The 60,948-nt window shown below is 40.0% G+C and overlaps 2 protein-coding genes across 2 annotated transcripts; both read left to right on the top strand.

The window, feature by feature from the left end:
• The first annotated feature begins 9,925 nt into the window (after positions 1–9,925).
• On the top strand, positions 9,926–45,104 carry Nhs (NHS actin remodeling regulator). The gene is made up of 8 exons (XM_090326030.1): positions 9,926–10,112; positions 15,529–15,662; positions 26,531–26,593; positions 29,333–29,525; positions 32,834–32,965; positions 34,843–37,782; positions 38,063–38,186; positions 40,946–45,104. The coding sequence occupies exons 1-8, from the start codon at positions 9,926–9,928 to the stop codon at positions 41,589–41,591; spliced, it is 4,419 nt and encodes a 1,472-aa protein (XP_090182156.1). The 3' UTR covers positions 41,592–45,104.
• Positions 45,105–48,480: 3,376 nt separating this feature from the next.
• Scml1 (Scm polycomb group protein like 1) lies at positions 48,481–60,171 on the top strand. Its single transcript, XM_090326101.1, has 8 exons — positions 48,481–48,570; positions 51,555–51,653; positions 54,839–54,913; positions 55,812–55,916; positions 56,254–56,536; positions 56,654–56,764; positions 58,127–58,272; positions 58,579–60,171. Exons 2-8 carry the CDS (start codon positions 51,624–51,626, stop codon positions 58,711–58,713), a joined length of 885 nt encoding a protein of 294 aa, XP_090182227.1. The 5' UTR covers positions 48,481–48,570; positions 51,555–51,623; the 3' UTR covers positions 58,714–60,171.
• Positions 60,172–60,948: the final 777 nt, after the last annotated feature.

The following is a 60,948-nucleotide window of genomic DNA, read 5'->3' on the forward strand; positions in this document are numbered from 1 at the left end:
GCACATGTCAGTCAGTAATCTCAGCTACTCAGGAAGCAGAGGCCCCTCACAGCCATATTTATTGTGGCACGATTCACAACCATGACATCCTTGGTAGCCATCCGTGGGTGAATGGATAAAGGAAGTATAATGTGTACATGTAATGAATATTAATTACTGAGCTATAAGTGGAAAAAAACCCTGTCATTTGCAGAAAGTGGATGGAACTGCAGATAATCATGTTAGGAGAAATAAACCAGCCTTATGGAGACATATTTTCTCTCATATATGTAATTTAGGGAAAAACAGACATGGAAGAAAAAAGAGAGACTTGAAGAGAAGGGAATCAGGGGAATGGTAGAGTGATTATAGTCAAAGTATTCATGCAAAGAATGAAAATGTCCCACAGTAAACTCCATTATTTGATATAATTAATGTGTCCTAATAAAAAAGATTTAAAAGTATAGGTCAGGATGTATATTTCATTATCTTCAACTTCTTGACTCAATACCAAGAAGTTAAGAAGCTTGGCCAAAGGCCAAGATTATTATAGGCATAGATTGTTAAGTGCTTGAGCCAGGACAGGAAACAAATGCATATGATTCCAAATCTACAATCTTCTTGCCATCTCCCCATGTTCCTTTCTGTCAATCCAGTGTGGAACTCAGTGCCTCCCGCTGCGTGCATACTTGATCCCACCTCTGATAATGGTCTAATTTGTCTAATCTGACTACCAGAAAATGAACTCCTTGAGAACACTGATGGTGTCCCTTTCTCCTTAAAGTACCACTACACAGCCCATTAAACATAATAAGAGGTGCCACATTTTCCTTCCTAGACCCTAGTGTGATTAGGTAGGGCATCTAGTAAACTTGGAAGGATTGGGGCCAAGTTCTGTGGGGGAGCCCTGCACCTAGCTAGCCACCACTGTAGCTAGCTACTACTGGAGCCCAAGGCCCTTTTTCCCCTCTGATTCAATCATCTATGATCAAATGCCTGCTAGAACTTTTGATTTCTCTCACCTTGAGAGGAGAAATATAAAAAAAAAAATGCCTTGAGATCCGGGTGCATTGGCTCACGCCTGTTATCCTAGCTACTCAAGAGGCTGAGATCTGAGGATCGAGGTTCAAAGCCAGCGCAGGCACTAAAGAACGTGAGACTCTTATCTCCAATTAATCACTAGAAAGCGGGAATTGGGGCTGTGGCTCAAGGAGTAGGGCAGTAGCTTTGAGCTAAAGAGCCCAGGGACAGCACCACGGCACAGCGTTCAAGCCCCATGACTGACCAAAAAAAAAAAATGTCTTTAACCTGGGAGGAGATAAAGTGTCATTTATCTATTTTGAAAGATATTTGAGGTTTTGAGTCTTTATTTTCTTTCTTTAATTTTGTTTTGCTGTGTGTATGCTGGTACTGGGATTTGAACTCAGGGCCTGGACTGAGGGTTTTTTTTTGGTTTTGTTTTGTTTTGTTTTGCCAGTCCTGGGCTTGGGTTCATGGCCTGGGCACTGTCCTTGGTTTTTTTCTCAAGGCTGGAGCTCTACCACTTGAGCCACAGCACTATTTCTAGCTTTTTTTCCCCTAAGTATGTGGTACCGAGGAATCGAAGCTGGGTCTTCGTGCATGCTAGGCAAGCACTCTTACCAAGAGGCCAAACTCCCGGCCTCAAGGCTAGCACTCTACCACTTGAACTACAGCTTCATTTCTGGCTTTTTACTGATTGGAGGTCAGAGCCTCATGGACTTTCCTGTCTGGGCTGCCTTCAAATCATGATCCTCAGAACTCAGCCTCCTAAGTAGCTAAGATTACAGGCATGCGCTATCAGAGCCCAGCTTTATTCTCTTACTTAAAAGTTGTAAATATGAACCCTGTGGTATTTCCAATTTCCAAATATTTTGACCCCCTAAAATATCAATTTCATATCATTCAACCTTGTTTCTTAGTATATGGGCTCATTTGGAGTTGATGACACGTAAAGGTGACTGATCTCTCGGTCTGGACCACTCACCAAATCCTTGGTAGAGAAATCCCCATGGAGGCTCCTAGTCGCTCCTGATGAGTCTGTGGCTTTTGGTAGACTCTGCCTTTGCCTGTGGAGTTTCCATCAGAAGCTCTGGATTCAAAAAAGAACTAGTTCATTTCCCTTTTCTCTGCAGGGGCCAACATATGTGTTTGATCTCTGGGATAAATGCCAAGACCTCCAGGCTTGTGTTTTCATGTTTTCTGGCGATCAAACGGCCTCCTCATCACCACATGGCCTTCTTTCTGCTGCTACTCAACAAAGCCAGCCTATCTCTGTTGAGGGCCAGTGGTAGAGTTCATAGTAGACAAAGAAGGAAGAGGAGGAGCTCTCCATTTTCCAAATATGATAGCATGTGGGTTAGATGAGTGTGAAAGGCAAGAAGGCTCGTAGGTTTGTCTCCTGTGAAATATAAATGAAAAATGTAGGAACTCTCAATGGAGTTTTAGTTATTCGTGAGCTAGAACCACCTGAATGGATGGCATAGAGTTTTCTTAGAGATGCCTTATATACCCCAAGGAATACACAGGACCCTAGTATCATCATATTTAATACTTTCAATCATTTCATATGACTTTGAAACAAAATGGCCTTACCTATACATGTCTAGTAGAAAACATCATGAAGACTGAGAGAGAAAGAGAAACAAAATAAAAAACTGGATTCAGGGGCAGGAGTCTGGCCTAGTGATAGCATGCTCACCTAGCATGCTTGAAGCCCTGGGTTTGATTCCTAGGAAACACATACACAGAAAAAGCCTGAAGTGGCCCTGAGTTCAAATGCTGTCATGGCAAAAACAACAACAACAACAAACCTGAATTCAGTTATGTTCTTTCAGTCGCTGTATAACTGTTCAAATAAGTAATTACTGCATTGCCATTAAGAATCAAGACTTTAGCATAAAAAAAGAAATCAATTACAAAACCAGAGAAATTAGGCTAAAACTTATAACCTTAGATTTGAATTGGAAGTAGTAATTTAATGATTTCTGAAGCTAAGATATTTTTGAGTTCTGTCTAGCAGAGAACTCCATGACAGCCCATAATGATGAAAATCCATGCAGAACGCAATATCCAAGGCTGTCCTGTATAAGAAGTGTCTGAAGTTTTTAGAGAAGGGGCCAATTCTCGATCTGGGGCAGCAAAAGTACAAGATGAACCTGGAATATATATCCCTTAGTTTCTGTATAGACTTAGGTAGCTTCAGGCTAATTGAGTCTGAGGAGAACTTGTTTATTTTCCTGACACCAGATTAAATACATGCATGATGGGCGAAGAGTTCCTCACTTATCTGCCCATGTCTTTTGCTGAGCACAAGCAGGATAGTGATAGTACCTTGAAGATACTTGGCTCTATAAGGGAATAGAGGACAACTTTAGTTTCCATTATTGATTCGTGCCAAGGTTTGCTCCCTAGGCTTAAGTACTTCTGGACTCCTAATCGAAAATATTTGGCTTCCTAGGAACAAAAGAGAATTGCCTTTTTTTTCCCTAAAGGACAATGGTAGCAAATAATGGCTAACAGATATGAACGCCAACCAAGGAAGTACACCAACCTAGGGTCAGGTGACCTGGATTTTGGTTTGGGCTCTACCAAAATTCAGCTCTGAAAATTACATTCAGGTCTTTGGACCTAAATTTTTGTCAATCAGCACATGAGAGAGGTGACCTAAACAATGCCTTTAACAGTATATCAACTGCTACTGAGAATAAGAAATGCATTTTTACATCTCAGCCAAGCATACATATATTTATGTGTGTGTATGTGTTTGTGTTATACACAGTTATATATACATATAAATGCTCAACAGAAACAATAACCAATATCCTCAAAAATATGGTGCACTTGAGGATTTTCTATTCTGTTCTATTACATTTTATTGTTTCAAAAAATGCTAATCTTGACCTGCTGAATAGATTTCACAATCCAGTCATGCCCTGCAATTTGGAAAAATAAAAATAACAACACAGATGTCTATAATTTTAAGGTCCCTTCCAGCAGTAGAATCTGATGATTCTTCCCTATACTAAGAGAATTTTCTTAAGACCATAACTGATCTGTGAGAGACTGACTATAGACTTACCTTCTACAGGAAGCACATGGTATTGATCATAGCAGCTGTATAACATGAAGATAAGAAGTTAGAATCATACCTGTCTAAGAAGAATATATGTACCATAGCAGTGATACTGATTATAAGAATTCAGCACTCCCTCATCGACAGATAGCAGAGATTGGGGACATCAGACCTGTCACAGAGGTCTTAGACTTCAGGTTGTGAGCAGGCTTTTTTCCAGTTTCCAGAATACACCCAAGAGTGATCTCTAATGACTTTTTTCTTTAATATAACACCAACTCAGATTAAGGGCGATGTGCTTTTTTGCCATTCTTAGGGCTTGAACTCAGGGCTGGATACAGTCCCTGGGCTTCTTTTGCTCAAGGCTATAACCCTTCCCTGCACTTTGCTCAAGCCACCATGCGGAGTGGACAAAGGCTGGTTGCCGAGGAAGGAAGAGTAGGTGAGAATAAATGGTCTCACTTGGTGAACTCCTTTCCTCATCCTTCCAGGGGCTCTGAGAACTCAGGCAGAAACTACAGGCTGAGCAGATTTCTGTCTTGCTCACCATGCTGATGGCTGCTGAGAATTGCCCTCAGCATAGCGGGGAATCAGTGCAATCCAGCGATGGATCTGTGACACTGGCTGTTTCTGATGCTTCCTAATGTATTAATGTGTGATATTCCTCACTGATTTCTATCGCAGGCTGTCAGAATGGATGGTTCATGCAGGGATATGTTCCTGGCCAAAAAGCTGTGTGATGGGAGTAGGAATGAGGAAAAGGGCAGAAGGAAGGTTAACAAAGGTATAGGTGGGTAAATGTGTCCTGTAGTCACTCTAAAAACGTTTTTCCAAATTCCTTCCCTACCTTGAAAGAATAAAAATTACATTTTGGAGTCACTTGGTACATTTTTTCCCTGAAATTGTCACCCTGTGTGACATTCAAACTTTAATTTTGTCTGTCATCTTCCTGCTTTTAAATGCTCCTCTCTTCTCTCCCCTCACCACCCTCCCCATCCCTTTCTCTCTTCTCCCTTCCCTTTTGTCTCCCTTCTATTCTCCTCCTCTTCCTTGCCCTATCTCTGTGTCTGTCTCTGTCTTTCTCTCTTTCTCTTTATCCCTCTCAGGTCTCCTAGGGATTGAACTGAGGACCTTGTATCTGTAATTTTTAGGCAAGCATTCTACCTGAGCCTTGTATTTTTTTTATTGCCTTTCTCAGATAAAGGAAAGTCTCATGCTTTTGCCTGGGTCTTGATCTTCCTCTCAAGTAGATGGGATTATAACCTTGTGCTGCCATGCCTCTGCCTCTCCTCTGAAATTAGAGCCTTGGAAAAGAAGCAGAAAAACAGTGAGAGAAAGCCAGTGGAGAGGGTGGGGACTTGAGGTAGAGGGGCTCTCTAAGAAAGAAGACCAAAAATAAGCACTTTGGACTCTTTCCATTAGTAATAAACTTTCAGGCAGCAAGACGTTCCCAAGGCCAGGAAATGTGAAATCAAACAAGTACCAATTCTAGCAGGGCAGAGAATTACTAAGTACCAGAAAGATTCGGGCAAGATTGCATTTGTTCCTGATTTTCCCTCCACCTTTCAATAGTTCCTAAATACAAGCCTCCTCCTTCTGTCTTACAAATGGACCAGGCCTTTCCAAGATTATACCACCCACTAGTTTTCCTCAGTTTGTCAGTCAGCTAACTTCCCAGGAACCCAATGACCATTTCCATGTTTATGGTACCTCATTATGAATCAAGATCTAGAAAAATCCATTATCTCCAAAGTTTGCCAGAGTAATGAACTTGCCAAAGATCAGTCTATAAAGCTTTTTCACTGCCTTATGAACACTCCATAGGATGGTCCTTTCTTCCAGCACTTTGATTTTTCCAGTGGTGTTTGTCTTACTGGATTGTAACACATCTTCCTGCCTCCTGCTAAGTAATTTCTGGAAAATTCATTCAGTTCTTGGCTACTCCTATTGATACAGAGAACGATAGTTCCAAACTGTTTACTAGATACATATCATATAGCAACTCACCCCACCTTGTTCAGACAAACTGATTTCTCTGGTTTGAGAAAGAAAAGCATCTTGGAAGCCAGAAATGATTTCTGGTTCCAGATATTTTATTTACCTTGTATATGACTTTGTAGATGGACTTATTCTCTCTGAGCTTCTATTTTTCTATCTATAAAGTAGAGCAATACATTTCTTCTCATTGTATGAGGGTACCATGGTTTTATGAATAGACTGCACCTAGCTTAGAGCTTAGCATCTGGTTGGCACTCCTCTTGAGAGATTAGTCTTAGAAAAAAAATACAAATAGTCCTTCTCCTCTTATGGAAGATACAAATAGAAAATACAGCTTTATTTCCCATTGTAATCCTGCCATTATCTGCCTCTACCTTAGGGAGCAGTAACGGGGGAGGAAATGACAAGACAAAGCAAATGAGTAACTCCAGAGACATGGATAAAATAATAGGAAGGTGGATGCATTTCCTATTTTTCTCCTATTACAATTTCAATTATTTCATAACAAATTACTTAGAAGCTTACACAATAATTATTATCATGTAACATCCATGCCTGGAGACTCTGACTATGCAATAACTATGTCTCTAGCTGTCATCCTACTGCGCTGAAATCAAGGTATCATCTGGGGTCATGTTCTCATCTGAGGGTTCTCTTTCAAGCTCTTCAGTTGTTTCCAATATTCAGTTCCTTGAGGTTGTGGGACTGAGGCTATCAGTAGCTAGAGGCTTCCTACTGTGTCTTACCACAAGGTCTTCACCACAATATAATTTAGTTCTTTCTGGCCAATAGGAGAGACTCTTTATTGCTTCTTGTCTTTTAAGGGATCTCATGATTAGTCTAGACTCGCCCATCTTTAGGAAACTTAAGTCCTCATCACAATGTAATGTCTACTTTGCTCATACTTAAGGTTATACGGGATACAAATGTATTTTGAGAGGACAGAAATCTGAGGGCCATCCTAGAATTCTGCGTATCACAGAGAGGCCCTTAGATGTATCTGAATAAATATAGTTAATACTTTCTTGATTCTCTTTGTTCCATTTTATATGTGAACCAAGATTAAAAAGGGTACCAGGCTTGCCACTTTGCATGGTTTGGCCATGATGAAATCATTAAAAATGTAAAAAAAAAAGTCAAATGAGCCTGAAAGTGTGGGACATCCTATCAATGGCGGTAATGCTTATGAAAGAAGGGATTCAGCTTTGGCTGAACCTTTACTTAGGAATAGGAATAAACTTCTGAAAGGAAGGAACATGGCATTGTTTCCTTGAAAGAGTTCTATGAGTGCTTGTCTACTTTCCATGGACACATCATACTAATTACTGTTCTGTGACTGAAAGCAAAGGCACGAAAGAGGTTTCTTTCCCTGTCTCAGACATCACTGTGGCAAGTAATGAGTGAAATATTCACTAGCTAATGGTAATGGCAGAAATCCATCACGGCTTCTCAATGGAGAGAGGGAGAGGGTTTGGATGGGGGAAGGTAAGGATCTCTAGCCTTGAAAGCCATGGTTGTGAGGGTTGGAATTTTCCCCCAGTATAACTTATGTGCTAGCCTTTGAATCCGTGCATGTAGTCTCTAGAAGCAAGCACGCTTCAACAGCCTAGAAACAGTACTGGCTTACTCCAGTGGACACAATAGAAATGTATTGATGACATCAGCAAATAAGGGACACCAAAAATACTTCCTTTCATGTGATTTGGTATTATAAGGAAACATCGTTGCTGACTCTCTTGTGCTTATTATAAAAAAAATGTAAGGTGAGTGCTAGTGGCTCACTCTTTTAATCCTAGCTATTCAAGAGGCTGAGATCTGAGGATCATTGTTTGAAGCCAGCCCAAGCAGAAAAATCCATGAGACACTTATCGCCAATTAACGACCAGAAAACTGGACACAGAGCTGTAGCTCCACATGACAGAGCACTAGTTTTGAGCAAAAGAGCTTAGGGGCAGTGCCCAGGCCCCCAGTTCAAGTTCTACAACTGACCAAAGTAAAGGAGAGATGCAAATATTTTCTGAAATTTGGGATTGCCTACTCTAGAAAGGTGGAAGTAAAAGAAGGAGGACTATAATTGTTTGGAAATTTAGTATCTAGAAATCTTAGGTCATCACTAAGGAATTGTATAACAGGACAGCAGGATGGATATAATAAGAGCCATTGTTTTCTAACGTGGAACTTACAGGTAGAATCATATCTACAACAATTTTTCTCATGGAGCCAGAGAACATAAGCCCCAAGAGAGCAGAAGTCCCCATGTGTTTCATTCTATATGGCATTTTAGCACCTATTACTGTGTCTGACACTAATAGCTGGTTGGAAAATATTCCAGGGGTAGATACATATTTCCATTGCCAATAGTTTCTCCCCCTTTCCCATGTTACCCAATGCCTTTTGCTGCCCAACATGACATAAGAAAATATTTGTGTTTTTCAAACTTGAGTGATGCTAAAAATAACTTTAGGGTACTTTTTAAAGATACAGCTGATTGAGTCTTTGTTGGAAATTTTGGTTCAAGGAATCTAGATAAGAGATCAGGACTCTGCATTTTTTTTGCCAGTCATGGGCTTAAGCTCAGGGCCTGAGCACTGTCCTTGGACTTTCTCAATGCTAGGGCTCTACCATGTGTGCTTAATAGTCAACATGGCTAGTGTCTACCATTTTGGACAGCCAGCTGTACAAGGCATGTGCTCTGCACTGAGCCAAAGCCTCAGAGCTCTACTGGTGATTCTTAAGAAAACAAAACCCCAAATAACTTCAACCTTGGGTAGAGAGGGGGAAATTAATCATCAAAAGATCATTACCCCCCAGTAAACTTTTTCCTATTCCCCTCATACAAAAGTATATTCTTCCATTTTCCTGTATACCTTATCCATGGAATGTCTTATTCCGTGTAAGTCTTCTCAGAGTGAAATGATACTTCTGAGTAAAAAAAAAATAAGGATTAGTGTGAAACCAAAAGCCTGTCTTGGGCACATACCCCCAATATCATGTGCTGCATTAAAGAAGCAGAAAGGGGCTGAAACGTGGAGGAGCAGATGCTCCCAGGCCAGGAACCTAGGTTCAGACAATGAGTCGGAAGGGCAAAGCAAATTGGTACAGTTCTCATGAATCCTGTAGCTCCCTATTCTGGAGTTCTCTAGGAAGCCATTTTTCCAATCAGAATTCCCTGATTCAAGTAAGATCCATCTTCCACTCAAGGAGGCCTTCCATCCTAGGTATCTCATGTAATGAAGACACAAATGAATTAAACATAGTTTGATGAAGTTAACAAAACTATTGTCTTCAGTTTCCCTCTCTTAATACCTACCACCCCATGTCATGGTTTTCTTTAATGCTTGTGCTCATCCTGGGCAGTGAGCAGTTCTTTGAAAAATGATGAGCAATGGAGCAAGGAAGTGGAGGACAAGATCAGCTAGGGGCCACAAGGGACAAGAAACAGGGTAAGGTATGAACTAAAGCTCAGGTGGAGAAAGGAACATGATGCAGAGATACAGTTCCAAAGGCCCAGTGGCCAGAAAGCCGGAGCTAAGGAAATCTTTCAGTTCATCTTTGCATTCTTGAAAGACAAGATTACATCCCTCCCCTTCTCTCAGGGTAGTCTGGATAGGAGCTGTCGGGATTGATGAACCAGTGTGCAACAGGATGAGAAGTGAAGAGTTGAAACAAAGTTATCTGGTCACAGGCAGATGGTTGGAATCCTGGGGTCTCCCACCCCTCAAGAATTTCAACTTTCTCCAGGCTGAGTTCATTTTTTATGTGAGCATAACACTACATACTTCCACTCCATTCAGATTTCATTCCTATCTACCTTCCCACCCCAGAGTCCAGAAAATACATCACTTAAAGGCACTGATGGCCAATGCTCTATTGCTTCTCTGTCTTGTAGCTGTCTCCAACCTTGACATCGAGAGTAAGCTGAGTGTGTACTACCGTGCCCCCTGGCACCAACAGCGAAACATATTCCTCCCAGCCACAAGGCCACCCTGTGTGGAAGAGCTGCATCGCCATGCCCGCCAAAGCCTGCAAGCCCTGCGCAGAGGTAACTGATCCTAGGCTTAGGGTTTTGGGGGGAGAGACTCAGAGATTGCTCTATTCAGGGAGTCTATCGCCAATCAGTTCCAACATCTTGCTTAGTCATAGAAAATACTTTGATTTGCTCCCTTTTCTACACTGAATGAAATCCATGTGTCACATAACATATGTATACATCTTAAAATATCATTATAGTCTAAATATGAGAATAAAGAGAAATGGAAAGAATAGTATTTATAATAATATGTATTTCAATGTACAAATGCTCCATCACAATTATATTAGAAGGAATCACAGAAAGCAGTTAGATGTTTGTATCAGTGAAAAGGAAATCTGGGGGTCTGGCCCTTGTGGCTCATGACTTCAATCCTAGCTACCTAGGAGGCTGAGGTTGGGAGGATCATAGTTTGAGGCTAGCTGGGGCACAAAGTTACAAAAAAAATCTGTCTCCAAATTAATCACCATAAATCAGAATGTGAGACATAGATCAAATGATAGAACGCCAGCCTAGAAAGTGTGAAGCCCATTACCGTCAAAATAATAAACTAATAACCAGTAAAAACAAAAAAGCTGGAAGCAGAGCTTCACTGTAAGAGTACCTGCCTCACCAATTCAAGTCACTGAGTACAAACCCCACTGTAGTTTTTTTTAAAGCAAATTTGCATTAAGTGATTTAGACAATCAGAAGTCACTCTAAACAAATAATAACAATAACAAAAAAGCTGGATGTGGAGGGCTTATGCATATAATCCTAGTTATTCAAGAGGCTGAGATCTGAGGATGGTGGTTTGAAGGCCGCCCAAGGCAGACAAGTCCCTGTGAGACTCTTACCTCCAATTAACAACTCAAAAAAAATGGAAGTGATGCTGTGGCTGAAGTGGTAGATCACCAGCTTTGAGCATCGAGGCTCACGAACAGTGCCCAGACCTTGAATGCAAGCCCCACAACCAACGAGAGAGGGGCGGGGGGAGAGTAGGTAAAGGATCTCCGTGGATCAAGAAAACACAGCCATAAAAACTGACACATTCTGCATTGTTATAAATAGAAGAATACTTTGGATTATAATTCAAAGAGGTTTAAATTTGAATCGGATATACATTCTAGGCTCTATTTCTTGCAAAAGATTTGAGTGTATTGTAGACAGCTACCCTGCTTGGCTCCCATCCAAAAGATTCTGACCACAGGACAAGCCCTTAGAAAGATTCTATTTCTGTTGAGCTGAGAACCTTTGAGCTGACCCAATGGCTACATTCTCCTGGGAGGCACATAGAAGCCAAAAGAGGTGGAGAAATTTGCTCAGGGTCCCAGACAGCAGGGTAGAGTCAATTCCAGGATCTGGATCTGAGCCTCTAAACTCCAGCCAGAGCTATTTTCTACCTTGCTATACACGTTATGTTCTATGGAAAGAATTGATATTTACATTTCAGTCTTGAAGGAACCAGAGGTAGGTAAAACACAGATTTTTTCTTCTACTGATTACTTTTGGATTCCTTGAAATCACTATAATTAGAATAAGAAAATGAAAAATGAGCATCATCTTTTCAAAGCCCCCTAAATGGAGTAGCAGACGTTAGCATGCCAACATTTTAGGGCCCTTAGATTTTGCTGTAGAGACAGATGGTGTCTACGCATTCATTGTAGTTGTTCCAAATTCCTTATACTCTATTAAGGAATAGTTTTTTTATAAAAAAATTATAGTGCCAACAAAATGTTTTCACACCATTTTTGTGATGGAGATAAACTGATAATAAATTCTATTTTTATCCCTTTCCCTTCCACCTTTGTGTGACTCCTACCCTTTTCCCTATCCTCATCATTTCCCCCTTTTAATGAAGCCTACTATTGTCCCTAAAGCAATTGTAACCAAAAATCTTTTGGTTATCAGTGATAATACATGGTCACACTTATAATGAAGATTGAGGATAGTTACTATTGGCTTCAAATTTACAGTTTGCTAAAAAAAGAAAAAAGAAGAAAACAATCCTTCAACATATATTTAATGTATGCCACTCTGTGGAAATCTTTCCACACCTACCATACCAGCTTGGCTTAGGCACCTTTTCCCTATTACCTAGTATTCTTATCCAGCCACTGACCACTGTCTATCACAATCACCATGAGTCTGCCTTCCACCATTTATTTATGAACAAGAGCATATCTGTTTTTTTAAGTGAAGTGTATAGCCCAGGTTGGCCTGGAACTTGAGATCTTCCCAACTCAGCCTCTCAAGTGTTGGAATTTCAGGTGTGAACCACCACGTTGAGATCTTATTGTTCTAATCAGCACACTTAGTATGGCTCCAACATGCAATGTGACCTTAATGAACTGGTAGATCATTGAAGGCATGTGAGAAATCTGATCATTTTCACGAAATATTGTCCTCTCATTTCATCATTAGTGAGATTGAGTACCATCAGACCTTTCGATGTAATTCTTTTTATCCCTCTATTATTATCCATCAGTCCCCTCTGATTGGATTTGTACAGATTCACCCAGATAATACTGAGTTGCTCATAAGCTATCCCATGTCACTGCTTTCTCAAGTTTGGATTTAATGACAGAACTGAAGTATAGCAAATACTGATATCATTTTTCCTGACCTTCCTCCGGTGAAGTGAGAGAAGAGGTGGTACCTCCTGAGGTTTCAATGGAAGACTATGGAACTGCATTTGCCCTCCACAGACTGGCTCGTTTGGTGGTTGGCTCAATAGCAAATCTTGGGTGTAGTAGTTTTAATAGCACTGCTGAGAGACATAAACAGAAATTATAGGCATCATAGAATTAAAAACATGCAGTGTGGAATTAAAATTAGAAACTGACTTTTTTTTTAACCTTGTCCAAAGGAACTGATTAGTGATGCATTCATCAGTATAATCTCCTTCTGCCATCTGGTGGTTGTGAATAGTACTGAGCTCCCAGACAGAGGTCTAGCTCTGCATGTCACAGAGGGCTTCTATTTGGACAGCTGAAATAGCCTGGCTTCCACCAGGAGGGGAGGCTTCATGATGAAGAACAGACAAGGGAGACTGTGTGGGCAGGTCTCTGCTCATTTTGGACATGAGGCCGTAAGAAGGGAGCTAGTAGGTGGAGATTAAAACATAGAAACAAGCTGTCTTTCAGATCTAAATAGCAAAACCCTCCACAAACTGTATTGAAAGCCAGCCATCATGCAAAAGCCTAGAATTCAAAGCCCAATATAATCTGTACCCTCAAGGAATGCTTGGTTTGATGAGGGAAATAGACAAGTAATCAGGTATGTTCAATACAGTAGTGTATGCCTGACAAGAAGGATGCGTATGGTGTATCTCAAGTTGTTCAGAATCCAACCACGTGTTGCTTAAAAACAGACCTTTAGTCAGGATCTGGTGGCTCACAACTGTAATCCTAGCTACTCTGGAGAATGAGATCCGAGGATCAAAATTCCAAGCCAGCCAGAGGATGGGAAAGTCCTTGACACTCTTATCTGCAATATTACACACACACACACACACACACACACACACACACACACACACACACACACACACACGGGGGGGCAGAGGGAGGAAGGCAGGGAGGAAGGGAGAGAGAGAGAGAGAGAGAGAGAGAGAGAGAGAGAGAGAGAGAGAGAGAGAGAGAGAGAGAGAGAGAGAGAGAGAGAGAATTCTAGACTTGAGCAGAAAAAGCTAAGGAAAAATGCTCAGGCCCTGAGTTCAAGCCCTGGTATTAACACACACACACACACACACACACACACACACACACACACGCACATGCACACACTTCTTTAATGCTCAGAGATGGTAATAAGTTTAATTAATGCAATCTGTTATGCTCATAAAACCAGGATAGATTTATACATGACTATAAAGAGAAAATGGCATATTATATTTCTTTCCCTTTCAAGTTTCTAGCTGGTATATAAGTTTCATTGGTCTATAAGGGAATAAGGATCAGAAGGGCATAATGAAAGTTGGTTGCACTGATTTGTACTTTAGTTGTGGTAGGAGTTCTAGAAACTTTGTACTCTGAGCATGCATGTAAAATGGATTCTGGTATATGGGCAACTTTAACTTAGGCAAAAGTGTGTTTGAGTTCTTGGAGATACCAGGAAGCTAAATTGTGGTGTCAGTGTCTCATTGATTCACTGGTCCTGATGTATTGCTGGGGATTGAACCCAAAGCCTTGTCTCCAGTTAGGCTCCCTTCTTTCTACACATAGATAATTCCTAGCTTTCCCTAGAAACAGCTTTCTCCCTGAATTGAAAAAAAGTCACTGGAATTACGTACAACATGTTTTTCTTAAGTTTTCTGAGTGTCAGGAATAGACTTGTAGTTGTGTCCTGGTCCCTAATTTTTCTTTTTTTAATATTTTTATTGTAACTAATAGAAGGGTTACATTATATTTGCCAGAGAGAAGGTGCATTAATTCAAATACATTGATACCATTTCTCATGTCCTGGTTCCCATTTCCCTACCCCCCTACCCCCGCCCCTCATCTTGTTTTCCCCCCTTCCCTATCCAATTTCAAATAACCAAATACAAATATATCTGATATATCAGATAACAAAGTGAGATACTGTAACAATATGATGTAACCAAGGGCTGGTCTCTAATTTTTTCTGAAAAAAAAACACTGTACTTGTTAATTTTCTGGGACATAAATACTTCCACCATGACCTGTTGCTAGGTACTTACAGTTGAAAACTGACTCCCACAAATTTCTGACTGTTAACACCAACTCAAGCCATTACACAGCATCTGCATCTGCTTTCTACCTAAGCATCCACCAGGGGGGAAACAAAGCTTCTACTATTTTCTCAACTTTACTTTTCCTTTGTTTTGCTAGTACTGGGCTTTGAACTCAGCCACTTTGAAGACTACGCGCAGCCCCGCCCTTCCCTAGCTTTTTTGTTTTGGCTTATGGTCCTAGAAAGTCTCGCATTTTCTTTCCATTTTTTTTCCCAGCAGGCCAGAGGATGTGATTCGGAGGTCATCAGGCATGCGCCACCACGCCCACTTTTTCTATCTTGAAAGGAAGCCATCTTGTACAAAGATTATGAGCTCAACTCAAAAATGGCTAATTTCCTATTAATAGCAAGTAAATATTCGGTTAGGACCTGTTCTTAAAATCTGATTTAGCATACAAATTAGCTAGTTGGTTCCTAAAATTGAGTTTGTTTTTTGCTTTTTGAGCCACAGTACCACTTCCAATTTTCTTCTGAGTAGTTTAATAGAGATAAAGAGTCTTACAGACATTCCTGCTGGGGCTGGCTTTGAACCTTGATCCTCACACCTCAGCCTCCTGATTACAGGAGGATTACAGGCGTGAGCCAGCAGCACCCAACAAGCTTACTTCTTGAAAAATGGCTTTTTGCTCATAATCTCAAGGCATGGGGAAGAAAAGTTGCAAATGTCAAAAGTATTTTCTTTTTGTCTCCTTAGAACACCGGAGCCGGAGTGATCGCCGGGAGCAGAGAACTGCTGCTCCCCTCTCCATAGCTGCTCCGCCACTGCCAGCCTATCCTCCTGCTCACAGCCAGAGGAGGCGCGAGGCAAAGGATCGCCACTTCCTAACGGTAAGCCAGGCAGCCAAGGGTACCCCTAAAGTTGCCCACAACCAACATAAGTTTCTGACAGGACTCAGTCTCAGATTCCCCTTTTCCATGATGAAGGCTGGGCTGACAGCAAATCACGAACATTACGAAACAAGTGCATTTTCTCTCTTTCATTCCCAAAAGGGTTTTTTTAAATAAAGATATTGGTGTATTTGTAATAAACTGCTTGCAAAATGCAGTAATCGAATAATGAAGTTTCTAAAGTCAGAAAACAAACTTATTGCAACTCCTAATTCTCTGTGGAAGCTAAAACTTTAGGCGGTCACTGTCCTTGTCCTCTGTGCCTTCATGGGGCCGAAAGACTACATGAGGTGCAACATAGTAACTGACATAGAACAAGATGTCCAGAAATATCAACGCCCACCAGCACTGCTGTTTTTATTCGTGCACAAATGGCATGGCTGTCAATGGGATATTCTGAGAAGGAACTCAAACCGGGAGCGTGGCCTAGTGGTAGAGTGCTTGGTACCATGCAGGAAGCCCTGGGTTTGATTCCTCAGTACTACATACACAGTAAAGGCCAGAAGTGGCACAGTGGCTCAAGGGGCAGAGCATTAGCCTTGAGAAAGCTCAAGGACAGTTCTCCAGCTCTGAATTTAAGCCCCAAGACTGGCAAAAAAAAAACCCTTAAGATGAATAACCTCATTTGTTCACACTTTCCCATTTATAAGGACGCTATCTCCCTAAGGTGACCTATAACCTTAGTGATATCATCAGTGCACTGGTAATTTTGAGACTTTTCCATGTAGATGCCACTTTAACTCAGCCTGAGCCCTCAATATGGAACACACATAATAAAATAAGCCAAGCTCAGAGCACCCACAAGCATAATCAGCAGCCACAGACAACATGTCATGTTAGATTTGCCTTCTGGGCCTCAATGGGGACAAGTGCCTCTGAGTAGCATGTCATTGAAGTCAGAGACTATGACATCAGTTATTGGTTTTGCGGCAAAAGCAGCCCAGACTTCCTGCTTACAGATCTGTGCTCTTGCTCTCTCAGGTTTGAGGCCCAGAGTCTATAATTTCGTCAGTGTGGGTATAAGGCTTAATATAATATATTATTATTATTATTATTATTATTATTATTATCTTTAAGTAGTTGTACAAAGGAGTTTCAATTCAACATGTCAGTTTGTGAGTACAATGCATCTTGATTATATGCATCCCTTTCACCATTCTCCCCCACCTCTCTTAATGTCACTCATCCCCTCAATTTACTGGTTCCACTTTCACATATATACATTGAATATTATGACTGCATTCACCCACCTTCCCTCTCTTCATTCACTTTTCCCCTCCCATTGACCTCACTCCCCTTTATTATTTGAAATGAAATGTGTACATATGCCTTTAAACCCTGAATCCTTATGCCTTATACATGCAAAATGGTCTGGTCTCATGATGTCAAACATCCAAATGAAAACACCCTTCACCTAAAAGAATGTCCATGATACTATATCCAGATAATGACATGAGTGACAGTAGGTGATGGATAGATATTTTTTTCCTTTTTCATTGGACACTGTGTCTTTCAGTGCTCAGTAAGGGCACACTGAGTACCATGATGCACTGTCACATTGCTGTGACATAGCCTGAGGATAGGGGTGGGAAGGCAGGGCCTCTCCTGGTTTTCTAATTCCCCAGCTAGGGCAATGACTCATAACATACCCTGAGGATGAGGTTGAGGGGGGAGAGCCTCTTAGGGTTTTCTAGTTTCTTAGCTAGTGATTTGTTATGGAGGCACCCTGGTCGACAGAAATTCTTATTACACTCAAATCTGCTTGCTGACACACTGGCTTTTAATGAGGCATTTTCTGCATAAAAATGCCAAAAATCTTCCCATTTATTATGATATGTTTTATGTCTCATTAGGTTGGTTTTGTTGGAAGGTAGGTGATAGGAAAAATATTGACTGTTTACGGAAATTATATGAAAGATAACCCTTTCTCATAATCTCCCTAATCTTTAATAATGTCTATATACCAAAGTAAGACTATAGGAAAATGCTTAAAATAATTAATGGTAATGGGAATGCTACATTTATCCAATAGAATCAATAGGAGAGCACATCAGATTATACTTAACTTAAACTTCAGAAAGTTCTCCCATCTCAGCCATAAAACAGCATTTCTAAATAATTTGGGGAACTTTTGTTTTACTTGTACTATCAAGTTCATTAGCAAAATTAAGCCATATTTTTCTTCCTCTTAAAGATATTCATAATGAGATATAGTTTTCTACAACTCTTTAAGCTACTGTACTATGATGATTACTGGTCTAGTCTGTAAAGCTAAACTGCCTGGCTTTAAATACTAGCTCCTACCAATTCCTAGCTGTGCGACCCTAGCAGTGTCTCAGGAGTAAAATACTTAGCACCTAAATAGTCTGGTGATATGTATTAGAATATGGTACTAATTGATGATGATGGTAGTGATCTGCCATTTAAGTTCCTAAGATATCTGTGATTCAGTAATAACAAAGTAGAAGTAACTATCTGCACAATGTTTTAGTTGTCTGGTTCAGAAAAAAAAATTTAATATATCTCTCTGAATTTCAATTTCTTTGTCTATGGAATGGGAATAATAATTTCAACTTTACAAGGTGGTTAAAAAGACTTCTTATGGGGCTGGAAGTTTGGTCTAGCCGTGGAGTGCTTGCCTAGCATGCATGAAGACCTGGGTTCAATTCCTCGGTACCACATATATAGAAAAAGCCAGAAGTGGTGCTGAGGCTCAAATGGTAGAGCTCTAGCCTTGAGAAAGTCCAAGGACAGTGCTCAGGCCCTGAGTTCAAGCCCCAGGACTGGCAAAAAAAGACTTCATATATACCAGGCACTATGATAACACTTATAATCCTACTCTATCATCAATTAACCAGCAAAATGCTAGACCAGGGGCATGGTTCAAGTGATAGAGTGCCAACAGTGAACAAAAAAGCCACATGGCAACTAAAAAAGCCCACGTGAGGCCCTGAGTTTTAGCCCCATGCTAAACTCACATAATATTATATAAACAAGAATAAATTGTATATGTGAAAGCATTCACCACAGTGCCTAAGTACCTAAGAATATGAATTTATATTTATAATCACATGTTAAAATTATTACTATCAACAGAAAATTTGTATATCTAGTTACTCATAGGAAAGAAGGAAGTATAAATTGCTACTCCCATTCCAGAAAGCAAAACTCTAAATATTCCTGCTTTTTCCAGCAATTCTATAGCTAGAATTTTACTCCAAGACAGTAATCATTGTATTCAAAGCTTTAAGTAATATGTTCATCAAAATACTTTTAATAAGAAAACACATAGATACTGAGTATTCCATCCTACATACAGGATGGAATACAATTTCATCAAAAGTATTATAAGTTGGGCCGGGAGTTTGGCCTAGTGGTTAAAGTGCTTGCCTAGCATGCACGAAGACCCGGGTTCGATTCCTTGGTACCACATATATAGAAAAAAGCCGGAAGTGGTGCTGAGGCTCAAGTGGTAGAGCTCTAGCCTTGAGAAAGTCCAAGGACAGTGCTCAGACCCTGAGCTCAAGCCCAGGACTGGCAAAAAAAAGTATTATAAGTCAAGTGCTGGTGGCTCACTCCTGTAATCCTAGCTACTTAGGAGGCTGAGATCTGAGGATTGCGAATCCTGGACAGAAAAATCCATGAGACTCTTATTTCCAGAAAACTACTCAGAAAAAGCTGAAAGTGGCACTGTGGTTCCTGAGCTTTTTTGTTTTTCCTTGAGGCTAGCATTCTCCCACTTGAACCATAGCTTCACTTCTACCTTTTTGGTGGTTAATTGGAGGTAAAGAATGTAACAAACTTTCCTTCCTGGCTGGCTTTGAACTGTGGTCATCAGATCTTATCTTTCTGAATAGCCAGGATTACAAGTATGAGCCACCAATTCCTGGCTACTTTAGTTATTTTTCTGATAGACTCTCACACTTGTTTATCCTGGGCTGGCCTGGAACCACAGTACTTCTATATATGCCTCCTGCATAAATGGGATTACAGATGCACACCACCTTTTCTAGTTTATTGTTGGGATGAGGATTTCACTAACTTTTTCCTTGGCTAGCCTCAAACCATAATTCTCATCTTTACTTCCTGAGCGGTTGGGATTACAGGCATGAGCCCCTTAGTCAACCCAAAGAACGTTTAATGACATGAAAAAAAGTGTATTTCATCAACAGGGATTTTTCAAAACCTTTTAAAATTGTATCTAGTGTCCTATCAGAAAACATCTGGGTAGCCGGGCATAGTAGCTCATGCCTCTATTCCTAGCTACTCAGGAGGCTGAGATCTGAGGATCATTGTTCAAAGCCAGCCCAGGCACTAAAGAACCGGAGACTCTTATCTCTGTTAACCACCAGAAAACAGGAAGTGGGGAGATGGCTCAAAGCGTAGGGTGGTAGCCTTGAGCTGAAGAGCTCAGGGACAGCACCAAGGCCCAGAGTGAAAGCCTCACCACTCACAAAAAAGAAAAGAAAACATCTGTGTATATAATCCCCACACCCGCCTATAAATAAAAATCATCAACTAGAATGTGAGAACTGTAAGTGAAAACAAACAGTAACAAATTTGCCTAACAATATTACAAATGAATATCATATCCACACTTGAGTGTAGGGTAGGACAATAGCTGATGTTAGTAAGTTTGGAAAACAGTAGTTGTTTTGTTTTATTTTGAGCCAAACCACAAATACTTATTGATGAATCCATAATATAATTTTGAATGAAACAATAAGTGACAGCTGTTGATTAAAATGTTTTACTGTAGAGACCAAAGGGGAAAAGCCCTAGGAACTTTAATTATGCAAGTCAAAGAGCCTCAGGCAGCTAACAGAGGATTATCGACAGTTCTTCCAAAATATGTATTTTTCCCTATATTGCATCACTTTAATCACAAAGTCCAAATAGTAGTTTAAAACATCACTCATTCATTTCAGTCACATTGCCTCGCCATCCCCAGTTCCCCACACATATCCCACCTTTTTACAGTGGATTCTCATATTTGTATGAGGTTTTCTGGGTTTTTTTTCCCCTTGATTCTTTTTGTGGTGTTCAAGCTAAGGTTTGAACTCTAGACTTTGTACTTGTTGGGCAGGCTCTCTTCCATCTAAATCTCCAGCCTCCTGAATTAGTATTGTTTATCCATTCTCTTCTTTAAGAATTATGTGTACATTAAGCCAGATGCTGATGACTCATGCCTGTAAACCTACCTCCTCAGGAAACTGAAATCTGAAGATTGCAGCTCATAGTCAGTCTGGGAAGAAAAGTCCATGTGATTCTTATTCCCAGTTAACCACCCTAAACCTGAAAGTAGAGTTATGGACAAGTGGTAGAGAACCAACCTTGAGCTAAAAAGAAGAGAGAATGCCCAAGCCCTGAGTTCGAGTGCCATTATGAGTATACATATACACAAACACACACACACACACACACACACACACACACACACACACAAAGAATTATGTATCCATTGTCCTTTACACACAAGTAAGCAAGCAAATGATGTCAGAGAAAGACCGCCAAGGGATGATTCATGAATAAAGAGAATATTTAGAATTTAGGATGCCAATAGCTTGATTCAATGAGCTCTAAACTTAGCTGACTTTGGGGAAAAAAGCTGCTTTGAATTGCTGAAATGCCTGTCATTCACCTCAGTTTGTTTCACCAGTGCCAGAGTCCATGTATCTAAGGGATTAGCCGTGGTCTGCACAAGGAGCTAGAAAGTCAGGCAGCTAGTGCTCTAATACACAGGATGCTTTGAAGCTTCTATTAGGAGCTGAATAAAACATCCAGCATTGGCACTTGCAAAGTGAAAAATAAGCCTTCTAGACAGAGGACGATCTTTAACCACATTAAATTAAACTCTTCATTAGCAATATTCTCTCTATTTGGACAGAAACAATGCTTTAGTGGAAGGGTGAATGAAGCAAGTTCTATAAAGTGGCCAGTCTCCTTGCTCTAAAGCCTAGGAGAAAGTTCCGAAGCATACTGTCAGAACAGCGTGATATTCCTAAACCAAAGCAAGTCCTCAGGCTCATGGCTGCTTTCTGATGAATCAGCAGGATGATAATAAGACTTACCTATCACAAAACTTGGTTAGGGTCCAGAGGAGCACATTCATCAGAATCAACATGTTGTCTTATAGTTACATTCTTTGCCAGGCTTAATAAAATTAGCCAGGAAAGACTCAAAAATTCTCAGTAGTTTCATTGCTTAATAACACTTTGCGTCTTACCACAGAGTTGCTATACAGGGTTCCACAGCACCTTAGCCAAATCTATTTTACTTTTTACTTTTAGAAGATACCTTTATTGTTTTGCATCATGTGTTTAATGCAGCTCTGTTTAAAAATGGGTTCTGTCCAGCCCTATGAAGTCTCTGGGTTTCTTGTTGTTGCTTTGGTCAATAGTGAGGTCACGACTGCTTAGCTTACTTGCCTTACTTGCGTTTTGCCACTTGGGCCCACCTCCAGTGTTTTTGTTAGTTATTTTGGAGATGATATCTTGTGGACTTTTCAGCCCAGGCTATCTTTGAGCCCCTATCCTCCAGTCTCAGACTTCCAAGTAGCTATAATTACATGATCACTAGCATGTGGCCAAATTAATTTTCTCTAATTTCATCTTTGGTGTTTCCCTTTATCCTTAGTCAAGACCATCACCTAATACTGATTCTTTGACTTAATCCCTGAGGTTATTTGAATGGAGTTCTTAGCACTTTAGTAAGGGTGCATTTGTGGCCCTCCTCCAAGCTACCTGGGACTGTAGTTGAAGGGATTTAGACCCTTTGGATTAGGAGAGCATCCCAGGTAGGAATGAGGCCTTCTGACCCTTTTGGGAAGCTGAAGGCCCCAACTGCCTGGGGGAGAGTCGTGACAAAGGGCAAACTTGGAAAAGGGGGTAAAGCTCAAGCAGCAAGAGCAGAAGATACCTTTGTACCTTTGTAATCTTTTGCCTGCCTCCTCCTTTTGTATTCCCACGGCTGTTCACCTTGGTGAATATGGTAACTGGAGAGAAGAGAAGAAAGAAGCCCTAGATGAATTCAAAACAATGTTTCTAAACACATTGGCAAGTAAGGTCACAATGCTAGCCAGCGGTAGGCTCTGAGATAGTGGAATCTACAGTAGCAAGAAGAATCCAGGATGAAGAAGACACTTCTTTAAGCCTTTGAGAAAGGTCAAGGCAATTCATATTTGTGTCCAACACATTCCTACACATTCCTGCACTGAAGAATTGTACTCAGGCAGAAAGTAGGTCGTCTCTTTCCCAGAGAGGCCATCGTGTGTGCATAAATGCAGGGATTAGTTTAAGGACAAACAAGCCCTGTGGTAGCGACGGTGAGAGCACATCACCTCAGTGTGGCTTGCAGTGGGCATCTTCCCTCTCAGGTTTTACTGGTATTTACAATGAAATTTTATACCTGGTCCCCAGGTTTAAGATAGCGAAATAGTAATAAATCAGCTCTAAAAGTCAGCTGCTATAAATGCCAAGTGAAATCGGTTAGATCACAAAAAAGTGCCAATTTTTCCAAACATTTCCTGCTGGAATACCCACAACATATATGTGTGTGTGTGTGTGTGTGTGTGTGTGTGTGTGTGTGTGTGTGTGTGTTGGTACTCGGCCTTAAACTCAGGACCTCTGTGTTATCCCTGAGCTTTTGTATTCAAGGCTACTGCCTAGAGCCATAGCTCTACTTCTGGCTTTTGGAGTTTAATTGGAGATAAGAGATTCACAGACTTTCCTGCCTGGCTGGCTTTGAATCATGATCCTCACATTTCAGCCTCCTGAGTAGCTAGGATTACAGATGTGAGATTCCAGTGTCTGGCTACCCCACAACATTTTTAACAGATGTCTTGGAAAGCTTGGAAGCAAAATCACCATCACCACCCCAAATCAGTACGTAACATTAAATCCAAAGAAAATAAAATATAGAGTGGAGGGATTGGGTTGATTTTCTTTCTTCCGTCACTAAGAGAAAGATTAGGGAAAATCTTGAAATCTTTGGAGAAATACTTATAGTTGCAAAGGTGGGGAATAAAAAACTTTTCTTATACACATACTCTAAGAAATGTTGGGTTCTGAAAGTATTTTTTCGGTGTTCACTGAGGCAACTTCTGTGGCTACTTTTAAGTGTGTTTGTTATTCCTCATTCTGAACCTTGATTGTTAGTGTAACTTCTGCCTTTGGTGAAATAATCTCATGAGAAATTAGAGAAAGGACCTTGTAGGGCCAGCAAGTACAGAAATAAAGAAATGGCATCAAAGAAGCATTCTTTGTTGGAGACAAAATGAACATGACTGGTCCTGGCTTATTGGAAAATGTTGCTCTTTCAAGTCTAAGGCCTCTCAAAATGAGTCGCAGGAAGGTCAAAATGAGAATCTGGAAAAGAAAGGAAAATTATTTTGATTTTTTTTCACTTTAACATTTTTACTAGCGAGACTAAGTTTGACTTAAATCAAAGAAATGCACTTGAATCAATAAGTGGTTTCTTAACACTTTCTAAACATTTATTCTGGGAAAATCATAGTGGTTCACTATCATTCTTATTTAAATTGATAATTCCCAACTCAGAGGTTTCTATAGGCCTGCTCCTAATATCTGTTATTTGCGATGTTTTTCTTGGTGGTTTTAATTGGAGATGAATCTCCTGGACTATCTTGGCTAAACCAGCTTCTAGCAGCAATCCTCGTAACTCAGCCCCTTGAGTAACTAGGATTACAGGTATGAGTCACTAGTGCCTGGCTGGGGGTGGGACAAAAGCAAAGCTACTTTTACCCTTTACTCCTGGAAAATATTACTCAACAGGAGAGATTACTTAGGAGACTTATGATGAACTACTACAATTCTTGCATTCATATTAATATCATTCAGATGTTTTCTGACCTGTAGCTATCTTCTGGGTATTTTTTTTAAAAAATCTTTTCATGAAACACCCAAAGGTTTGAATTTCTTTGAAGCAAATTCCTTTTCTATGGAAGCGTTACTTTGCAGGCTCCTCTTTGCCTGCTTTGGTGAATTTTCCCTTTATGAAAGCAAGAGTTCCTGGTGTTTTCTAAAAAAACAAGACAGAGGTTCTCTTGCTTTCTCGTAAGATCTCTGCCCCTTATTTTATTTCCTTTCTCATCACTGATAAAATATACAAAGCTGTTATCATTCGAGTGGACAAATATTTTGTGAATCTGAAGGAAATAAACCTGCAGGTATCATGGAAGTGAGGAATGAAAAATTATGTCTGTTCATGTCTAGGAATCAGCAATCTACTAAATTAAAAAGATATATTAAAGGACAATTCTTGTTAGATTAAAGTCCTGCTATAGACTAAATGCTATCATAGATACCTAACTGAACTCAAAATGGTATATTTTAGAGCTTAAAGGTGTTTCTAGCCAGGCATAGTAGTGCATGTTTGTAATCCCAGCACTCAGGAGGAAGAAACAAGATTTGCAAGTTCAAAACCACCCAGGGCTACATAGTGAGATCTTTTCACCAACAAACAAGCATAGAAACAAAAACAGTTCGAGTGTTCTCGGTAAATCTTTTTCTAAATGTAACTTGTAAAGAAACTTTATTTTTAATATATTCATTATCTTTAAGTAGTTATGCAAAGAAATTGCCACTTAAAAGCAGTTATTAAATATGTTTTATACATCTTAATCAATGTCACTCCTTCCAGCATTTTCCCCTATTCCTCCCAACCCACCCATTCCCTTGATTTTCTTAATTTAGTAAGATTTGCTTCAAATTAGTTATTCCAGAGTTCAAGCACCATGACCGACCACCCCCCAAAAAAGGACTGGGTATAATTTGAAATGTCGAATAAAAATTAAAATCTGGGGTCTCCCCTGCAAATATGCAGTTTAAGTTTAAGACAGTAGCAGCACAGCACAGCATTAAACCACATGTGGGGACTTGTGAGTGTGGGGTCCTGCAGGACTGCACAGAAGACACTCTTAGGAAACCAGATGGTTTCTAAATAGAAGGGAGATGTAAAATTGTATTGTCTGGAGAAGAAACACATACATGGCAAATTTCTTCCCCAGTGGTTCTCAGGAAAAGAAAATCAGTCAAAGAAAATAATTTGGTCTTTTTCCAAATCAGCAAGAAGAGTTGAAATTTAAAAGATATAGAAGTTAGAATTTTTTCAGGCTGGGAGGTGTGGCCTACTGGTAGACTGCCTGCCTAGCTTGCACAAAGCCCTGGGTTGGGGTCCTTGGTACCATATACACAGGAAAAGCCAGAATGGTGCTGTGGCTCAAGTGATAGAGTGCTAGCCTTGAGAAAGCTCAAGGACAGTGCCCAGGCCCTGAGTTCAAGCCCCAGTTCTGGCTAAAGAAAAGAAGATAGAAGTTTTCGAAGACATTTTCATAGTACAAGGTAAAGGTAATAGTAATAATAATAGTTGCAAAAGCAGTTGATCCTAAACATATAGAACATAGTAAGTGCTAAGATGCTTCTAAGTATATTACACACATTTAGCGCATTTAGTCCTCAAAAATACTCTGTGATAAGGGCCATAAGTACTATTATTTACATTTTTCCTGCAGATGAAGAAACTGATTTAGAGACATTGACTAATTGTACTTGGTCATATGGAAAATACACAAGCTAGCCAGGATTTGAACTCAAAGTCTGGGTCCAGAGTCTGTGCTCTTAACTACTGTTTATCTACTTCTCAAAAAGAATCGAAGACTCATTAAGAAGAAAAGAAGGAATTATTCCAGTATTTTTACTCATTAATATTTTGATTTGGCCTGTTATACTGTGTATGCATTTTTAATTTTTCTTTCTTTCTTTCTTTTTTTTTGCATTTTATGTTCCTAGTTTAACAGCACCCGTTCGCCCTCCCCCACTGAGTGTTGCCACATGGCCCCATGGAGTAGAAAGGTATTGGTTCTGAGAACATTCCTTTGTAAGCCCTATCCTGTTCTGCTCAGACACTCTCCCTTTCTTCTCTCCTTTAACTTTATTGCAAACTCTCTTGTTTCCAACTAACAGTTATTCTTTTAAATCCATTTTAAGGGTGATATTTTCCTAACTTAAATTAAATAAGACACTATTTAGATAAACCTACCATTAGCAGTTTTCCCCCATGGACTTCCCCTTTTACAATTTGCAGCTAAGTTTCATATAAATATCACCTACTGCTGCCCTTGGACCTTATTTGGAGAAAAGAAATTCCTCTTTTCCCCATATTTATCACAACTTTTAAAGTTCAGGCTAGAAAGGGGAGGAGGGAGAGGGAGGAAAGGAGGGCGGAACAAAAGGATTCTCTGACAGCCAGTTAGTTGTCCCTATTACCCCTAAATAAAAAGTGCTTTTGGCTGCTAGTCAGAGCCTGTAAGTCAGGTCACTATCCTTTACTCCAGTCCCAGTCCACTGTTATTCAAGGAAGGAATGAGGCCTCTGGTGGTGGCCATTTCTCTGTACTTCTGCCTGCTCCAGTGTGTGTCATTGTGTGTGCCCCCACGTTTATCTCTGTCTCTCTATCTGCATGTACACCAAACTTTTTTTCCCCTTTTTGGAAGTTACCTAGGAAACAAAGCCTTTTTGTGCTTGAACTTTATTTAAGCTATTCACTTCGCTGGGATTCTACACAAAAGCTGAAGAAAGAAGGTTGCAATATTTTACTAAAATATTCATGATGAGCACATTTTTTCCAAAGGGGGGATTCATATGCTGTTGGGTCTCTTGGGGGGATTTGCAGAGACATCTGATAAGGTAAGTAAATGATCAGGGTTCTTTTAAATGATTGGCTCTGCTGCTTTTTCAAGGAGACTTGAGGACTGTTTATTTGACAATACATTGAATACTCTTAATGAACAGGGAATGTTTCTAAATGCAAGTACCAAAATGTTTTAAAAATGACCCTGATGGCCAAGAGTTTAGCTTAGTGATAGCGTGCTTGCCTAGCATGCATGAAGACCCAGGTTTGATTCCTCGGTACCACATACATAGAAAAAAGCCACAAGTGGTGCTGTTGCTCAAGTGGTAGAGCTCTAGCTTTGAGAAAGCCCAAGGACAGTGCTCAGGCCCTGAGCTCAAGGCCCAGGACTGGCAAAAAAATGACCCCGAGTTTAGAGCAGAGTATTTTAAAACCTTAATGACATTAAAGGAAAAAATACTTATTTTTACTGAAATGCTACTTCCTCTAAATTGTAGAAAGAAATAAAATGAGGTTCAGTGATTAAAAAGTAGATCTTTTATTAATCTTGTTTAGTAACAACCCAGATATCAAAACTGAAGTGGAGCTGACTTTTAATAATCTGGGCTAGGAGCCTAACCCTGAAATAAATGTTAAACAATATTAATAGTTATGAAAGTTTAAATGGAGAAATGTCAAATGTCGTATAGCAATCAAAGCTTGTAAATGCACAGCTTGAAGAAAAGTTTTGTACTGTCAAGCTGAAGGAAAATGAACTAATACCGTTTTATCCTTTCAAATTTGAAAAAATAACCCAGTTGTATCTATCTAGCAACAGCATTTGTATTTTATTCTGTAGATGGGGAAGAGAGACCCCTTCACTTTTGCCTTTTTAAGTATATATAGTGTTAATTGAAGTAAGTTTTTTAAATGTGATTCATAATAGCCATCCTGCTGCAATGACATGAACTCCCAAGTATTTTAATGGCCTCCCAGATTAGGTTGGCTTGTCCTTCAGGATGTATATTGTGGAATGTTTCCAGACTCCAATTTTTTTTCTGGCACATTTTTGAGCCTTTTTATAAGCATTCAATTCATCTGTTTCCTTTGATCATAGTCATGTGCAGCTCTTGAGGTGTGTGTGTGTGTGTGTGTGTGTGTGTGTGTGTGTGTGTGTATGCGTGCGAGCATACATGCATGCATGTGCCCACCAGTACTGAAGCTTAAGTTCTGATTTTTTTTTTTGCCAGTCGTGGGCTTGAGCTCAGGGTCTGAGCACTGTCCTTGGGCTTTCTCAAGGCTAGAGCTCTACCACGTGAGCCTCAGCACCACTTCCAGCTTTTTTCTACGTATGTGGTACCGAGGAATCGAACCCGGGTCTTCATGCATGCTAGGCAAGCACTTTAACCACTAGGCCAAACTCCCGGTCCCAAGTTCTGATCTTTTTTGCTTAAAGCTGATGCTCTACACTTGAGCCACAGCTCTACTCCAGCTTTGTTGTCTCATTGAGTCTCACAGACTTTCCTGCCTTGCCTGGCTTAAAACCAGAATACTCAGTTCTCAGCCTCCTGAATTGCTGTGATTACAGGTGTGAGCCCCCTGTGCCTGGCTTCTCAATATTTTTTAAGTATTTATGGTGAGAAAGAGAGTCAGGAAGTGGTTCTTACTTTTACTGGATTGGATATGAGCAGTTTTCTTCAGTTTGACATTGAAGAAGTTTTGACTACCTTGTCTTTCTCCCTCATTCATCCCATTTTTCCTCAACACCATGTTTAACTTTTCCAGTTTTCTTTTTGTGTCACCTCACTGTAGAAATAATATTTTCCAGCATTTGTGCTCACTATTTCTGGGAACTTTCCCTTTTTCATTTTAAAAGTTTATTTGCAACTTCGTGTTTCTCATATCTAAAATCAATTAATTTTTTAAAATGTTTTCTTACATAAAAATTATGATGGCTCAATCTGAATATACTTTGTTTACAGTCTCACCCTCCAGAGGATGAAAATGCAGATGTCATGTTAGGGCAGAGGCCCAAAAACCCAATACACAATATTCCCTCTACACTGGACAAGCAGACCAACTGGAGCCAAGCGCTGCCTCTCCCAACGCCAGAAGAAAAGATGAAACAAGATGCCCAAGTGATTTCTTCTTGCATTATTCCCATCAATGTCACTGGTATTGTTATTTCTTTCCTTAGGGGTACTTGGGTCCAAATATTCTGTGTATTTCATATATTAAAAACCTGTATGGTTGGGTCTGTCAGCTAAAAATTCCATTTTTATAAATGAATAATACCTTTTTTATCAAAATACAGCCCAGGAGACATCCAATATACTTTTGTCAGGTTTTGAACATCAATTTGCACATATGAGACTTGTTACGTAAATGATAGTTTCTTTTTGAAGGAAAAAAAGCACCAAATAGCTCTTTGCTCATAGCTTACTGAAATAATGGAGAAATTCATCACATGGTAATAAAGTTAGGCCATTCTAAGAAAGAACATAGCAAACTCCAGGTTTCTAAAACTTTGTGTAAGATCTTACTCAACAACTAGAAAATGTGTTTTTATGTTTCCCTGGATGAAGGTAGGCTTTAAAAAAAAGATTATTTAGGGACTGGGAGTTTGGCCTAATGATAGAGTGCTTGCCTAGCATACACAAAGATCTGGATTTGATTCCTTGGTACCACATGTATAGAAAAAAGCCAGCAGTTGTGGCTCAAATGGTAGAGCTCCAGCCTTGAGAAAGCCCAGGACAATGCTCAGGCCCTGAGTTCAAGCCCCAGGACTGGCAAACAAAGGGAAAAAAGATTGTTTAAACAGTAATTTCAGGAATGTTGTTGTTGTTGGTGGTGGTGGTGGTGATGATCATGGGGCTTGTACTCTGGGCCTGGCTCTCTTCCTGAGCCTTTTCAGCTCAAGGCTACCACCCTACCCCTTGAGTCACAGCACCACTTCCAATCTCCTGGTAATTAATTGGAGATAAACATTCTTCAGTGTCTGGGCTGGCTTTGAACCAAAAATCCTCAGATCTCAGCCTCCTGGGTAGCTAGGACTATAGGGGGGGGGGCACCGAGCCAGGCATTTTTCAGGAATATTTTACCTTAAAAATATGAATACATAGAAGATGGCTGAATTTTACTTTGAAACCAACAAATCTATCTTTCTTTTGCTCTCTGCTTTTCTCCTTGTGTGTATTGAGAAGTTGAATATTAGTCTAGGCAGAAGCCCAGCTAGGTTTTCTTTAAAGTGTATTTTCAGCAATTAGGAATTCCAAATTTGGCTCTGGTAATCTTATCTGCAAGTTAAATAATATTTTAAGGTATTCTAACTTTAAAGATAGAAATTCACACCATATTTGTGTATAGGAAACATCAAAACATGGGGACTGTAGTGAGGGACTGGAAGAGAGTGAAGGAAGGGATGTAAAAAAGAAAACATCAGAATAACCATGTTGTGACTGATTTTAATCTTGGTGCTGTATGACTGGAGATTACATGTCCCTTGAGATACATTTTGGACATAGGTATTATTAACCCTACTCAGATTGCTCTTACATAGATTGGGGTGCAAATGGAACAGGTATCTGAGACAGATAGTAGTTCCTTTCTACAAAAATATTCTTAGTTGATTGGGTAGTTGTGAGCTGGGACTGAATTTTCCTGATAACCTATTCCATGTCTAGGATATATTTTTCTAAAGATGTGCACGTATCTGATCTCTGTAATCTAAATGGGCAGTATTAGTGGTGTTCAGCTGCCAAGATAGACCATTTTGGCAACCTCTTAAACTAATTTTCAGTTCTGGGAACATCTGGTTAATAGAAGCACCTGCTTCCTTCCTGGCACTGTAAGTAAAATCTTGATTTTAAATTTAGTACTATGATTATGGGCCATAGTCTTGTGATTAGGATAAAGGAAAAGGTTTTCTTTCTGCCTTATTTCAGGAACTCTCAGACTTAAGCCTAGATTAGATGTTGATTTCAAGAGCTCTAAGGATAACATTATTAATTATGTCTATAGAACACATGATACCTGTGTCTTGATACACTTAAGATTAGAGTGAAAGATTTTAACATTCAGTTGGAACCAAGAAAGCCAAGTCCCATTAGTATGAATTCTGTGGTAATACTGTAATTATTTATGATGTGAAACTGGCATTTCAAAGTGAATTCTAGAAACTGTTGTACTGTGATGCCAAGCCAATTTTAACTGCTTCATTATATAGTGGAACCAAGATTTAAACTGCCATCGATGGCCTTATGTTTAACAGTTAAAATAATTGATGAGGTGAGCCATTCCAAAGCACAACATTGTGGCTTTCTGCGGTGAAACTCCCCCAGAAAAGTCCACAGTGAATGGGTAGGCCAGACATAATTTGAGCACTTCATATTCCTCCTCAGCGTTCTACTTTGATAAAACTGTTGATAATAGGATTATTCAGAGATAAACTAATAAGCATCAAGGTTGGGCCCCTATGCATATAAAAATACCAAGTGGTCGGGGCCGGGAGTTTGGCCTACTGGTTAAAGTGCTTGCCTAGCATGCATGAAGACCCGGGTTCGATTCCTCGGTACCCCACATACATAGCAAAAAGCCAGAAGTGGTGCTGAGGCTCAAGTGGTAGAGCTCTAGCCTTGAGAAAGTCCAAGGACAGTGCTCAAGCCCTGAGCTCAAGCCCAGGACTGGCAAAAAAAAAATACCAAGTGGTTTAAAGACTGTGGATTCTAGCTTTTACAATTGATACAGAAAGTAGACACATTTAGTTGCAGGAACTAGAGACTCTGGTATATTTATTTCCCATTGATAGGACAGAGGGTGCTAAACCAAAAAAGCATCCAATGTAGTCAGTCAGCAGAAGAAAATAGAATTATACTATGGTTCAAAAAAATCCCCATGTTGTTGTTTCCTCACAACAGTGTGTGTGTGTGTGTGTGTGTGTGTGTGTGTGTGTGTGTGTGTGTGTGTGTGTGTGAAGAGGAGTGTAGGGGGAGAAGAGTTTGGCATTGAAGTGGAGGAGAAAAATTTCACAAAGAAGCTTTTAATGTAGAAATAGGTCAAGGTATGTTAGCTGAACTAATTCAGGTTAACATCTTAGCCATAGATCTACTATGCAAAGGTATCATTTTCACAGACCCCAGAAATAGATCCATAAATAGTAGTGGCTAAAGGTTATAAATCCTGAAGGATCCATTACTGTTTGAGAGTGCTTTTTTATGTATTATTCTCTTCTCTTTGTTTTGATTTCCCTTTTTTGATGACTTCTGACAGTGCAATCTGTTGTGGAAAGCTGCATTTAGAAGTAAAGCTTAATATACTACAACATCACTTAAATAAGAGCTGAATAAAGGCTCCCTTATATTTGGTCACAGGATCAATGCAGAGTCCTACCTTACAGCCAACCAATAAATATCACTGTTTTCCAAGCAAGTGAAAATTTTTTTTCCATTTCCAAAGGCTAATGAGCCCTATTTTATGATTTGTAGGAGTTGGTTTTGACAGAGAGGCTGGTATACGCTGCTCTCTTGTTCATTCACAATCTGTCCTACAGCGGAGACGGAAATTGAGGAGAAGGAAAACCATCTCGGGTATCCCCAGAAGAGTTCAACAAGAAATAGGTGTGGTATAAAAATAAAGCTCATGGTTTCTGTCTACTGCATATTATCAGAAAGTTGAAATGAGAGCCAGATTTTAGCGGGTTTCCTTTAAAAACTATTTTTTAACTGGCAGAGATTTAGAAACAATGTGTGTTTCTTTTGTTTTCAGCAAGCCAAATGGCTTTTTGTTTAACCACACTAGTGTGAATTTTTATTTTTGTTTTGCTTTCTTTTTTGCCAGTCCTGGGGCTTGAACTCAGGCCCTGGGCACTGTTCTTGAGCTTTCTCAAGGCTAGTGCTCTACCACTTGAGCCACAGTGCCGCTTCCAGCTTTTTCTGTGTATGCGGTACCAAGGAATCGAACCCAGGGCTTGGTGCTTGCTAGGCAAGCACCTCTAGGCCATGCTCCAGGCCCTTCACTTTCTTTTTTCCATTTGTAATATATAAGATTATTGGTACTTAAAATTATATTTTTATCATTAGGTAGTTGTACAAAAGATTTACCATTCAACAGATTATCTTATAATTACAATATATCTTGATCAATATCACTTGGGATTTTTTTTTAACTCTCTGTTCTCCAGTATAAAGGATTAGTGTTAGCAACTGAGACATGGACATTCAGGTCTTCTGGTAGAAATGAGATCATTTGCCAATTTTAAAAAGTTCCATTAAGGTAGAAACTGTGTAAAATGTAGCAAGATTCAATGCAAGTTCTTTTTTTGAAAATTGGAATTTCATTTAAAAAAAGACAATTTTATGACATTATTTTATAAAATATAAATTTTGAGCATACTAGAATATTGCTTCCAATATTTTTTCTGCTCAGTGAATTGAGACCATCCCTATTCTAAAAATATTATAACTATTATGGTAGCATCACCTGTAAATATGATTTTATTTCTTGTAATGAACTTTATGATTTTTCTTCCAGCATGTTAATATTACAAACACAAAGGAAAAATAGCAGCCAAGAGGATAAAATGTACTTTAGTAAAGAAAAACCAGTCTATTTGGAGGACAAATGAATGTGAAGATGAAGAGAGATAATTCATAAAAGATATAAAGCAAACCAGGCACTGGTGGCTCACACCTATCATCCTAGTAGCTCAGGAGGCTGAGATCTGGGGATTGGAGTTTGCAACCAGCCCTGATAGGAAAATCTGTGAGACTCTTAATATCTAGTTATCATCATAAGGCCAGAAAAGGAGCTGTGGTTCAAGTGCAAAAGTAAGGAAAAAAGCAGCAAAGGGACAGTGCCCAGGCTCTAACTTCAAGCCCCACTAATGGTGCACACACACACATACACAGAGAGAGGGAGAGAGAGGGGGGGGGAGGGAGGGAGGGAGGGAAGAAGAGAGAGAGAGAGAGAGGGAGGGAGCTTATCTTCTCTTTGTATGTATATACATAAATACATATATATGCAAATATATGTGCATACATATAGAGAACGAAGCAGAGACAAAGCCAGAAATAAAAATATTTTAACTTTCTCCTAATGTTATATATTCACTGCTGTTTTTTCTTGTACTTTTCCTGGGCCTTAAATTCAGGGCCTGGGCACTGTCTTTGAGCACTTTTGCTCAAGGCTAGCTAGCACTCTACCACCTGAGCTGCAGCTTTTCTTCTGGCTTTTTAATGATTAATTGGAGATAAGAATCTCAAGGACATTCCTATCCAGTCTACCTTCAAACCAGGATCCTCAGAGCTCAGCCACCTTAGTAGGTGGAATTACAGGTGTGAGCCACTGGTGCCTGGCTACTTACTGTTTGTTCAGTTGTTTGCCTGAAAAGAAAGTTCTAACATGCCAGCATTTAGATTGGCAGGCATCTCTGAAAATGCACATGATATTCTGTTGGTGCATGAAATAATCTCATTGTGTTTTCTGTGTGCCCTAGATTCTGATGAGTCCCCAGTGGCCAGGGAAAGGAATGTGATTGTGCACACAAACCCAGACCCTTCCAATATTGTCAATCGGAGGTCTGGAACCAGGGATTCAGAGTGCCAAACTGAAGATATTCTGATTGCTGCCCCATCCAGAAGAAGAATTAGAGCTCAAAGGGGTCAAAGCATCGCAGCTTCCCTTTCTCATTCAGCCGGCAACATTTCTGCCCTGGCAGACAAAGGTGACACCATGTTTACTCCTGTCGTAAGCAGTCGCACACGATCTCGGAGCCTTCCTCGAGAGGGTAATAGAGGTGGAGATACAGAGCCCAAAGTTGGTGCTAAACCTTCAGCCTACGAAGAGGGAGAACCATTTGTGGGAGACCATGAAAGAACCCCTAATGACTGTCATGAGGCTCCAAGCAGCCCAAGTGCAAAGGAACATCAGCCTACATTGGGACTGGCCTGTTCTCAGCATCTTCATAGCCCCCAGCACAAGCTAAGTGAGAGAGGGAGGTCACGTCTTTCCCGAATGACTGCTGACTCTGGCAGCTGCGATATCTCCTCCAACTCAGACACCTTTGGAAGCCCCATCCACTGCATCTCTACTGCTGGCGTCCTCCTTGGCAGCCACATGGACCAGAAAGATGACCACCAGTCATCCAGCGGCAACTGGAGTGGAAGCAGCTCCACCTGTCCCTCACAGACCTCAGAAACAATTCCTCTGGCAGCTTCACCTCCCCTCACTGGCTCTTCACATTGTGACTCTGAGTTGTCTCTCAACACAGCTCCTCATGCCAATGAAGACACCAATGTCTTTATGGCAGAGCAGTACAGCGACCACTTGGAGAAAGTGAGAGGCCACCGGGCCAACTCCTTCACCTCCACTGTTGCTGATCTCCTGGATGACACCAACAACAGCAACACAAGTGACAGTGAGTGGAATTACCTACACCACCATCACGATGCCTCCTGCCGCCAGGATTTTAGTCCTGAGCGTCCTAAGGCAGATAGCCTGGGCTGCGCCAGCTTCACAAGCATGGCCACTTACGACAGCTTTCTGGAAAAGTCTCCATCAGACAAAGCAGATACTAGCTCCCACTTCTCAGTCGACACCGAAGGATACTATACCTCCATGCATTTTGACTGTGGTCTGAAAGGTAATAAGGGCTATGTCTGTCACTATGCAGCCCTGGGCCCAGATAATGGCCAAGGTGTTGGGGTTCCTTCTGGTCTTCCGGACTGTGGCTGGCAGGACTACTTAGATCACAGAAGGCAGGGGCGACCAAGTATCTCTTTCAGGAAACCAAAGGCAAAGCCCACCCCACCTAAACGTAGCTCATCATTGAGGAAGTCTGAAGGAAACACGGATGTTTCTGAGAAGAAAGAACCAAAGACAGGCAGTGGTCAGCAGCTGCCTCACAGTTCCAGGGAAATGAAGCTGCCTCTTGATTTCTCCAACACACCTTCTCGAGTGGAAAATGCCAATGTTCCTACCAAACAGGAGCCTTGGATGAACCAGAGTGAACATGATGTTAAGGAACCTCAGTTAGCTACCACAGATATTCCATCATTCAAAGATGAAGGTGCTGAATCAACTCACTATGCAGACCTCTGGCTTCTAAATGACTTGAAAACAAACGATCCTTATAGATCTTTATCAAATTCAAGCACAGCTACAGGTACTACAGTTATCGAATGCATCAAGTCTCCAGAGAGCTCTGAGTCCCAAACATCACAATCAGAATCAAGGGCCACCACTCCATCTCTTCCTTCAGTTGACAATGAATTTAAATTGGCATCACCAGAAAAGTTGGCTGGCTTGGCATCTCCATCCAGTGGCTACTCAAGCCAGTCTGAAACACCAACATCCTCTTTCCCAACAGCTTTCTTTTCAGGTCCACTGTCTCCTGGAGGTAGCAAAAGAAAACCTAAAGTTCCAGAAAGGAAATCCTCCCTACAGCAGCCTTCTTTAAAAGATGGAACTCTATCACTGAATAAAGATCTTGAACTTCCGATTATACCTCCTACTCATCTTGACCTAAGTGCTCTTCATAATGTCTTGAGTAAACCATTCCATCACCGTCACCCATTGCACGTTTTTACTTATAAGCAAAACCCAGTAGGAGAAACACTGAGGTCAAATCCTCCACCATCCCTTGCAATTACGCCAACAGTCTTGAAATCTGTTAACCTTAGGTCCATCGGTAAGTCTGAAGACGTTAAGCAAAGAGAAAGCAACAATACAGATATGCCCCATTCAGAGGACACTGCCCTGTCTCCGGGCAAGACTAGGTCACATACAACAAAGAAACCAATATCCCGTCAGTATTCTGCTGAAGACACCATACTGACCTTTTTAGACAACTCTGCAGTGGAGATGGGACCAGATAAACTACATTTGGAAAAGAGCCCTACTTTTGATGGGAAGAATCACTGCCATCCAGAAACTGTAACCTCATCTGGTAGCACAAAAGACAAACTACAGATGGGAGGTGACCCTATGCCAGAAAATGCATCAAGTAAAAGCTGTGGGGTTTCCACTGAAGGATTTCAGAGGGTGTCTGCTGTCCGCCGAAATGATTTGGATGGTAAAACAATGCTATGTGGATCTAGTTCAGATGGTGCCCTAGCACAGATACTGAAATCAACCTCAGTAGATCAGGAACATGGTACCCAATCTGAATCTGTGGATGTAATTACATTTCAGGCCACTTCACCAACTAGAGCAACAGACATAAGCAATCAACGTAAGCATCAACTTGTTATGAGCCGCCACCATGACAAAGTGCCTGGGAATATCCGCTATGAATCAGAGACATCAACTGTAAATTCATTCCCTGAAAAATGTTCTGAACAGGAAAATATTGCTTCAGGTATTTCACCCCAAAGTGCCTCTGATAACAGCAGAGCAGAGGAGACCCAAGGAAATGTGGATGAAGCTTCAATGAAAGGTCAGTCATCACTACCTTCATCATAATGGAAATGTGTCTTCAGACATTTCCTGTAGTTTTGCTTTCTTGCATTCCCTGGGTGTTGGGTTCCTTCTACTATTTCTTTTTGCTTATTAAAATGATTGAGATAAAAGCTTTTTGTAGCAGATAGATCTCTCTGCATCATTTTTTTAAAAAAATGATGGTTTCTGTAACTCCTGTTTGTTTAAGTGTTGAGACTTTGAAGCATAGTATTGGGCTGAGAAACTTTTCTTAAAGATATTTCTATTCTTACTTTAAGAATCACCAAGTGATGACTCCATCATCTCACCCCTTAGTGAAGACTCCCCAGCTGAAACAGAAGGTGTGTTTGTGTCTCCAAACAAACCTCGGACAACTGAAGATTTATTTGCTGTCATTCACAGGTGAGAAAGTATCATCAAAGTTCCCTTACCCCCACCAAAAAAAGGCAGAGCAGCTAGGAAAAGCCTTTCCTAGCTGTAATATATCCAGCAAAACCACAGGCAAGCAAGGAAGAATGAACTTTCCACATCAAATGGTTAGGTTTCAGTGCAAGATGGGAAAAAACCTGAACCTCAGGTACATTGATGGAATTCTCAAAAGATAAAACCTAAGGATTTTCTTTTCTGTTTCACAAACCATTTTTAAAGCAAGCAGCTTATAACCCCCCCTCCCCCACACTTGGCTTGGCTTCTGCTTTTTTTTTTTTTTTTGGTTAGTCATGGGTCTGGAACTCAAGGTGTAGCTACTATCCTGAGCTCTTTTGCTCAAGGCTAGCACTCTACCACTTTGAGCCATAGCTCCACTATTGGTTTTTGAGTGGATAATTAGAGTTAGGAGTCTCATGGGGACTTTACTGCCCTGCTTTTTATCTGCTGGCTTTGAACCATGATCCTCAGATCTCAGCCTCCTGAGTAGGATTACAGGCATGAGCCACCAGTGGCTGGTTTGATTTCTGCTTTTTTTTGCCAGTCCTGGGGCTTGAACTCATGGCCTGGGCTTTTTTGAAGAGTAGAGCTCTACCACTTGAGCCACAACACTACTTCTGGCTTTTTTTTCTATGTATGTGGTACCAAGGAATCAAACACATGTCTTCATGCACGCTAGGCAAGCAATCTACCTCTGGGCCAAACTCCAGGTCCTTGATTTCTGCTTCTTAAAACAAATTGTATCTTCTGATTTTTTTATTCAGTTCTCTATTGAAAGAAGAATACTGCTCTTTAAAAACCATGGTATTGTTTGGGTTTTTGTTTGTCTTAGGGAGGGATTGAATAGAAAGTAACTTCTTTTGGGAAGGGGTCAACCACGGGACTTGAACTCTAGGCCTAGGTGTTGTCCCTGAGCTCTTCAGCTCAAGGCCAGTGCTCTACCACTTTGAGCCACAGCACCACTTCCAGAAAGTAACATATATATTAACAGGCATACTTCTCCACTCAGTGGCTAAATAACCATTGGTTTATTTTTATTCACCCCAATGTCTAGTCTATCCCCCTTATATTCCCCTCACCCTCCATATTTTCTAAATTAAAGAGCCAGATACCCACAAAGAACTATCTGCTATGTCTGGAATAGTGAATAGAGCATTAGTAGCAGAATCAAAAAGACCTGAATTTGAATCCCAGGTATGACACTTTCTTTGTAGCCTTGAGCAAGTTAAAACCTCTAAACCTATCTATTCCCTTACTGTAATTAGGAATATCTGTAGCTCATACATTTGATATTGATGATAAAATAACATTTTTGTGTCTAGAATATGGTATCTGCTAAAAGGTAATATTTGAAAAGTCTACTCTTTTGGGATGTCCTGACACTGGTATATCCAAATTATAACCACAGAGGTTGTAATAAACAAAAATTAGGATGCTCTACAATCACAAAGACCTGTTTTTTCATTGTGCAGATTTTAAGTTGGTGAGAAATCATGTTGCCAATTCATTTCATGTTGTCAATAATGATACTGATGATTCATAGTATTTATATCTGCTTAATTATCAAAACAAAATCAATAGTATGATTTGTTTGGAGATCCAGTAGAGTTGAGGAGTTTGGTAGTCTTAGATTTATATTTGCGTAAGTTTTGTTTATTTACGGGGTAAGTTATTTTTCTTTCCTTTCTTTTTTTCTTGGTGGGTGTCTATTTAAATTCAGGGACTTGTTTTTGCCAGGCATGTACTCTACCACTTGAGTCATACGTCTAGCCCTTTTTGCTTTTGTTAATTTTTGAATAGGGCTTCTTGTTTTTGCCTGAGCTGGCCTGGGCAGCGGTCTTTCCAAGTATATTTCTCACATAGGTAAGATGAGTGCAGCACACCACCATGGCTGGCTTTTTATTGATAGAGATGGGGTCTCACAGCCATTTGCCCAGGCAGCCTTTCTGGTAGCTAGGATTACAGGCTCACCCAGCTATATTACTTTGTTGAGAAATTAGTGTGTACAAAGCTTTAACAGATCCAGAGATAGTCTTAAGTTTTCCATCCTTTACCACGAGTTAGCTTACTGATTAATATGAAATTGACATTACTACGAAGCTATAGGACATGGGATATACAGCCAAGAATAGATCTGTTTACTGAAAAAGGGTTTGGTTTTTTTTTTGAAAAAAGCTTTTTTTAAATCTAACTTTCTATAAGCAGGAAATTTAAAAGAATACAAATTAGTCTTAATGCATCTTCATGTATCCAAAGTAGGGCCTATCCTATCCCATCCACATTCTGTATACTCGTGCTATTATTTAGAGGCCAGTTTTGGACACCAGAGCATTTGCTCTCATTTTAAAGACAGATTTACTAACCAAAAACATCAGTCTCTGATTAAGTTGAAAGTCAGTTAGACAGCAAGTTTTTTTTTCTTAACTTGTTGCAAAATACCTCAGTAAGACTTCTTCTGGAATGTCCAGTGTCCACAGTAGCAGTTATCTAAAAATCTCTGGAACCTCGCCAATGTCCATTGGTTATCAGAGAATTCCTCTAAGGCTGTGAGTACCAAAAGGGAAAAAAGTGTCTCTTCCTCTTTATCTTTGTGGTCCTAAGGCTGTTTGACCTCCCATACAGGATGATTTTAAATAGATGCAAGAATGAGATTCAGTCCTTTTTTTTTTTGCTGCCTAAAATGTCCTTATGTGGACTCCAAATTTTACCCACTCTCTTTTTCTTTTTTTTTAAAGATCCAAGAGGAAAGTACTTGGAAGAAAAGATTCTGGCGACATGTCTGTTCGAAGCAAATCCAGAGCTCCCCTTAGCAGCAGCAGCAGCAGCAGCAGCAGCAGCAGCAGCAACAGCAACAGCGGTGGTAGCAGCAGTTCTGCAGCCTCCTCCAGCAGCAGCGTGAGCACCACCAACAGCCAGAGATCTCCCGGTCTCATCTACCGAAATGCCAAAAAATCCAACACATCCAATGAAGAGTTTAAACTGCTGCTCCTGAAGAAAGGCAGTCGCTCTGATTCCAGTTACCGCATGTCTGCCACCGAGATTCTCAAGAGTCCCATCCTGCCCAAACCTCCTGGGGAGCTCCCCGTGGAGTCCCCACAAAGCTCTGATGATGCCCATCAGGGGTCATCTGGGGCTGAGGCATTGTCCCCACTCTCTCCATGCCCCCCACGCGTCAGTGTAGAAGGGTTCTCCTCAAAGAACTTTGCCACCTCAGCGTCGGCCAGGGTGGGCCGATCCAGGGCACCTCCTGTAGCCAGCAGCAGCCGCTACAGTGTGCGCTGCAGGCTGTACAATACACCCATGCAGGCCATCTCCGAGGGAGAGACGGAAAACTCAGATGGAAGCCCGCATGATGACCGCTCCTCCCAGAGCTCCACATAGGCTTCCGGGCCAGGCTCCCAGCAAACGCCCAAACCCTTAGTAATGACAGACCATAGGGATACCACACAGGTCCCGAGAGAATTCCCAATAGGCTAAGGCCCCATCACGGCTGAGTAATGCGTTTTTAAATATCTGCTGGGGAAATGGGATGTTGATGTAGTCATTCAGGATTGGTTTCCATGTTTTAAGTAGCTGCACTGTTTGTCATGGTTTTCGTTACCTTAGTTTGATTTCTCCGATTGCATTCCCTGTGATAATAGAAAATACAAAAGAGATAAAAATATCTACTTGTCATGAAGCCTACAACAGGTTTTCCCAGAGCTGCCTATTCAGAAAATAAAGCCCTCACTGTCATGATTCTTTAAGAAGATGAAATTACTCCGGAAGTTTGGTATTTTTTTACATTAAAATGAACTAAAGCAAAATTTAGAAGAAAGAACTACACATATGTAAATACCATATTTTTGATAAAAGTGTGTAAATAGATTTATCAACAATGAGTGGACATGTGGCCAATTATCTACCGCACACCAACTGTTTATAGAACACACAAGAATAAAGTATAATAACTGTATTCTGTGAATACCATTTTCATATCAAATACCGTATTTAAATGTCCACCAATATGATTTCAAAATGATGAACCTCAAATATGAATTAAGAATTGGCAAATTGGAGGAAATCTTGAGGTCATATACTGAAATGTGATTAATCTAAAGTAATGAACTCAGACCTAGTCATTTATGTAAAAACAACCTAATAGAAACTTGTGGCTTTCATTTGCCATGTGGAAATCTGGACAGAATGAAAAGCATGCTTTTGACTGATACCTTTTATCAATGAAATCATCATTCTCAACACAAAGCCCTGAAAAACAACATTTGACAGTGTCCTTTAGATTTTAATTTTTTCAGTGTATTGCTTTAAAGAGAATGAATAGGAAAACCAGTAGTTTACTTTAGGTTATGATGAAACATAATAGGCTACTGGGGTCATAAATGGTCATGATCTAATGACTAGAAACTTTTAAAGTCCTGAAACAGTTTAGCAATTAGCTCCGGGTTCTTAAACTAACAAAGATAAAATCTAAGCATGTTACAGAGCTGTTGAAACCTGCAATGCATTTTCAGCAAAGCTTTCTTCTCTGTACTGATGAGATTCATGCTACCTAAAAAAAAATGAACAGAAATGACACTGTGAACAATGTAGTTGGGAAATAGATATGTGTATATGCATTATTTATATTCACTGTTAAACTGGGAATGGGGTGCAGTTCTGGTTCACAATGCTACATACAACTGAATTTTTGTCTGGCTTTACTATATCTGCTTGACAGCAAGGGGAGGGCGGTGGGCGGGGAAGGAAATGTCAGAGCAAAGGCTCTGATAACATGAAGGCAGGGAAATAAGCTGAATTACTTGAAATTACTTGAATTTTCTTGTCTTAAAACTGAAAAAGAAGATAGTTACAAGTTGAAATCTACAAGTGGCTTTTGCACTTCTGATTTTAACGTAAACTGTTACTAGTGTCTGGAATCCTATGTCAGAAACATAAGCAGCTATGTACTTAGATTTTTAACAGCAGAGGTACAATGTAGAGAGATTTAAGAAGGATATGATCTTTTTTTAAGAGACTAGAATGTGATTAAAATGATAGAACACACCAGGGTTACCAAAAAATGGATATGCAGCCGGCTTTACGCCTATGCAAGTGGTATTTGGGAAAGTAGGAGGTATGAAAGGTTGTTTGCAGATTGTGATTCATTCATACAAAAAATGAATGAGAAAACCTGGTCTAAGAAGATATTGTCTTTCAATAGAGATGTGTTTTAAGAGTTACAGGATAAGAATTAGAGATTCTGATTGCTGTTGGTGTTTTGTTTGTTTGGAAAGAAAATAAAAATGTCTGGCTTTTAATATTTGTTTTTAGTACCAAATTGTGTCACTTAATTTCTTGTCATTGTTGTATGTAAAATGGGTGCTGGGGGTGGAGGGGTAGAGGAAGAGAGGGAGAGAGGAAGAGAGAGAATGAGAGAGAGAGAGAGAGAGAGAGAGAGAGAGAGAGAGAGAGAGAGAGAGAGAGAGAGAGAGAGAGAGAGAAATTTCATGTGTTCTGGGGATAGATAAGCTACCTGGTAAAGGGTTTGAGCATTTATGAAGTGTTATACTTTTTATTATTAAAAATGTGTTGGGGTTTGAAAACAAATGAACCATCCATTATCATTGGAACACATGAATTAAGAAAACCAGCATGGGAACATGAACAAATCTGTTTCATGCTTTGAAAAGTTACACTTGGCTAAATTTTAGAAATAACCGATTTTAGATAAATGTGATAAGAAACCATTCTTTTCTGTCACAATAGGTGATTGTAATTTACATAAAAGCAGTTCGTTTGCAGTATGGCTTTTGCATAGCTAGGGGGGTTTTTTAAGTGTGAGGAAAGGTATGTGGGCTTTAAAAAATGGTTCTAACTCTTGAATAGAAAACCCATGAATTGGCTTTAATAAAAATGTCACCTCTTTATTATTGACATTGATTTAAGTAATGGTACCATATATATATTTTAAAATACATATTGACTTGAATTATGAGGCAATAAGATACCTTCTATATGTAATGATCACAGAACTAACCCTTATAATATAGTTTTACTTATTTTGTTTACTCAAAAAATCTATAGCAGAGTTTCTCTATTTTATATTTCATATATTTAAAAACCCAAATAAAGATGGATTTTAAATTCACTGTGGAAAAAAGAGTACTGAGTAACAAACTGAGTAAAAAATGAAAAACAAGCAATTCCTTAGTAATCTGGAATATCTACATGGCTTTAGTACATAAACAAAAGCAAGGTTTAGGGCTGTCTTAACATCACTGCCAGCTTGAAGCAGGATACACACATTAGGTATTATAAAGAACATCATTCCAAACTTTTCTTCTGTTGTTTGCACTGATGCTATTTTTTTTCTTTATGTTTATAAAACATGTCTGTGTCACATGGGGCAAATTTTCTCTTTTTTAAAAAAAATTCTGCTTTGATTTTTATTTTTGGTTGTTTTGCTTCGTTTTTGGCTAAGCAGAGGACATGGACTAGTTGTACCGATAAAATATGATATTTGCTCTTTGCCAAAGGTCAGTAAGTATATTGGCCACAGGGGTGGCATATTGAAAATAAGGTCCTGACAAAAAAGATCTAAAATGCTAAAGAAGGTACCAGAACCAGTTCATGCTGTCCCCAAAGACAATGGTTTATGGACTTGCATCCATTTTGTATTTTTGTAATATTTGTAAATATGAACTTTTTTAATTGTTGCCAAGATGGTTTCTTTTGTAAGATGTTTTCAACGTTTACATTCAATCCAAGCCTTTGTATATTTTAGAGCTGTGCAACACTTTAAGTCTTGTATTTATTTTTAGTAAAAACGGTGACAGTTTCATTGTGAACCCCTCTCAAAAAATGTATCAGAAAAGTTTGATTACCTAGAAAGTGTGTATAGAAACTGCAAATAAACGTGACTGCAATTAAACAACTGGTTTTATTCTCTTCATTGTTTTGTAAATCTATTCTTCACGAACAAAATGTTTTGTAGGCAAGACATCAATTAACACCTAAGACACCAAGTTGAAGCAAAAATATGTGGTATCTATAATGGTATTAATCTAGTTTCATTTTGAGAAGGAACACTGTACTTTCATCATCCAGCATACTTTTGGCTGCTTTTTGAACCAGGGAAAGAGTTATGGCTTTACTTTAGGGGACAGAGGTATAAAAAGGATGAGAGTTCTGGGGGCGGGATTTTGGCCTCGTGGTAGAATGCTTGCCTAGCATGCATGAAGACCCAGGTTCTATTCCTCAGTACCACCTATGTAGAAAAGGCTGGAAATGGTGCTGTGGATCAAGTGGTAGAGCTCCAGACTTGAGAAAGCCCAAGGGCAGTGCTCAGGCCCTGAGCTCAAAGCCCAGGATTGGCAAAAGAAAAGAAAAAAAATGAATAAGAGTTCAACAAGGATGTATTACAATTTAGTTAAGTGTGAAGCAACGGACATATAACAGAATACATAAATCTTCCTTAAAATTATAAAAGCAAGCTCTTTGGAAAAATTATGTTTCAAAATATGCCCATTTTATGGAAGGAAAAATTGAGCACCAGACAGTACTTTAGCTTGACCGAACCATAGAGCATCTACAGGTTGACACTGGGGTTCAAACCCAGAAAACATGGCTCTAGGATTTGTGCTGGTTCTACACTCCAGTAGAACACTCTGCTTGGGAGACTAGAAATAGCTTTAATCACATTCATATGGAACCAAGCACAGAACCATTGCTAGGGCCTGGCCTCTTTCCTCACTCAAATTTAAGCACTGACTAAAACTTCTGGAAGCCAGTTAAGGTGTACATCTCTGATGTGTTTCAGAGGAAAGGGCAAATGTTACTGGAGAGTCCGCACATTTATCTAGCTTAGTCCTGTGTCCAGTAAGATAAATTCAATTAAGCCTTGAAACATATGAAAGGTGAAAAAGTCTATTAGGAAAGGATTATATGAGACTCAGCCACCAATAAATCTATCATCTGTCTGTCTGTCTATATTTGGGGGGGGTGTGTGTGTGTCAAATAAAGAGACCCAGTGGGAGCTTACTAGTGGCTCATGTCTCTGATCCTAACTAGTTGTGACTATCTGAAGGATCTCAATTCACAGCCACCAGAGGCAGAAAAGTCTACACGGCTCCAGCTCAAAAAATCACCAGCAAATAACAGGATTGGAAGCATGATTCAAGGGGTAGGAGTACCTGCCTAGCAAGCTTGAGGCTCTGAGTTCAAATCCTAGTACTAACAAAGAAAAAGGCATGATGAAGGCTAGAGAGATTTAGTGTTTGGTATAGGTATACCACATGAAAATGGCATCTGCAGTCATTTTAGGGATACAGACATGAACTTGAGGTATAGAAGAAGAATTCAGAGTAAGAGCCCAAAAGCATGCCTGCAGTGTTCTATTTATGCTGGGGCTGCTGGATTATATTTGTAATCCTGTCTACTCAGGAGGCTGAGATCTGAAAATCATGGTTCAAAGCCAGCCAGGATATACAAATGCAAATGACTTAAGTTTCCAAGCATTGAGCCAAAAGCCGGAAGTGAAGGGGAGGACTCAAGTGGTAGAGCACTGGCTATTAGCAAGGGGAAAAAGGCGGAGCAAGAGCACAGCACTGAATTCCAGCTCCAGTAGAGCATTAAAAAATCCAGCTACAGGTTTGGTCTGGTTGGTCATTATCTTGGTTCTGGTTCTTCCAGGTTCTGGGTATGTTTTTACCACTGTTATAACTTGAGGGGAGCAATCTGGTTTTCATGAGATGATTCCTCCTGCTCTAGGGTAAAGCCTCAGAGGTAATTGCCCTCGTTTTGTGGTGATCTGTCCTGCAAGGCTTTGTTCATTAGGGGGCATTGAAGTCCTTGTCTTAAAAATCCTGTCTTTCCTGGCACCCAAGGTGATTGCAAAGTGACAATGGAACCAATGACTTGAGGCAAAGATTAAATACAAACTGTAGGCAGGTATCCCAAGCTTTCCTCATACTCTTAATTTGTGGATCCAAGTGAAGAGCTAGTGCTTTTCAGCAGAAAGAGAGGACTACTACCTGTGAGTCCAGAAATTTCAATTATTGTACAGTGTTTTCTGTCAGAGATCTCAGTCACTGTTTGCTTTTCTGGCCATATTTTTCCCTTTAAAAGCTGGAATCAGTCCAAGGAAAAGATATAAGAGGGGTTTTTGTTCTCTTTTTGTCTTGTTTGTTCCTTTATCTGCCTTTGGGAGGGTAAGGGGAGGCACAGAAATGCAGGGACAATGAGTGAACAAATGCAGCAGTTGTGCTCAGTAGATACTATGTTGAAAATAAATGATACAATTTCCGGGTGGGAATGGGAGGAAAAATATGGGCCAGAACGAGAAAAGGGGTGGCATTGTCCAAAATGAAAAGTACTGTGTATATGACTTATGAAACTGACCCTTCTGTCTGTACAGCACCTGCATAACACCTAAACTTTTTTAAAAAGAGAATTTTTTTTTAAAGTAGAGATGGCTTTGTCCGAAAACTAACAGTAAAAATGATGAGTTACCCCCCCCAAAAAAAAGAAAGAAAAAAAAGAAAAAAGAAAAGAACAAAATACCTGGAATCCTTGCCAGGTGACAGTAGCTCCTGCTTGTAATCCTAGGTGCTCAACAGATACTAAGGAGGCTGAGATCTGAGGATCGCAATTCAAAGCCAGTCCCGCCAGAAAAGTTTGTGAGATTCTTACTTATATCCAATTAACCAGCAAAATGCCCAAGTGGATGTGTGACTCAAGCGGTGGAGTGCTAGCGTTGGGCACAAAAACTAAGGGCCAATATACCTCGGCCCTAAAATGAAGTCCCAGAACTAGTGCAAAGAAAATGACTGGAGTCCTTTTAGACTTTTGCCTTGTGCATTTGCTTTGCCTAAGGCCTTTGCTCTCTGTCACCCTATAGGTGGGATTGCATATATGCTGCATGAATCAGCAAAAATGCAGAGCACACGTGACTAAAGCACTTGAGACAGATGTGCAGGGAGCTGATCCTACCCTGATCTTCTCCACGTGAGAAACTCCCCTCCCCCTCAGGACTGGATGAGCACCGGAGGAGGCACTGAAGCTCCTGCCCCCTGCTGTCTCCCAAGCAACCCTTCCCTTGCACAGCCCTTAGCCCAAAGGTAGGGATAATAACCCTGCCCCTTGAAAAAACGGCCCACAAGATTGGCCAGGGAATGGTCATAGATGACCGCTGATTGGTCAGTGAAACCACCCCACCTCCCGCTGTGCACGTGGCTGAGTGAATATTTGCCCGCGCTCTGGGCTTGCTCGCTCGCTCGCTGCTCGCCGACTCCACAGCAGCCAGTCGCCAGCCGCCAAGCCGCCCGCTGCTCGCTGCCAGCTGCCTGCCGCCCGGGCGCTCGCTACTGGACAGCCGCCCGCGGTAAGCAGTAGTGGTTGAAAAGGTGGGAAGCTGAGGCTTGGACCAGCACCCGGTCTTCGGACGCCCTTTGGAGGCTGGGTTACAGGTTCAGGTCTGGGTCCAGTCATAGGTCTGCCTATCCGGTGAGACATCTCAGGTGTGCAAGGCTTTACCTAGAGGCTGAGACTGTCGGGCATGGGGGGGGGGATGTGGGGCGGGACTTTTCGTTCTGGGGAGCGGGGAATCCACACCTTGTCGTTTCCACTTTTTTAAAAGTGCTTGGGGTGGTTCCCGTGATCAGTTTGGCTCCTGGTGAAGTACTTGGTGCTCACTTTCTGGGGTGCATGGAATTTTCTCCCTTTCTGTCTTTTGATCTTTTCTCTTCCTGGATGGAGGGGCGTTGGGGCGGGAGGAGGCGCGGGAGCCGGGGGCGGTCGGGGTGCTGCGGGTGGCGGCGCCAGGGGCGGCGTGGGAAGTGGGAGGAGTCGGGGGCGTGGCCGGGCTGAGGAGGAAGGCGAGAACGCATTTTCTTGGCGCAGATCAGGTTTGGGAAACTCTTGCTTTGATTCCAGTAGCATCTTCAGGAGATTTTAACGGAGACTTTCAGGTAATGGGCGTTGGCTCAAAGACGGCCTTTCCATTCCCTCCATTCCGTTGTAATTAAATTAGGGAACCCAAAACCAACGGTACCGGTGTGGGGCGCAGATACTCCCACAATAGTATGCTTTGCGGCCGCTGGAGACTGGAAAAACGGTAAAATGTGGGGACCCCCGGGAAGCGGGGAGCCTCGATTGCAGGCTCGGGGATCCAGCCCCCGCCGGCTGTTTCAGTACTTACTAGAAAAATCTCTACGTTAACTGTGTTGAGAATTGTTTCTCTCCCCCTTCCACTTGGCTTTATTCACGCTCCGGGCACTTTTATGGTTTTGTAACAGGTATCGCGGAGGTCCTGTCGTGGCTCTGGTCATTTTCTTCTTTCTTGCTAAGCTCCAAGAGCGAAATACCATTTTCAGCCCTCAACCTCGTGATCCCCGTCTTGTTGAAGAAGTGAACAATTATCTTGCTGGAGTATGGGACCCTCAAGAGTTTTAAGAAAAAAAAAATTAACACCAATACCTTAGATTTAGTTTCGATTTTATTATAATATACAAATAAGTTTCATTTTAAGTAAATCGGGTAAATTTTGTAGGGTTTGAGCTTAATGAAAATATTTTTTGCATTATCTACTCCTTTGAGCTTTCTTAATACTGTAGAAGCTGTAATTATTACCTTCTGGGAAGCAGTGAAACGAAAATAAAATGTATGGTGTGCTTATGACTTAATATTATACATTGGAAGACTATATTTTGCACATTTCAAAATTAGGCACACATCACAACGGTGCAGTTTATCAAGTAATAATTGTATTTATCTGTGAATTGGGACACACAGAGATGTTAAAAATCCGTTGGAACGGAAATGCCAAATATTCTAATTTGAATTTCTTTTCAAGTGTTTCTAAGGAAAACCTAGTTTTATGTCTGTTTGCAACATGACCTAATACTTAAAAGATAAGACAGTTGTTTTACAAAAAAAGAATTGTTATATCTATAATGTACAATATGATTGCAGATTGAATATTATGACAGTGAAAATTTATTCTTATCTATTCCATGATGTTTTCTTGGAGATAGTATTATGTAAATAGATAAATAGAATAATCATAGATAATATCCAAATAAGATAATAGTATTTTTGTACACACTAATTATTGATGTTTAATCCCTCTGCCTCCATGAAAAATGAGACTTATACAATTATTTTATAGCCTTGAAGTAGGAAATAGAGAATTAAGTACTCTCAGTTGTCCTGAAATTATTTATACTTACATAGCTTGTAAGTGAGGAGGTTGTAACTAAAACTATTCCAGTTACAAGCCTAAAGCATCAATACTCAGATAAAGAGTCAGCGTTATCATTGGAGAAAGCATTTTTGTAACCAGATGGGGTAGTTTTTGACATAGCTTCTCTGCTTTTCAGAAGTAGAGCTGGAGTTTAATAATAAGAAGAAATATGTTGCATCAGTAAATCAAAGGAAAAAATTATTTGATGGTCTCATGCTAAAGTGTCACTTGGTACTGTGATCTGTTCAGCTTTAAAAACGACATGCCAGACTAGCTGGGTTAGTGTGCTGTGAAACTTACACCTAATAGTGCTCCTTATTCACAAAGAAGTAATGGAGAATTTTTATGAATTGAATTATTTAATCGATTGTTTTGGCTTCTAGAGAAGTATATCCTAAAATGACTTGATTCAAGGCAAGACTGTTCTAGAGTGTTCTTTATAAATGTAAGACTTTAGAAGTAACTTGAATGTCCATGAATTATGAACTGGTTAAATAACTCAAAGCCTGTTTACAAAACAGGACACTAAGTCATTAAACTATAGTATATTAAAGGCAATAATTTGGAAAGATTCCTCCTAATGGATCAATTTTGCTTGTTTTTCAGCTTTCTGTGAGTCAAATCATACATTGCATTCTTTTTTTGTTGCTTGGCTTCTTTTATTCAAGGTCAAGGTTGGGAGGTTGCTTTTTCTTCCAGCAGCAATAGATGGTCTACCCAGTGTTCTTATTAATGTCTTATCTACTATCTTTTATCTAAACGTTGCCAATCCTAGGTATTCTGGAGACTGAGATCTAAGGATTACAATTAGAAAGCAGCCCAAGCTGGAAACTCCACGAGACTGTGACCTCCAACTAACAAAGAAGCCCAAGGCAGATCTCTGGCTCAAGTGATATAACCTTGAGAAAGAAAAGAAAGAAGAAAGAAATTAGGGGCATCCCACAGACCCTGAGTTAAAGCCACAGGACTAGTGCTTGCACATACAGGCATACACAGTGACACATACATGCACATGAGTGCACACTCCAATCAAGACTGATTTGAGAAGGCATTCTAAATGCATATCCATGTTAAGCTTTATTTAGGGAGCATGTGGAGTAAAAATTTTGTGCATTCTTTTTCAGGAGACTTAGATCACTTAAAATAGTTTGCTCCACTCAGGAAGTAGAGTTTCTTCTATTGCACAAGACAAGATGTCTTCCATCAACAATGAAGCCAGTATGGTTTGTATTTTAAATTTAGAATCTTTGCTCTTTTCTGTATTGGTATTAGTATATTCAAATCTCTTTACTATTTTTAAAATTAGTATAAATTATACAAAGGTAGTTCTCTTTTTTTGCCAGTCCTGGGCTTGAGCTCAGGGCCTGAGCACTGTCCTTGGACTTTCTCAAGGCTAGAGCTCTACCACTTAAGCCTCAGTACCTCTTCTGGCTTTTTTCTATGTATGTGGTACTGAGGAATTGAACTTGGGTCTTTGTGCATGCTAGGCAAGCACTCACCACTAGGCAAAACTCCCGGTCCCAGTAAAACTTACCTTATCCTACTCTTTCTTACACTTTCTTATCCTCCACTCTTCCTGTTGTAAAACAATTTTAACTGTTTCATAGTTCTTTTCACATAAATGCATAGTAAATACTCATATAATACTCTCACAATCTCACTCCCTCCTTTCACCTTTCATTTAGTCCCCCTAATCCTCTCCCCAGATTCAAATTTATGTCATTCTTTTTCTATATTTTTATTGTAATTAATAGAAGGGTTACATTGTATTCACAAACATTGATACCCTTTCTCATGTCTTGGTCCCCATTTCCCTCCCCCCAACCATGCCCCTCATCTTGTTTTCCCCCCTTCCCTATCCTATTTGAAATAACCAAATAAACATATATGCAATATATCAGATAACAAGGTAAAATGCTGTAACCATATGAAATAACCAAGGGACAGCAAAAGATATGAGAGATAACATAGTACATTAAGTCATTCATTTTTTATTATGTCTTTTTTTCTGGAATAATAAGGGTTTTTTATTGTGATTAATAGAAGGGTTACATTATATTCACCAGATAGAAGATGCATAACTTCACAAACATTGATACCTTTTCTTAAAGTCATTTGTTTTTTTAAGGACTAGATTCCACATGTGACAGGGAACATGTGATATTTAGATTTTTTCAGCCTGGCTTATTTGTGAGAACACTTTGGAAAACAGGAGGCATATTTGTTTTTCTTTTTTGGCCAGTCTTGACGCTTGAACTCAGGGCCTGAGCACTGTCCTTGAACTTTTCTCATGGCCAGAGCTCAACCACTTGAGCCACAGCATCACTTCCACCTTTTTTCTCTGTATATGGTATCAAGGAATTGATCTGGGTCTTTGTGCATGCTAGGTAAGCACTCTACCACTCGGCCAAACTCCCAGCCCATGAGGCATATTTTTCTGAGCAGTGATCTATATTATTTTGAAATGAAAACATACATGGATACCAAGTATACTAATTTTAAAAGTAGTTCTTGATTTCATAATTAGTTGTAGAGTAAGCGGTTAGGTTTACCAAAAAGTAATGCTTATTTTTGATTTACTTATTTATGCCTAAAAAGGTTTTTGGGGTGTGTGTGACTGTGTGTGTGTTCGCACATGCTGGTTTAGGGATTGAACTGGAGCCTTTTGCTCTAGCTTGGCTTTTTCTTCAAGGCCAGCACACTAATACTTGGACCATACCTCTACTTCAAGCTTTTTCTGGTTAATTGGAGATAAGACTCTCTCGGATTTGTCAGAAGGCTGGCTTCAAACTCAAATCCTCAAATTTCAAGCTTCGGAGTAGCCACCACAGGTGTGAGCTGCCAGCACCAGTTTTAAGATTAATTGGTCAGAAAATGTAAGTGCTTACGTGTTTCCTATTTTGTCCACAGAGTGGCACTGTTGGATTATTCAAAAATCCCAAGTCCTGTAACGTTTTGGTCACCTAACAGTTTGCTTTAAAGCAGCTTCAAGCCATTTGCTGGTGCCTTACCCTGTAACCTTAGCTACTTAGGAGACTGAGATTAGAGGATCTGAGGATCACAAAAAAAGCCAGCAGTGGAGCTGTGGCTCAAATTTAGTAGAGTACAAGTCTTGAGCAAAAAGAAGTTCAGGGCCAGAACTAACACCCTGAAATTTAACACAGGACAGGTACTAGATCAGAGACAGAGAAAGACACACAGAGACATTTAGCATAGTCTTTCTGCCCTGAAATATAGTAGGAGTTAGGCTCCATGGAAAATACTGTTTTATGTGGCACAGTTTATACGAAAAGGCAAAGATCATTTGATAGTATAAACAGATCTTTTGGCTGGACATGAGAACTCTACCTGTTGAGGGGGGGAGAGTGGAGGATCCACAGTTGAAGCTAGCATAGACAAAAGTAAGTGTGAGACCCTGTCTCAAAAACAAAAGGGCTGGGGTAGGGTGCAAAGGGCTGGGGTAGGGTGCATGCCATGGCTCAGTGGTAGAGCACTTATTTACCATGACTGAAGCCCTGGTTTTAATACCAGTACCACCACAAAACAGAACAGCGACAACAAAAACTAGACAAGCCTTTGGAGCTTCCTAAAAGTAAACTGGAACTCAAATTTTCTTTTAATTCTTCTTGACTTTACTAGTTCCTTCACTTTTTCTTTACATTTTAGTGTTGCTCAGATAATAACCCAAATATCTACTTGTAATGATAATACTAATACTACTCTTATACATTTCAAAAACAACTATATATATATATAATTGATGATGTAATTTTAGTTGTTAGCTGCCTAATGTATTAATATTTTCTACTTTAAAGAGAAAGGAAGTGTAACTTGTAAAAATACTATGGAATTCCTTGATAAAGTCATATTTAAGGAAATACTTTTTATCCTGATAGTATGTGCTTTTTTATTGCACAATGAGCTCTTAATCATCCCTCCACCCCCACCCCATATATTCCTCAGTAGGAAAAGCAGGGTACCTTTTTTTTTTTACTGGAAATGTAAATCTTGGTTCTTCTTTCCTTAATTGGCAGTCATTATTTTCATACCAAATTATGATGAGCTTAAAAATTTTATCTCTTGGGGCTAGGAGTATGGCCTAGTGGTAGAGTGCTTGCCTAGCATACACGAAGATCCTGGTTCAATTCCTTGGTACCACATATACAGAAAAAAGCCAGAAGTGGTACTGTGGCTCAAGTGGTAGAGCTCTAAGAGCCTTGAGAAAGCCCAAGGACAGTGCTCAGGCCTTGAGTTCAAGGCCCAGGACTGGCAAAAAAAATCTCATTTTTTGATTAAGACTTTTAAAAGGTTGGTATAAGCATGTAAACGCAATGGTTTCTTTGGTGTAAAGTATAGCTCTTACTGAAATAAAACATTAACTACTATTTCAAAAATTTTTTTAAAGCAGAGTGCTGTTCCAGTCACCGTATTCTCTAGACAGGACGAAGAAGCCTCAATGCTGGATGTTCTAACCCACTGTGAGGTAGGAAAGTTCCCTCCCCTCCCTTCCCCTCTCCTCTCCTTTTTCTATTCTCTGCTCTTCAGTTTCTATAGTTCTCTACTTTTTGTCCTGGAGCTTGAACTCAAAGCCCAGGTGCTGTCCCTGAGCTTTTTTTCCTCAAGGCTGGCACTACTACTCGAGCCCTGTCTCTTCACAAGGATGGCTATAGGAAAAGGAATCAGGATGTAACCTAGGTGTGTGTGTGTGTGTGTGTGCGTGTGTGTGACTACCCCAGAGCCCCTGGGTTCTGGGAGAGAAGAGACAACTTTGGAGCTCAAGGGAGAGGGATTTGACTGGGAACAGTCCTATCCTAGTCTCCTTCTCCGCTCCCAGTGTCCACTCTGTACTTGACTTGGTGGGGAAAAAGCTGCCTGGGAAGAAAGAGGAGTAAAGAGCTGTAGGCAGTGGTCTAAACTAGGAAGGCAGCAGATGGTGGAGGAAGCAAAGAGCCAACAACATATAGGAAGACTCATGGGAGGGAAGTGTCTCTGTACAGAAGGAAAGAAAAATCACAGAGAAGTCCGTGACTTGCCTAAAAGATCAGATAGATAGATAGCTAATAAGTGGCACTGCCTACTAATCACAAGAGACTGACTTTTTGCCCCTTTGCACATTGGAACATTTCTGTTCTAAGAGAGCTTTTTCCATAATAGGAGTAGCACCTTCTGATATGATCGGTGGTGCAGGAGCAGATGGAGGCTTTGTTTTTACCTAGTGGGCTCTGTATCACCTCCAAACTGGACCTCACATAGAAGATGCGATGTTTCTGATGGCTTGAATGCTTTAATTCTGTCTGGCAGTTATACATGACTTCATGGCATTTTCACATGTCACTGTTCTTTTCAAGCACAGCTACTACTAATACCATGTGCCCTAATAGGTTATACAGGATGCTCTTCAGAACCTGGATAAGAAGTGTGACATCATTCATAAAAAAATAATGAAAATCCAGCGCTTGCGCAAGCAAGCCCTTTGGTACTATCGTGTAAGTGTTTTAAAATACTCTCCGAATTCTGATAAATTTCTGGCTTTGAAAGAGGCCAGTTATCTGGAAGTTACTTCTTTTTTAAAAGTTAGGCTGATCAATACCTACTATAGTAGTAGATGGGGGGTGGAGGAAGGATGAAAGAAAGAATGCTAAAGGCTAGGTTTAATATATAGCTATGAGTACTTTATGTTCTATATATGATTCATATCACATAAAATATAGGACTGAAAAAGAATCTAAAGCACTCATAATCAAAAGAAAATTAAGTGTTTTGATGATTACTCATTTTCTTTTTCATACACTGTTGATTTATGCTTGGTTTGTGTCATTTCAGAATACTGTGAGATTTTCATGCAGAAACAGCTACATGTTTTCTAGAAGAGCTAGAGTTATGAAAAACAGAAACAGACGCTATAACACCAATTTGTTCTCCTCTTCTGAAAGTTGTCTTGACTCCAGTATACCAGTTTGCATGCAGGAAAATGAAAATGAGGGTAGTATTCTGGATTCCCCAGACTACTTTGATGAACCCCAGGCAACTCTGCAGGAGTCTGAATTTAGGGAGTTGGAGTCACCAGTCCTGGGAGAAAATTCTCAGATTCCTACTTCTTCTGGAGGTGAGTACCAGTCACATTTCAGACCTGATGATGGTATGGGTGGCTCTTCTGCATCGATCTCCTTTGTCAACTCTGAGATTTCCAGAAACTCTCTCTCTTCTGCTGACTCTTCTCCAGCAGTTTCTCCAACTTCACTGGACCAGCCAATGACCAGCTCGGTGTACAATGGACTCCCCATAGCGGAGTGCAAGCACCCTGAGTCATCTGCATGCATCTCAACTGACTTTGGTGCGTTTGGAATGACTTCTATGTGTTCTCAATAGCACTGTCTCGGCTGGTTTGTAACGTCCTCTGGACCAGCTAGTGGAAGCTATTTCCTAGTTTAAGGGCTGGTTTGGGTGAGGTTTATAATGGTGACTAATGCTTGAGTGTGTATTGTAAGGTACTGTGCTAACCAACTAACACTGCTCTTCTTCTTTGATACCTATAATGGCTCCGCTATGAATTTTTAAATCTCTCTTTCTTTACTCTTGGTCCTAGATAAAGAAACTTAAAACATACCCAGGTGATAGGCAAGAAAGGATTTACCTTTGGCTAATGCACACACAGAAAAGATGAAATTTGTATTGACTGTCCTTGGTTAGAGAAATAAATCTTCTAGCAAATTATAAAACACACTAACTTGAGGTTGTAGTACTCTGCTTGAGTTAATACTTGTCTAAATACAAAGAAATTTCCCAACAGCTGAGTGAACAGTTCAGCTAAAACTTGTTGACCTGTGAACACCTGAATTATTTCATGTCTCAGTTATTTTTATTAAACAAGTATCTTTTCAATTAGAGTACAGCTGTGCAGTTAAACATGAAAGAGGAATTAAATATAATGATAAAGTTACTTCTTACCTAGCTCAGAAGAATGCAATTATGTTTTCTTTAAAATACAGATTAACATTTAAGCCAGGATAGATAGTAATCTAGAGTAAAAGTGGTTCTAAAAAATATCCACATTGAAGTCATAGAGATTTGGCAAAAGAACTAAGTCGGTTCTCTAAGAAAATAGAGTTACTGAAAGTGTTCGGTTGAAGTGGAGAGTTTCAAGGCTGGGGATAGCTTAGTGGCACAGTGTTTGCCCCTCAAGCACACAGCCCTGGGTTTCAACCCCAGCATACACCACAAAAGTGTAATCAAGTTTAGGCAATTATAAACCTGGAAATTTGGGGAATTTCCATATATTTAGTAAAATCCAATTTAGATAGAAAAAGAGGTTAAAAGACATATAAGGGGGAACTTCAGTACACTTAAAGTAGGAGAGTAATGGATTGGGTTAGATGAACTTGATTTAATCCAAGGAATGCATCTTTATCTGTTCTTGCTTGTGGCCCAGGAAAACTTGGGTCTATGATCTTTGAAGCTTTCAACTATCTTTTGAGGCAGCTCCTGTTGTGTGGTAGTGGTCATATGGAACATAGTTAGGAAGCTGTCCTTAGATCATCCTTATTCAGGCTTTCACTAGATTTTGACATTGGAGTCTCAGAGTTCTTGCTTGAGTACTTAAGAGAAGGTTCTAGGGGTGAGACCATTGCTCCCTACCTTAACAGCCCTTCTTTCAGAATAGTGGTCAGGTCAAGTGTGATTTGTGTTTGTCTCCCAGTTGAAGTTGAAGGACTTGACTCTGCCGCGCTGAAACAAGAAAACCTTGAGGATCCTTCAACTTGGTCTGTGGATGAGGTGATCCTGTTTCTGAAGCGTGCAGATCCTCAGATGGCATGCTTCCTCTCTGGTCTCATCCAGCAACATGTAATGTATCTTTGGATCTGTTTTTTTTTCCTCCTAGGCTACCCTAATGCTATGGAATTACCTCTGTGCAGACCTTTCAGTTAATGTTATTTTTCTTTATATTAGCATGTTATTTTTCTTTATATTACCGAAAGGGCTTTAACTGTGCTATTTCCATAACGCATATAATGTACTTTGAATTCACTCCCTCTATTATTTCTTGATTTCTCTCACTCCCATCAGTTAATGTTGACATACTTACATTCCTACTCCTTCTCGAAAAGATAAAGAAGTAACAGTATTATTATAAATTCACTTTGTCTGTAGGAAATCGATGGAAAGGCCCTGTTACTTCTTACTACTGACATGATGATGAAATATATGGGCTTGAAGCTGGGATCAGCCTTGAAGCTGTGCTACCTCATCGAAAAGCTCAAGAAAGAAAGACGCTGCCCAAATTGAAAGGAAAACCATCAGCGGAAATTTAGATTGGGTATACCAAATCCTTCTTAAGTAAAAGCAGTTTCTTGCCATTTTGTTTTCTAGAAAGTTCCTCTAAAAGTATGTTATATCTAGCATCTGATAAGTACAATATTGTAGTCAGACCTACTTTTTAAAAATCTATATAACATGTTTTTATGATCACATTGAAGTTAAAGTGTATCTTTATATCTTTTTAATATTTTTGTATAATTTACAAATGGCCTTTTATATTGGAAACAACAAAGATCACTTGGCATGAATTTCTTTTTATATGTAGAATCAAAACAGCTAACACACACACATACACACACACACACACACACACACACACACACACAAGATTGATAACTGTAACCCATGAGAAATTTTTTTCTCATAAGAGAACATAAAGTTGAATGTGGTAAACACCTCAGATATTTTATACTGTTTTTGTTCTTCCAGCTTCCAGAAAAGCAGTAGCTATATAATCTCATTTCATTGTATCTTCACATCTTTCAATAGTCAGGTTTAGTGGGAAAAAGCAACTTTGTAAAATTTCAGATCTCAGATAGGTTTTAGGATAAACAGAGTCATGGCTATGTCAGATATTGCACTTACAAGAGTGGTTTGGACATAGTCTTATTTTATTTATTCAAATAGCTGCTACCATAATGCTTTCCTATTTTTAGCTAACAGATATTTTAACTGGGAATTTGTTGTTTCTAAGTCTCTGTAAAGCCCCTGTTTCCAAGTTTTTAGATACATATTCTATCATATGTATTTATTCTTCTCAAGTATAATTTCATGTTCAAATTTTGCTCTATATCTGAACTATGCACACAAGTCTTTTGGAGTTTAAAAATGGCATTTCACATTCTGCCACAAAAGTAATGCTGAGCTACATATCAGCTCCAGGCTTTTCTCCTGTGAAATACATCTGAATCATTTGCCATCACTAGTAGTAGCTCTCTGCTTGATCTTCAGGGAAATCAGAAATGGTAGATTGGTTTCCATACATAGAAGCTCTCTGTCCTGTGCCATGTGTGCTACTAAGCTTTGGAAGAAAAATATGCACCTTATTGTTTTGTTATTACTTTGTACTTACATCTTGTACCGCTCAGTATAACAAAAGTAGTGAATGTTGGTACTAATAAGATTAGCCCTTTTTTAGAAATATCAGTATGTTCACCAGGGGTAAGGGTTTACATTTGTTTTTACTGAAAAACTAAGTGTATTTTATACCCAAATGTCAGATACAATGAGCGCACATGGTATGAAGGATTCTTTTATTCACATTGTTCCTGTGCAACGTAAAACACGATTCTGAAGCTTGGTCTTCTTCAAGTCGTTTGTATGAAGATCCTGTGCCCAGTTAAAAAGCCCTCAGGTGTTTGAAAAGTACTGTAATCAGCCACTTTCACATTTTAAAATAGAATAAAGTTAAATGACTGCATGAAATGCTAAAGCCTCCCACTTTATTTCACTTGTTTTCACCCTATTACATTAACACATGAATTTATGAAAGCTGAAAAGCAGCTATATTCCCATAGATTTTGTAGCTTTTTATATCTAGTTACTCGAGTTTTAGAGCACCCCTTGATTTCTTTTGTCCGGGAGCAAAGGGCAGCAGTCTTAAAGAGACCTCATGAGAAAAAAAATGTAAACAGCAAATTTTATTTGTGCTCAAAACATTGATTGCTGACAATATTGTGGGATTATGTGAATGTAGTAGACAATACCAGTCTCAGGCAGGCCGGGAGTTTGACCTAGTGGTAGAGAGCTTGCTTGCCTAGCATGCACGAAGACCCAGGTTTAATTCCTTGCTACCACATACATAATAATTAGCCACATGCTGTGGCTCACGTGGTAGAGCTCTAGCCTTGAGAAAGCCCAAGGACAGTGTTCACCCCTAAGTTCAAGCCCCAGGACTGGCAAAGGAAAAGCAACAGAAAATACCAGTCTCCCTCTGCTACAAGATACCAACTCTCGATGTATTTGATAACGCTGGCTGCTTTTTTTGACCACAGAGGCCACAGGTCACCTCTGTGATGTACCTGGTGTTGTCCCTTCTGCCATCTGATCCATTACAGGATCCCTTAGTAAATCTGCCTGAGAGCTAAGCAGCCTTAATTTTCTGGCCCCCACTCTTCGTTTGTTTTATCTTTGCTTTCTGATTTTTCTACAATATATTGCTTTTCTAGTAATAGTTCAATTACAAAAACCCTGACTCATGTC

Source organism: Megascapheus bottae, chromosome X (genome assembly GCF_031878675.1).
Source record: "Megascapheus bottae isolate mThoBot1 chromosome X, mThoBot2.hap1, whole genome shotgun sequence".
NCBI classification, from domain to species: Eukaryota; Metazoa; Chordata; class Mammalia; order Rodentia; family Geomyidae; genus Megascapheus; species Megascapheus bottae.

Coding starts and splice junctions, on each gene's coding strand:
- Scml1 (XM_090326101.1), top strand. CDS start 51,624: ATGTCTTCCATCAACAATGAAGCCAGTATG. Junction 54,914..55,811: donor ATGTTCTAACCCACTGTGAG/GTAGGAAAGTTC, acceptor GTGCCCTAATAG/GTTATACAGGATGCTCTTCA. Junction 58,273..58,578: donor CTGGTCTCATCCAGCAACAT/GTAATGTATCTT, acceptor CTTTGTCTGTAG/GAAATCGATGGAAAGGCCCT.
- Nhs (XM_090326030.1), top strand. CDS start 9,926: ATGGCCAATGCTCTATTGCTTCTCTGTCTTGTAGCTGTCTCCAACCTT. Junction 32,966..34,842: donor AAGAGTTCAACAAGAAATAG/GTGTGGTATAAA, acceptor TGTGTGCCCTAG/ATTCTGATGAGTCCCCAGTG. Junction 38,187..40,945: donor TTATTTGCTGTCATTCACAG/GTGAGAAAGTAT, acceptor TTTTTTTTAAAG/ATCCAAGAGGAAAGTACTTG.